Raw genomic sequence first — 72,089 nt, forward strand, 5'->3', positions numbered from 1 at the left:
CTCCTTGCACTGACTGGTTGGCACTTTAAATTTCATTGTAACAAGTGACAATAAAGCTTTTCTTTTCTATTCTATTCTATTTTGAAAAGCTACTGGCATGGTTCCACTATACCCTGAATCAAGTAACCTGTAAGGAGGTTTATTGAGGTAAAACTTAGGAAGAATGACAGAGCTTTGACAGCAGGGAGACACAGCCAACCTGCTGCAAACTAATGCCTGGTATGAAGGGTGCGTGCCGGAGCAGAGATGTGCAGCAGATGCCAGCAGGGAAACATGCTGCCTGTCTAAACGGCAGTTACTGCACAGGAAAGGCGAGGAGCACTCTGGCCAAGTGATGTCTGCCAGTGTGGACCAAAACATGGAGGTTTCCTGTTGAGTTTATGAGCTCAAATTTACTCAAAATGCAGATATCTAGTGAGTTTTTTTAGTGCATACACATATAAGAGATACAAATATACAATACGTTGAATTTGTCTGATCATGTCAGATTCCTTACAGCTGATTTGCATGTGGCAGGAAAGTTGTCAGTGTTTTAAAGTGATGCAAAATTGAAAGTGCAAAATAACATTGATGAAGTGGCTAAATGTGTCCTAAGATTATATAATTAACTAGAAAAGCACCCAGAGAGCGCAGACCTCCGCCATTAGCCCTATCTCCCAACAGTGAAGAATCCTTTAAAAAAATTCCTGGATCCATCCCCATGTGCCCCCCACCACAGCATTCGCCGATTACTCCCTCCCCGGTGGGGTGGAAACACAGTGAGGCAAAGCATTGGCTTCGCTATGGGTGCCATAAGATACACCTGTAGTCTCACCGGACGACTGAAAGTCATGTCAGAGGGTGAATATTCCTCTATTCCTCCCAGCATTGTGAGTATTCTCGCTACAGTTTGCTGTCTTTCTCTCTGTTACGCTCCGACTCGTCTCCTCTACCGGGCGTGCGTCTTTCAAACTCTATAAACTCCAAAACTTTGAATGGAAACACACCCACAAATGCTGCTGGGATTGAAGTCACTCATGTCCGCCATCTCCTGGTGTAAAGTGGTAACAGCGCAGACCTCCGCCATTAGCCCTATTTCCAAATAGTACAGAATCCTTAAAAAAAAATTCCTGAATCCAGACGGTGATCCAGATCACTCCCAAAATCTAATCACTTCTTCCTTATGCCATTTTTGACATTTCCTGAAAATTTCATCAAAATCCACCCGCAACTTTTTGAGTTATGTTGCTAACAAACAAACAAACAAATTTACTAACACACAAACAAACGCACAAATCCACCCGATCACATAACCTCCTTGGCGGAGGTAATAACCTCATATTGTGCTGCCACTTTACCTCCACCAAAGTCATGCTTTAGCATGTTATAGGTATTGATAATGCCTTAATCAATGTGAGAGTCATAGAAATCATGACTGTGCTAGTGATCAATTGAATCAGTTTCCATGAACATTTATAACGGATTAAAGTTGGGGGAATTTATCATGCATTATGAAACCCAGAATTTATAAGACACTCTAGTCTGTTACTAGTTAAGTTAAAATGCATTATACTTTCTAACAGCTTATAATCACTAATAACAGCTGTTTTAATCCATTTCAAATACATTTATAACGCATTATTAAAGTTCTTATAATGCATTATAAGAGGTCGGTTCATAGGAAGTGTCACTGAAATTCTTTTTCTGGGGTTTTTAGAAATTTAGAATAAACATTCAGATCATTAGTGGCAGAAATAAGGACTTAAATTTATCAGGCATATCTGTGCCAAAGATCTGTTGCAGCCATTGTTTGTGGCTAACAACTTAAGCAAATCCTTTTGAACCTGTTACTCATTAAGACAAAATAATATATAAAAATAGGGCTTCAGTGAAAAATACTGGGAATAGCCCTTTTTCCAGTAGAAAATCAGGTGACCAAAGCTCTGTGGCCTGTGCTGTGATTCTTCCTAAATAAACAGATACTGTACATGAGATGACTGAGGGATTGTGGGTCAGACAGGCGGCGTGCTGTAGCGAATCTCCACGTTGAATTTGTCTGGTGTTTTTGGCAGCGGAGGTTTCTTCAGCTTGTTGTGCTTCATGATCACCTCCTCATTAGCGTAGATCGGGGTGTCGGTGTCATCGGAGTGGTAACCTGACTGGTATCCGCTCGTCTGATTGGATGACTCCGAAGCCAGCGACTCTTTACTCTTACTGCGCAGCAGCTGACTGTGGAGGCAAAGCAAGAAGATGACGTGTTAAGATCCAATCTGAGACTGAAACAAATCCCTAATGGATAAAGAGAGGAGGGCTCACCTGAAGTTGGGCGTAGTTGACAGCTGTTGATTCAGACCCTTCCCCTCCACTGATAAGAAGCCCATACCGCTGTCAGTGTGACCCTCCTGTGGAGGTTAGACAGCTGACATGAACACACATGCTGCTTCAGCTCATTCTCATCATTCAGTTTTCATTATGGGTGACACAAAACATCAATACAGCTATGTATTATTGCCCTGACTCGAGATAAAATAGTGGAATACAGGGCCGATCAGCAGCCAATGAGGTGTCAACAACGTAGGCCTACAAGCTACCTATGATCACAACATCAGAAAACGAGTGAATAGAGGAAGCATTTTGTAGTAGGACTAGGTGTTAGTGTCATGAACGCATACACCTTTTCCTCCAACACAGAGCATTTGCCTAAATGTTTAATGACAGCAGTTGTGCATCAATTGTGCATCAATTCGATATATTTTGATATGAATAGAGTTTATGACATCTGAATAGAAGATGCCTGAAAATTTCCCTCAAAACTTCTCTCCATATCTTCATTTCCTATGACTGCATTGTTACATCAGTAAACTGCGTATCCTGATAATTGCATGCTTTAATGGTGTGCAATTAAGGAGAAGGCAGTATTTGAGCATTTCTTCCACTAATAAAACACACAGTTCAACAAGAGACTAAAAACCTACTGTATTAAGACGAGACAGCAGATGGAGAAAGAGACATAAAGTTGCACAACACACCATAACCTAACTGAAACGAAACTAGTATGTTTTTATTTGTAAACAATAAGAGTAACAGCAGAAGCAGTGGTAGTAGAAATAGTAGTTATAATAATAATAGACAAAAAAAATGTAATGAACTTGTGGACACAGAAATGCACAGAAATTTCAGATTCAAACATACATTTTAAAGAGAACTGTAGATTAAATTAAAAATACACATTTCAAGTCTTCAGAGGCCACTTTGATGGTAAATAATGTGTTCAAAGTACATACAATAGCATAAAAATAGGGCTTTTTATAATACAGTTCCTGAGGGTGAAACCCCAGACCCCTATAGAGGTTCAGGCTTATCTCTAATAGGTGAAATAATCACCTCCTCTTATCTCTGCACGTTGTTGAAAATTGAAATCTGGATATCCACCTTATTCCTAGCCCCCGTGATTCTTTGCGTGAAATATGGGCACAGCTTTATATCTAAATGGGACTTTGCATAGAAAAGAGATGTGAAACATGATTATTACAGCAATTTTGATACCAAAATATGTTCACTTTGACTGCTTCACCTCAAACAGGACAACATTGTCATTTCTCAGCCCTCTACTAGAGAGAACAAATTGACGACATTACCTCAGATAACCTAGAAAAGCATACTTAGCTAACTTTATTAGCTTCATATCAGTATAGAAGGAGACGATCACGTTTTGTTAAAGGAGTTTGGACACCAGCTACAGATAAATTTCTAGTTTGTGGGGTTGCTGAAATTCTTATTTCACCAACTAATCTCTCTTAAAATGTGGGAATCATATTGATAAAACTATCCATGAGTCAAGTTGCCAGCTCTTCAGTTTGGTAAATGTCAAGTTTTGTAATAAGAACTGATAAATTAGCATTGAAAGAATTACATCCCAGACAGTGAACGGCATGTTTTAAACACTGTTGTGAGAGACATATTTGACTTTGTCAGAATATTAGTACCATGAACGAAGCAACAGGTACTGAGCATTACAGAAAATATTATTTAAAACTTTCAGCTCATTTTGATTTAACAAAAATGAAGCAGCATTTATTGCAGCAAATATTTGTTTCAGAACAAACACTGTTGACATTAAATCATTTGCCCTTGGAAGAATGATGTTTTTGCTATTATTGTTACTGTACGGGAAGTTCCACCCACATTCATAACTACATTAGACCCCCCAGGAATAATGTGGTATCCACCTTTTTTTAATTACTTACAGCTTAGAGTACAAACAATGTACTGTAAACAATATTTACAAATTCGAGGTGAATTCCTATCGAAACAACTGTTGTTGTTTGTTAGCATCTATCGTTAGCTGCTGTACTAGAATACATGTATTTAATGTACTTATGCTTTAGCACCAAAAGTTTCGCCCACATTCAGATTTACAGTAGCGGCCCCAGGATTAAGGTGGATAAAAAAGTACTCTGTTGGAGACTTCTGTAAAACTTCTATACTAACAGTTAGTATTTACCTCTAAAAATGTTCTAACTGTAGAAAAGTTGTAACAAAGTGCAGCACAACCTAATGAGATGCATTCAGCAAAAAAACAAAAACAAAAAAAAACGTAAATTAAAGCAGAGTAGCTTTTTCTAATGAGGATAAATTCCAATTTGTGTTTAACTTTACTTCCCATACCCTAATTAATCACTAATTTCATTACTGTAAGAATTTAGACCAAAAACCCTTTTAAATTTTAGAATAGAATGCATTCCTGGTAGAAAGTACATACTTTTTATGTACTTCTTTTTGCCACTTTTAACCCATTTTTTGCCACTATTTGACCACTTTCAGCTCATTTTTGCCAATTCTTTTTGGCCTTTTTAGCCCATTTTTTGCTATTTTTTTGTCCATTGTGCCACTTAAGTCCATTTTTGCCACTTTCTATATGTCAGTTTTAGGCACGTTTTGCTGCTTTGCCACTTTAAACATCTTTTTACCATATTTTCTATTTCTTGTACTCTTCTGTCTGCCTTTCCATCACCCTGGGTCTGGTGCTGCATGGGGCATCAAATCAGAATTTCGCCTTGGGCGCCAAAATGGCTAGAGCCAACTGATAGAGTAGCTCAGGGGTGTCAAACTCAATCACAGCAGGGGCCAGATTCTGGTTTCAGGTCTAACCTGAGGGCCTAACAGGGTCACCTTTTTAACTCATGATCATATGAAAAAAAAAAAAAATTAGAACTGATGATAAATTATTTTGACATTTAAAAAGTTAAAATGATAAGTTTAAAGGCCCACAATCTGAGAATAGTACATTTATTAGTTCAAAAAGGTCAAACCATGAAATTGAAACTGAAAAATAATGTTTTTTAATGGCAAATGTATTAGAAAGAAGTCAAAATCATGAGTTTAAAAGGTCAAAATATGAAATAAAATTTGTAATCATGAAATTAAAAGTCAAAATATGATTCCAAATTTTCAATTGTGAGTCTAAAAGGTCAAATTGTGGGATTATGAAGTCAAAAACTGGAGCTGAAAATATGAGGTAAACTACAAAATAATTGGTCAAAATATCACTTAAGTATTAGAATTATGAATCTTAAAGCTCACAATATTATATGAGAAGTCAAAATTATGAGTTAAAATGCTCAAAGTATGAAATTAAAAGTAAAAAATCCTAAGTTTGTGTCTTTATTGTGAGATGTTAAATTTGAAAATGTGAAATTAAAACACAAATTAGTTACTTTTCCCACATCCCTGACTTTTTATCTAAATATTTTTACTCCTTACTTTTTAGATTTTGTGACTTAACAAGGATATCTTAAATCATCATATTTTTATACTTGAGGAAATCTGCAGACCTCAGACTGATGGGCCAGTTAGAACAGAAATATGATACAATCTTGTGGGCCGGATTTGGTCCCGGGCCCTTGAGTGTGACACCTCTGAAATAGTTGATGCTGAATAAAGATATCTTCCTTTGCAGTTTAACTGACTGATCACAACTCCATGATCTCTCATGGTGGCGCTAACAGCAAGAATGTGGATAGCTTTAACAGAAGTTCACTGGCCAGAGGAGAAGAGACAGCAAGAAGAGAGGAAATCTGATTAAATTTACTTTCTGGTATTTGCATATAAACAAAAAACTTTTCAGGCATGAAGAGGGGACATCATAGCAAACGCATTCCTCTGAAAATGATTGTTCAGAGAGACTGAATCTCACCATGACACTGCTGACGGCCACAGGGATGTCCTCAAACGTCTTCACGCTGAGCGGCCGGCTGCAGCGCTCGCTCTGCTGGGTCAGTCTGCTCAGGAAAGACATGATTAAGCAGCCATCATGGTTTTACTTTTAAAAAAACACAGTGCACAATCTTAACACTGACCTGAGGGATGACGGGTTGTCATAGTGAAGTTGGGCTTCCAGGATTTCCCCGCTCTGAGGCCTGCTGTACAGCCTCCTGGGGTCAGAGACCACCGTGGACCCTTCTGCCTCCCCTCCTGCTGTCAGAGGGATGTAGTCTTTCCCAACCTGCAGAAAAAACAGTTTACTGACCTCAAACGCATCCTGGATTAGTTGATTCCACATGCATGAACCAAAAATAAATATTTACCAGAGGAGAAAGATTTATCCTAATCTAAATAAATACAGCACTAAAGTTTGGAAATACTTTACAAGATGACAACATAATAACTCCATACTTTCTATTCTTGTCTGAGTGATGTAATCAGCGTTATCTGATGTAACTGTTGGTCTGCCTGTACTTTCAACTTCCTACATTTCCCAGAAGGACTTGGCAAGGCTCGGCCAGTCAGTACAGGCTTGTTGCTGTGTTCTGTCGGCATTAACAGGCTGAACAATAGCGCAAAGATACGCAGAGATTCAGAAATCTCACAAAGGAAGTCACTACTCCTTTGATCAGAATCAGATAACCATTGACTCTGCTGCATCTGCATCCTGAGACATTTATTACTTTAACTTTTAATGCTTGGACAGACTGAGAATAACATACCAAGCTTCTATTTTTCTGCCATTAAAGTTTGACATTTTTAGGCTCACAATAAAGAGTTATTTAAGATCTAAGCTGACCTGCTGAGCACTGGCCTGCAGCAGATCGCCCAGATGTTCCACCAGCTCTGCAAACGTTGGCCGGTCCGTAGGACGATCTAGCCAGCAGTCCAGCATTGTTTGATATCTGTGGGGGATAAGGAGAAGTGGATCTAAGTAAGACACCAAGGGAAGTAACGTTGCACAAATGCAACATTTTCTCTTACATTTCAGAGGTGGCGTATTCAGGCGGCCTCATCCGGGTTCCCTCCTTCAGCCTCCTGCAGAAAGATTCGTCGATACAGACACCAGGATACGGAGACGCTCCTGCAAAACAAACGTAATGTGACGTTGGAGGCATTAAGGCTGAACGATTTGGGAAAATAATCTAAGTGCAATTTTTTTACCTCATATTGTGATTGTGATTTAACATGCAATTATGTCTAAAGTTCCTCATCTCATGTATTTTCCAACAAAAACAAGCAATAATTCATTCTATACTATAACCAACACAATATTAGATTAAACTAGGGCTGGACAATTCTGGAAAATATCTAATTATGATGATTTCAACTCATTTTGCAAATTGGATATGAACTGCTGTATTAAAGGGAATGATAATTTTAATATACTTATCATATTTAACAAGAAAAACATACAAAAAATAAGAAAATATGATTTTTTTGTACACTATTCTAAATATATGCCACTAAAATTATTGCATGATATATAATGCATAATGTCTCTGCTGCAAAAAAATGTTTTAAACTGGTATTTTGTCACAAATTTCAGGTTAAGGAAATATTGCACCTTCTGCGATTTGAAAATTGCAGCAGGCTATTTTGCAATTTAGTCTAATTTGCAATTAATTGCCCAGCCCTAGTGGGCATACAGGGGTCATTATGAGTCAGCTGTTGGTGTTGCTAATAATCGGGCTTACCCAGAGAGAAGATCTCCCAGAGGAGCACCCCAAACGACCAGACGTCACTCTGTGTGGTGTAGACCCGGTCAAAGATCGTCTCAGGAGCCATCCACTTCAGAGGAAGTCGAGCCTGCGATGAAATGAAGAGTTTTACACCCCAGAAAATTTTAAGAAAACTCGGGCAGCCTGACCCTGACATCTCTTGGGTTTCTTTTTTGTTCACACATGAACCTCACAGCTGGAGACCTTTCCTGTTGGACAGGAGAGGAGAGATAAAATCTACGATGGTGTTTTTGCATTTACAGTATCTTGTTTCCAAAGGGGGCACAGTGTTGCAGTGGTTAGTACTGATGCCTCTTATTTTGAAGGCTCTGCCTTACCAGACACCATCTCTGGGGTGTTGCACTAATGGATATGAAATATATAACATGGGTATGTGAAACAGGCGAGCTTGTCATCAAGACTTATAAAATCATCCGTGCATGCTCTGTGTGATGATGGGGTATGGATGCATTGAGCAGGGTGAGTGCAGGCCAAAAGGGGGGTCAAATGGCTTTAGCATGGTATGAGTGCAGATTGCCTCGTGTGAGTGCGTCCTAATAGACCTTTGCAGATTTGTATTTTCCAGTAGAACTTTCTAGACAGAATGGTTACATCTTAAAATATTCAAACATGTCAGTTTTGGCAGACTCACATCTCCCTTGCGGACATAGTCTGGATCTTTGTAGACGTCTCTGGCCAGGCCAAAGTCACAGATCTTCACCACATTGTTCTCTGAGAGCAGGATGTTTCTGGCTGCTAGATCTCTGTGGATACACTGTAGAGCAGACAGAAACAGAGGAAATCACACTCAGAGAATGATTATCATCTCATTTTGGGGTGTTTTTTAGCATGTGCATGCACATAGTTCTGAGTTAATCATGTCTCACCTTGCGGGAGGACAGGAACTCCATGCCTTTGGCCACCTGGAAGCTGTAGCTGATGAGGTCTTCCATGGTCAGATGGTCATCGTCACAGCTCTCTGTAGTGACATAATACATGATTTAAAGAAACACTCATGCTCTTAGATACTTTAGAAGTGTCTAAAAGCAGCTGAAAGTAAAAAAAGGCTAATCCAAGATGCCTCTATCACCTTCCCCAGTGTCCATGCTGCCCGATGCTCCATCTCCAGCTATGGAACAGATGGCGGTTCCTGTGCAGATGTCCAGCTGAGCGATCTTTCCTAAACCCAGATCGCCTTCAGTCACATCCTCCTCTACAGACATCCACTTCTGACTGTCCACCCGTTTCCTCTGTGAAGAAGAAGGAAGCACAGAGGAGAAAAGAAGAGTATTTCATTGTCATATCATGAATATGTTTAGAAGAAGAAGAGAGAGCTTTGGAACAATAGGATTTCTCGTGCACAAGCACAAGCACAGGTTTACAACACGGACATAGCATGTAATCCATGCAGACCAGGCAGCAGCACTGGTTTCACTGAAATATCAGATAAATAATCAGTCCTTCTGTGTTTTATTTTATTATTTTATCTGCATCTTAGCACCATTAGCGGCTATTAGCGCCTGTTCTCACCATCCCTGGCTTTCTAGCTTGTTCAGTTTCTAAAAGTCGTTTCTGGTGGGCCATGCATGAATCTTTTGACTTACAGAGAAGAAAGTGGGCTATTTTAAAGAGAGGACATGTTCCTTTATGTTATCCTGTTAGTGCCATTTATCCGCCACTAGCTCCTTTTGTGGTTGATGAGCCTTTTACATTCAAAAACTCCTTCAGCTTCTAGACCTTTCCTGGCCCACCCACAGAATTGTCAGTAGCATTGGTGCTAGCATCCTGGTTAACTGTTACTTAACTTTGGAGCTGAAAAATCATTTAGTCGGACCACTCTTAACCCTCTTTTCATCACTTACTGTCTATTTTTTCAATTTTTTTCCCACTTTTATCCCATTGTAGCCCATTTTTAACCACTGTTTATCATTTTCCCAACAATTTTTGCCCCATTTTATCTTTCTTGACCAATTGTTCCCTCCTTAAATCCTACTGTAGCCACTTTTTGCCACTTTTCCCATCCATTTTTTGCTTCTGTATGCCTCTCTTGACCAATTTTTGCCACTTTTAACCAATTTTAGCCACTTTTAAACTACTTCTCCCACCTATTTATGCCCCTCTTTGCCTTTCCTGACCCATTTTTTCATCTTTGAAACAATTTTTGCACCTTCTCACCATTTTCCCATCCATTTTTTGCTCCTTTTTGCCTCTGTAGACAATTTTTTCCCCACTTCTATCCCGCTATAGTCACTTTTTGCCATTTTTCACCATTTTCCCATCCATTTTTTGCCTCTGTTTGCCTCTCTTGACCAATTTTTGCCATTTTTAACCAATATTAGCCACTTTTTAACCACTTTCACCTTTTACCCATCCATTTTTCCCCTTTTTTCCCTTTTTCTGACCCATTTTTTTTTGTCTTTTGACAAATTTCTGCCAATTTCCCCCATTTTCCCATCCATTTTTTGCCTCTTTTTGCTAAAATCACTACTTTTACTTCAGTATAATTTGGGGGTAGTATTTTACTTACATACATCTTTTGAAAACACAAAGTACTGGGTAGAAAATAAATACTAAGCGCAGAACAAGCATCTCTAAGCCTGCTGCCAACAACAAGAAAATGTTTACAAGTTTGAGTTCCACAACACATGATGGTCTGTAGCAAACAGCAAGAGAACGATACCACATTTCATCCTGTTAGTTAAGTAACACTTTATGGTAAACAACCTTATTGGGGAGCCATACTCTCTTCTTTATATAGCCTATTTAAGAAAATCATATTTCATCTTGAAAATCCCTCAGGGATCACAAGTAGCTACTCTGTACTCAAAACTCTGACTTACTTTTTACTTTTACTTGAGGAGATCTTTAGACCAGTACTTTTACTTCTACTTAAGTACATTTTAAGGAACTGTACTTGAGTACAATAGTACTTTATCTACCTCTGGTCATACATCATTTACCTTGTAGGGGCTGTACTCTCCACGTTTGCTCTTCAGGTAGCTGGAGAGGTTTCCATGTTTACAGTACTCCACTATGACCATCAGTGGCCCTGCAGAGAGCGAGGAGAGGGATCAGAGATGGTCATAACTACACCACAGGATGACGGAGAACATTTACAGACTGATTTGATGGAGCGAGTCTTTGGAGTATTAAAGAGAGAGGTAAATAAATACAAGCCAGCCCAATAAAGACACATTACCTGGTTTGTAATCAGATCAGGGAATGCTTGTGTTTGCTCATTAAGAAGTTTGCTCAGGACCGGACCACAAAGACTGGGTTAAATCATTTACATGGTAGGCGCTCACCTCCAGGCTTTGTGCACGCTCCCAGCAGGTTGACCACGTTCAGGTGATGTCCAATATGAATGAGAATTTTCAGCTCTGACATCAGGGCGCGATACTCACTGGACGTAGCGCCCTCTGTGACACAGAGGGAGGCATTTTAACAGGGTTACCAGAGTTATACTAGTTACAGTCAAAAGATGCCACGATAACAAGAAACAGAAGTCCTCTGCAGGAACAATTCTTGTTTTCAATTATCAAAAATTGCAGCAAACTTCAGGCGTACTGTCTAAATCAGCGGTTCTCAAATGTTGTGGCGAGGCCCACTGGTGTCTAGGCAAGTCTAGGTGTGCTATGCATGATTACTATGACTACACAACTATTGAAAAACTACACAACATCTTAGAAAACAAACATTTTCTGGAGTATTTATGGTATTTTCTTATTGATCCTTTGTTTCATATGCTCTTCTTTTGATAATCTAGTGTAAAAATGACTATCAACAGATACAAAAAGTTTTGGATTTTACAGCTTAATCCAGTGGTTCTCAACATTAGGGTTGGGACCCCTTTAGGGGTCATGAGACACAGAGAGTGGGGTCACTAGATGTCTTGAAAAAAACCTAAGAGTTTTAAAAATGATTTTCAACTGTATATTTGACCCATTTTTATGAAATTATGTGCAGGTTGAATGTAAAATGAAGTCACAATAATGTTTAAAAATATATAAAAAGTAGGACTGAACACAGGCCTGCCTACAGATTTGGCTGCGCCCCTGACAAACCCAGAGATTGGCCCACTCCAGCAGTGATTTTTTGATAGTATCAGTGTTTTTTAATGGTAGCATTGGTGCCAGCATCCTGGTTTACAGTTACTTCATTTTGGAGCTGAAAAGCTTGTCAAAATATCATGGAGTTCTGATGTTGTTATTTGTGATGCCTTTTTAACAACTTTTCCTGCTCAATTGTGTCACTTTTATTCAATTTTGCAAAATTTGCAACAATTTTTGTCACTTAACACCAATCTTGCCACCTTTTAACCTTTTTCCATTGCTTTTTTCCCTCTTTCAACCCATCTCAGCCAATTTTTAATCCCATTTCACCGCCTAATAATCTGAAATAAACTGATATAAATACCAACAAACATTGGATGACTGACTTTTGGGATGAGGGTCATTGATTTTTATTGATATTGATGCTCTTATTAATACTACTTAATGATCACACTCTTCATCGATAAAATTAGTTATATTAACAGGATTATTTGTGTATTTAGGCTGAAAAATGAGAGCATGTTTTTAACTGAACTCATATCTTATATTGCTAATGGAGTAAATATTTCTCCTTTAAAAGAACAGGATTTATTCCGATTTCTCGCTGAAAACTAAAATTCCAATTTCCTCCAGGTGACATTCGAACACATCATAAAAAGGTTTTAGCCACCCCCTTAAATGCTCTAAAGTCTGAGCTGTCATTAAACACACCATAATTTCACCATATGCCTGCATTGTTTAGCCCGCTAATCTCGACGATGTTAACACAGATCTGCATGAAAAAGAGGTTCAAGTCCTCCTCTTCATCCTGATGCAGTTAAAGCTCGAGTCCGAGTCCAAGTCTGAGACATCAGTGCTCCGACTCGAGCGCTATAACAGTGGTAAGTACTGATAATTCTGACAACGGTACAATAAACTCATGTGTTCTACATGTGTGTAGAGGGAAAGAGCGGAGCAATACTCACCCTTTAGCATCTTTACAGCGACAGTGGTGCATGTTGTGGCTTTCTCGATGCCAAAGGCGGCTGCTTCAACCACCTGACCGAACGCTCCTCGTCCCAGTGGGTCACCTTTAATGAAAAGCAATTAATGGTAAGGCTCATTTAGTGAAAAATAAATTATCAGCACAATACTTGTTTTTTTTTTTTATTTTAATCAATTCATCCAATCAGTTGAAAACTCTATTTTTTGTATACATTGGAATGATGATTAGTCCAGAAATATTTGAACTGCACCTTTACTTGCTGCTTCAAGTTAGTGACTTAAGCAACATAGTATTTGATGGTGAATGTACGCTGTTAAAGAACCTCTAACTCTCTATATTTTAAATTTCTTTAGGGTTCCTCCATCTGACAGGGATTGCCTTTTTTCTGTGAGATCTGTGTCTGAACAACCAGATCAGGAAGACTTCATGGAAATATTTCAGAAATTTTCAGCAGTTGTTTTCAGTATGAGAACAACTCTGGAGGTGCTTTTGTCACAACTTGAAAAGGTCTTTAAACTCTGACCCTGCGTGCACATATGGGGACATAACACTGCTTAGAAATTTTCAAGTTTTCTCATGGAAAGAGAGATGGACCGGAAGTTTTTGGGAAATTTGCTTTGAATTTTTCTTTTGGTGTATTCATGGAAATATGGAAAAATTGTGGGGATGTTTGGGAACATTTGTTTGGAGATTTTCAGACCTTTTTATGTAAATCGAGGAAATTAATTTGAATTTCTTTAGAATTTGATTTAAGGTGGGGGGTGTTCCTTAGAACATGAAAATTTGGAGAACGCTTTTGTAAATTAAAAAATAAATAAATAAATAAATTTGCCCTGGAATTTTTGGGGTATTTGCTTTCAAATTTTGGGATTTTCTTTTTAGGAATTCATGTTTTTTATTTTTATTTTATTTTTTTTTACCTTTTTACTGTTAGAAAAGGCTTTAAGGTTTCACTGAAACATTTGGGGTACTTTTTATGGAATATTTTATAAATATGTTTTAGAATTTTAACAGAAATTCTAGGTAATTTCCTTGAATTTTAGGGGAATTTGTGTGAATTTTGGAAAGGAAAATTTCCAAGAAATTCCTGTTCCAAGACCAGGCTGATGTTTTAAACTCTCAAATCCTACTTATCCCAAATGAATGGGAGAAACTTAAAATGCTTCCAAAACCAAAGCTCAGGTTTTAGAGGTTAAAAATGTCGTCTCTGGGTTGAATCCTTTTGCTCACCTAGCTTCAGCCTGTCTCTAGGGAACTCCCACTTGTTAGCGTCGTATGTTAGCCTCTCACACTGCTCGTCCATGGGCATGTCCTCTGAGTCCAGGATCATGGAGAGGTAGCCCGTCTTCAGATCGCCCCCGTTTGGCTGGAACGGTTAAAGAGAGAAAACATCTGAGTCAGTATTTGTCTCTAACGTACGTCACTTTTTCAGAGAATTTGGTGCCCCTCCAGTAAAAAGAGGCCCTGTCAGCATTGCTGGTCTACGTGACTTATGCAGGCAGAGAGTGGGCCTGTTGTTCACAGACACAAAGGAGAGCAGCGAATGAGAGCCAGAGCAGTCACTTCTAATCAAAGTGACGTACCCACAGTGAGAGAGTGTTTAAAGCCTTTTTATCCACTATCAGCTCCCCTGAGTGTGACAGGAGGGAAAACCTGAGGAAGGAACAGTGTGGCAGAGAGGCGACCAGGAAGTTCTTACCCTCTTTCTTCCACGGATGACGAAGACGATCAGCAACCAGAAAAACATGGCGATGACCACCGACCCGATGGGAACAATCAGCTCCACATTTGTCTTTTCCTCTGCTCCTAAAAAAACACAAACAACCTCTTAATAAAGCACCGAATTATACAAGCATGTGATCAAGTTTGAGCCCACAAAAGAATGTGGGTTGTTTTTTGGGTGGTGTGCCCAGGCAGGGTTGCGTAAGGTTCAGACAGGTTGTCATTGTCTTTGTTGTGTATTAGTGTTTGGGTCAGAGGAAGGAAGACTGTTAGAGTCTGGACTGTAAGCAAACTAACATTTTAGCCAGTCATAACAAATGCTCAGGAGTTTGCACGAACAAGAAAAAGAACCTGAACCAGGTCAACCAGAGACTACAGGGTCTACTGTCCTTGTCCTAGTACAGAAGGACCCAGGGGAACTGATTTACTGACAGGAGTTTTAAGGCTGGCATTAACCCCCTTTTTAGTGAGCAGTAAACTGGTTTTATGTCAGACGGTGAAAACATGGACTTAAGGTCATATCTGATGAACCATAAGTTTTGCTTTTGCTGTTTGCTGCGCAACATCCAGGTCAAAATCCAGGATGTGGCGTAGGGATGAAACATCCATCCATTCATTTTCTATACTTCTTATCCCGTTAGGGGTCGTGGGGAATGCTGGAGCCTATCCCAGCTGTCAGTGGGCGAGAGGTGGGGTACACCTTGAACTGGTCGCCAGTCAATCAAATATAGAGAGAGACAACCAGGCATGCTCGTATTCACACCTACGCTCAGTCCGAAAGTCACCTAACAAGCCTGTCTTTGGTGGTTGGAGGAAGCTGGAGTACCCGGAGAGAATCCACACATGCAGGGGGAGAACATGCAGACTCTGCACAGAAAGGCCCTGACCAGTAAGTGAACCAGGGACCTTTTTGTTTTGAGGCAACAGCGCTAACCCCTGCACCGCCGTGCAGCCCCTGGGATGAAACAGTTGTGGGATAAAACGCCTGCTTGCTCTCATTGGTTGTTGTGGGTCCTCTGTCAGAGGCACTACAACCGAGAATTGTAAATATCAAACATGTTTAAAATGGCCCAACGATCGCTGGAAGAGTCTCAAGTCGGATTTTAAATCATGTAGTGTGTGGCCGGCTTTATGGAACCCTGGCAGACAAGAATGGCTTCTTACTGCTGTAGTAAGTTTTTTTCTCTTTACAATCATTTTCTAACCTTGTAAAGCAGATGGATACATCCGTTTCCATGTTTCTCACTGGCAAATCCATCTTGCAAATCTCATCTGAACCATTTGTGCCCAGTTAGAAAGTGAAAGGACCAATCAGCATCGAGGGACAGTACTTTCGGGCACGGCTGTGTCGTGACGTAAGCAAGCAGCAGCAAGAGACGGTGTAATTATGGTGGAAGACGTTAGCGCGGATGCTGCTTAAGCGCCAGTTTTATCAGAACTTGACGACATTTCTTCTTTAAAAGAAGAACAAAGAACAGTAGTGAGTTGTTTTCTTATCAAAACAACAAAAATCATGTACTCACATGTCTACAGTCAGGTTTACTCCTCGGTCACAGCTACGTCACGTGTTTAGTTGCTCTGATTGGCCGTAAAGATGTGACAGACGTTCATCCAGTCGCCCTCTGAATATTTTTTAAAAGGCTCTGCCCTTTCCCAATCACTGTCTATGGAAGGTTTTCCAGATTGATGTGTGAAACAAGTTAATAGGTTAATAATTTTCAGTGTCTGCTTAGTTTCAAAAAGAAACACAATGAAGGCATGCTTCCATACATTTAATTTGACTCCATTTTCCAATTTTTCCCAAGATCACCAGAAATTAATTCCTTAGCAGGAGAAACCAACATTTTTATACCTCGATTAAAGGGCAAACACGCCACAATCTCAGCTAAAAATGTACATGGAATCACAGTAGCAATACAAACAATAATATATAAGGATTTATGTCCACTTGCAGCAATCATATCAGCTTTGAGTGTCCAAGACTCTGTTTTGTTTTTGTGTCTTTTTGGTCCTAATGTTAAACATTTTGTGTGTCTCGGTACAAGTTAACTGAGGATCTCAGACAAGCTACATCAGTGTCTTCTTTTTAATCTCTTTTAAAAACATGTCTTTATCAGAAAGCCTTCATGTGAACTGTGCTTTATCCACGATCCCTTGTCAATATGATCGTTTTATTTAAACACTGGTCTAGGGTTTTTAATAACTTATCAAATGTTTTATTCCTTTTATATTCTTCTGTGTCACAGGTATCAAACTCAAGGCCCGGGGGCCAAATCTGGCCCTTGAAACGATTATATCCGGCCCGCAAGATCATCATATTTGTATTCTAACTGGCCCATCAGTCTGAGGTCTGCAGATTTCCTCCAGTATAAAAATGTAAACTCAACCATGATGATTTAAAATATCCTTGTTAAGCGATAAAAATCTGAAAAAGTAAGGAGTAAGAGAGATTTCATAAAAAGTCAAGAATGTGGGGGTGGGTAAAATAATTTGTGTTTTATTTCATTTTAATTTTGCATCTCAAGATTACGACTCAAATGTATGATTTTGACTTTTCCTTTCATACTTTGACCTTTTCAACTCATTATTTGGACTTTATATGTCACATTTTTATCTTTTAGATTAACAATTTCAAATTTTAAGTCATATTTTGACCTTTTCAATTCCTAACTTTGACTTTTTAAATCCCATATTTTGACTTTTAAAAACATGATTTCAAAATGTTTTTATCATAGTTTGGCCTTTTACACTCCTAATTTTAAATCTAGATCATATTTTTAACTTTTTAAGTCATCATTTTGAATTCTAGCTCATATTTTGACATTTTCAACTCCCAATTTTGACTTTTTAATCCCATATTTTGAACGATCAGACTCAAAATTTAAAATTTTAGGTCATATTTTGACCTTTAAACTCATGATTTCAAATTTGATCTTATATTTTGACCTTTCAAACTTATGATTTAAACTTTCTCCTTGTGTATCTGCTCTTTAAAAACATTATATTTCTATTTTTAACATCATGTTCTGATCTTTTGAACTAAATTTGAATTTTTATCTCAGATTTTGAGCCTTTAGACTGATCATTTATTATTGATTTATTATTGGTGCTGTTGTTTTCATATCTTAATACTGGTGAAAATGAAGTTCAAAGTTTAAGGTTGTGTTGACCCTGTTAGGCTCTCAGGTTAGATCTAAATCCAGAATCTGGCCCCTGCTGTGATTGAGTTTGACACCCCTGTTCTATATGGTCTGTCAACTTTGTTACTACTACTTCTTTACTTTTAAATCAATGATTATTTTTCTTTTTATTGTGTTTTTCAGTGCTGGACTTTGATGTTGTTGTGAAGCACTTTGTCACATTGGTTTTGATAAGTGCTATACAAATGTATATTATTATAAATGAATATTATTATTATTATTATAACTTCATTTATATATAGTAGCTACAGTGTCTTTTGTTGGTGTTCTTTGTCTCCATTATGGTCGTTGTGGTTCTTTTTGGGTTCTTCTCTTTCTGTCTTGTGTTTTCTTTTTGAATCTGTTACCATTTTTTTTTTTTACATATCTGGTCCCTTTTTGCTATTTTTTATGAGTGTTTTGTTGGAGCAGTTACAGTCCTATCTTTGCAACTCTACTTCTGTCTTTATTGTTGATTTTTTTCTTAATTACCAAATGAATACATGGCTTAAATATGAGACTCATTTCTCTTGTTTTCTTTGTCAGACTCCCTCATACTGTATACACACATTCCCAGGTCTCTTCCCTCCCTCGTTAGTAGTCCTGGTAGGGATGCTGGACCTGCTTTAAACAGAGTTTTAGTCTCTGCTGGCGGGGGCTGGGTCACGTAGGCGTTTGGTTCTAGTTAGCGCTCTTGTTTGTTTGTGGCGGGGTGTCTGTGTTCGGGACAGAGACGGGTGGACAGGAGGAGAGGACAGACCGGAGCTCAGGCATCTCCCTTTGTCCTGCAGTCTCCTCATTGTTTAACATTTAGAAAACACACAGGAGGATGTGCGCTGACGGCGCCAACTTCCTGTCACTGGGAAGTGAAGTTATTCTTACTTTGCGACTTTGATATCAAAAATGTCGTAAGTGGGATGTGAGTGGGTGAAACTTTGAAGCCAAAAATAAATTCAGGGTCTTCAAGAGGATTGACAAAACCGGCAGAGATGATGAGAAATAAAATGAGGATGAATTAGGTTTGTAACAGCTACAAGGAAACTAAATACCTATAGAAAGTAGGGATGTGAATCAAGAACTGGTTCTAATTGGTTAAATCCACTGACATCATTTAATCTTAAGGATTCCTTTATCAATGCCGTACATCCGTGCCTTAAAAATCAAGATCTCGTGATAGGAAGTCAACAAAGTGAGCAAAAACACAAAGAAGAGGAAGTAAACATGGCTGACAGTCACAAAAACAGGCTAAAGTGGTCAAAGTGTGGCTTCATTTCTCAAAAAAAGGCCCGTACAGCACAATGTGCAATGTCTGTATTTATTTTAAGTTGGGCTGTCAAGATTAATTGAGTTAATCGCAATTAATCAAGCTCCACAAAGGGTGCACTAATTTATTTTTATTGATTGAAAAGTTCTCTTTTCAATCAATAAAAACTTCTTTTTACCGCTGTTCAGTTCACGTTTAAATCTTTAATCTACCAGCAACCCTTTAAAGCCTGATAATTCAAATAATAGCCTGAAAATTTTAATTTTTTTGCATTGAGATGTTTATTTTAACCTTCCACCAAAATCCTAAAAAAGAGAAAATGATTGTGGATTTCACATATATTTTTTGCATCACATCTGATACATTGGGTGTTTTTGGCAAGTGACAATCATTCATTTGATTATTTCAAAAAAGGTTTTAAAGTTATTAACCCCTAACCCTAACCCTAACCCTAACCCTATGGATCATGTTGATGAGAAAGAGGTCTCATGAAAGTGTGTATCAAATATGATATAACTGGCGTTAAAGGGTTAAAAGTAGGTCTTTATCCAAAGAGGAAGTCAATGAACCTTAGTTCAGGACAGAAGAAAAGTCCAAAATGTCTCTAACAGTTTGAAATGCAATATAGTGGAAATTTTAAATGCAATAAAAGGGGGGCAATTAATGGTGACTAACTACAGCCATTATGGGATTAATCATGACTGAAAATTGAAATATTTTTACAGCCCACATTCTAAGGTTTAACTTGAGAAGTAGTAGTTTATTCTAATTCAGGTTCAGAGATTAATGCTGCGTTCGACTGTACTCAGAACTTGGAAAGATCTGGGTTGGAAATTCCGACTTCCTAGGTAAATGCGTTTCATTGCATAAGCTCGAAAAACCTGGCCGGCCACAGTAAGCTGATGTTTGTTTGGATGTTTTTGAGGATCAAAAACTCCTGCTGGGGAAATATATTAGCTACTTGAGGGAGAGAGAGAAAGAGAAACGTCATATGCTGTAAGTATGACTTGAACGCACCAGCGAGGGGAATCCTGCATGCGTCATTGAACTTTTACGGGCATCAAAGCGAGCTGTGCAGAGGCCTGTACTGTGAAACACAAATGCTAAATTAGACAGCACATAAAAGTAAAAGTTGAGGAGAAAGTGACTCTGTTTACCTCTTACGGTGTGCGACGCCATTTTGCTATCGCGTCATTCCGACTGACTCGGGCTGCTTGGATCCTACCCGAAATCCCGAGTCAAAGTCCCGGGCTGAAGGGCCGTTCTATTGCACTTTTCAAATTCAGAGGTCGGATTTATCCGAGTTCCGAGTACAATCAGACGCAGCATAAGGGGGCTTTCAAATTATGCCCAGTTTTTTCAAACCGCGCTGCGGTGCAATTCCTCCCCCTCCCCCTTCCCCCCACTGGCTTGCTTTCACAAGCCAGCAGGGGGAAGGGGGAGGCGCAAGCCAATAGCAGCATCGATCCGTACCCGGGCCCAGTTTTGTATGTACTCAGTCTGAAACAGCAGGTGGTGATATGCATGTAGCTGGTTTACAACCCCGCCAAGGAGGAAAGAGAAGAAGAAGCTACGCTGGCAACCACTGAGGTCATGACCTGAGCGAAGATTGTTTTGATTTGACTCGGCAAAAAGTCCGTCCTGCAGCCATGGATGATTAAAAATCACCTTTTAAGATGCCAGCAACTTCACTCTTCATATCTGCACGTCTACATGCAGCTCAGAGGATCCAGGCATCCAGGCGTGGTTGCATTCACATCTCATCCGAACTGAGGCAGAGTCCACTTGAATCGCACCCAAGACCACCTCCCCAAGTGGGCCCTGTTCGTTTGCATTCACGCTACCAAAACGAACTGGACTCTGGGTTCAAGTGCACCCAGACCCGGGACCAGGCCCCTAATGTGAAAGCATCCTAAAGATCCACAGGGATGTATGGCTTAACTAAGCAGTGTTCATTTTGACAGCTACTTTTAATTTTATTCTTAGTCTTTCAATTAAATGTCTTTTAGTTTTGTCACATTTTAGTCTTTTCTACCCTTTTTAAGTTTTAGTCTAGTTTTAGTCGAAGAAAACTCAAAAACATTTTAGTCTAGTTTTAGTCCAAAAACAGTCCTTACATTATAGTCTTTACTTTTAGTCCAAGCATTTATTTTCTTCCTTAAATCTGGTACCAAATCATGATAGTGTGTTCTCTGCACCCTGCCAAACCTGGGGTCCCTGCTTTCTACAGCTTTCAAACATGCATTGTTTTATGACAGATTTAGCCACAGTGGGGAAATATCACAGATTTTGAATGTCCGACAAAAACAACATTACAGTTTAGTCTTGTTTTAGTCATCTTGATGAAAACTAAACTCAGTTTTTGTCAGTTTAAGTCATCACAGATCTATTTTTCTTAGTCTAGTTTACGCCATGAAAAAAAAGGCTGTTGATGAACACTTTTAGTCATAGATTTAGTCAATGAAAAAACACTGGAACTGAGACATTTCCAGCAAAAAAGAGAACTTCTGTATACTTGAGCTTAACATGTTCTGCTCCAAACACTTGATGTTTAACATTTTTAGTGATCTAAACTGTTTATTTAAGCCAATAATTGAAGCGTTCTTGTCATTGCCTCTTACTGATGGTGGCGTACATCTTCTTCAGTGTTCAGAAAGAAAAGGACTTAAATTTGGGTTATTAACAGCGAAAACTGATATCATACTTTTTCCAAAAAGAAAATTCACAGCAAGGAATCAATAAGAAGAGCTGATGGCATCAATACCAGTGTAATCTAATCAATTCCCAATTCCATCACAAAGTCAGACAGAGACTTACTAAAGATGAAAACGTGAATAAAGCCAAACTAAAAAGACTACAATGAAAAAAAAAATCAACCGTTGGCCACTAAGAAAAGCTTAAACCTACAAAAGAGATGAAAAAATTACAAACCGATATTGGATGACCACAAAGAGATTACATGAGCCCTTAGAGCTCTAAGCCATTTGTCTCATCTGGACTTTCTGTCTTAAAAAAGTTTGTAAAACATTGACCCTGTGGTTCACAGTCAAGCTCTAAACAGCCTTTCCTTCGGGACAACCTGCATTTTAAGAATATGTGTGTGCAGCAATGTCACTTAAATTTTAAAGTTATATAGCTATAAAACAAAGGAAAAAAATTAATCCAAAATTAAAACTCAAAGATTTTTATGTATTAGACACAGTAAACACTAATGACTAAGAGTTTTTTTTTACACAAACTTGGTCTACCATCTCTTTGGGACTAGAGAATTAAAACATAATAATTCTGTGACAAAAGCTCTTAATGATATTCAAATTTTTACCAAAAAAAAAAGTCCTTGCGCTTTTGGAAATTAAGTCATTATTACCTCCGCCAAGGAGGTTATGTGATCGGGAGGGTTTGTTTGTTCGTTTGCGCGTTTGTTCGTTTGTTAGCAACGTAACTCAAAAAGTTATGGACAGATTTTGATGAAATTTTCAGGAAATGTCAGAAATGGCATAAGGAAGAACTGATTAGATTTTGGGAGTGATCCAGATCACTGTCTGGATCCAGGAATATTTTTTAAAGGATTCTGTACTATTGGGAGATAGGGCTAATGGCGGAGGTCTGCGCTCTCCAAGTGCTTTTGTAGTTTCAAAATGTAATGACTCTGAGGGACAAAGTACGGCCTGCTTGTGTCTATTTCTCTCTATTATCTTATTAAGTGCCAGCCCTATACGTACAGTTGAAACCAGAAGTTTACATACACTATATAAGAAGGCACATAAACTTTTTTTTCTCACGGTCTAACAGTAAATCAGATTCAACTTTTCCTGTTTTTGGTCAATTAGGATTACCAAAATTATTTCTATTTGCGAAATGCCAGAATAATGAGAAAATGATTTTTTTAGACAACTTTTATTATTTTCTTCAAAGTCAGAAGTTTACATACACTAAGATTACTATGCCTTTAAACGATTTGGGAAAGCCCAGATGATGATGTCATGTTTATTGACAACATTTGAGTTAATTAGAGGCACACCTGTGGATGTATTTTAAGGCACACCTGAAACACACTGCTTCTTTGTGTAACATCATGGGAAAATCAAAACAAATCAGCCAAGATATCAGGAAGAGAATTGTGGACTTGCACAAGTCTGGTTCATCCTTGGGTGCAATTTCCAGATGCCTGAAGGTGCCACGTTCATCTGTTCAAACAATTATATGCAAGTATAAACACCATGGGAATGTCCAGCCATCATACCGCTCAGGAAGGAGACGGGTTCTGTGTCCCAGAGATGAATGTGCTTTGGTCCGAAAAGTGTATCTCAACCCAAGAACAAAAGCAAAAGACCTTGTGAAGATGCTGGCTGAAGCTGGTAAGAGTGTGTCATTATCAACAGTCAAACGAGTCCTGTACCGACATGGGCTGAAAGGCCACTCTCCCAGGAAGAAGCCATTACTCCAAAAGAAACATAAAAAAGCCAGATTACAGTTTGCAAATGCACACAGGGACAAAGACCTTAATTTTTGGAGACATGTTCTGTGGTCTGACGAAACTAAAATTGAACTTTTTGGCCATAATGACCATCGTTACATTTGGAGAAAAAAGGGGGAAGCTTGCAAGCCTGAGAACACCATCCCAACTGTGAAACATGGGGGTGGCAGCATCATGTTGTGGGGTTGTTTTGCTGCAGGAGGGACTGGTGTACTTCACAAAATAGATGGCATCATGAGGAAAGAACATTATGTGGAAATACTGAAGCAACATCTCAAGACATCAGCCAGGAAGTTAAAGCTTGGGCGCAAATGGGTTTTCCAAATGGACAATGACCCTAAGCATACTGCCAAACTGGTTACAAAGTGGCTTAAGGATAACAAAGTCAATGTTAAATCGCAATATAGCCCGCTGCAATTTACAAATTGCAGATGTTGCAATATTGCTTTAACTTGAAATATGTTCATTTTTTGCAGCAGCAGAGATTTTATGGACATTTTACAAATGTTCATTTCAATTTTTTTAAATGGCTTACAAAAATTGTCCTTTTGCGTTTTGTGTACATTTTCCAAAATTTAAATGAGTGACAGAAAAACAATAATCCCCATTCAACAAGGCAACTGATATCAAATTTGCAATCTGAGCAACAATACTTGAAATTACATATATTTTTTTAATCGTTCTGCCCGAGTTCATTCTATGTAATATTGATGAGCTTAGCACTAGTTCATGTAAATCATGCTTCTTGCCGTGATTGGTTGATAGCCAGCAGACACAAATTGTCGCCTCCCAGCTCCCACAGCCAATTACAGCTCTTTCTCACAGCGGTCATGTATTTAAAAACAATGTACTGCTCACTAATCCTTGCTTGCATCAATGCTAATGCATCACTCTGCTGCTGGCAAAGATTCACCTCCTCCACCCCAGCCTCCTCCTTTATAGCTTTAAGCTTGTTAATAATCGCATATCAAATCGAAATCACAACACTGGAAAAAAAAAAAAAAAAAAAACGCAATAGATGACTTTTGCAAATCATTCAGCTCTAGTTTGGACTGAATCTTTAAAGACTCCAGAAAGTCAGACTAATTCCAGCCTCACTAGAAAACGTTGGTGCCGCGTGTGTGTCTTTAAATGTTATTGAGCTGTCTGGCTCCGCCCCTGACCACACCCTTTCAGGAAATGGATGTGACTTAATCGATGTGATCCTGATCCTCCTCTCAACTGGCAGCTGAGAAGAGGTTTCATGAGAACAGAGCCTGGGGGCGGAGCAAACTCCCTACATGATATCATGAGGGGAAAATCTGAGAACAGCTTGTTTTACACACATTTTCTGAAAGGTAGAGAAAGAGAGGGAGGAAGAGAATGGATTTTTTGGCAGTTAAGGGGATTTTGGACGGGCCAGGGGTACATATTTTTGTTGGAAAAGCCTTAAAAAGTGATTTTTGCATAATATGTCCCCTTTAACTTACTAACACTATTTTATTATGATTATTTTCAGATTTAGACTTACCTTCAGTGATCAGAGAGGCCTGTGATGTCTCACATCCTCGACTGTTACAGGCCGTGCACACGTACAGACCGCTGTCCTCCTTCTTCACTCGCGTAATCGTCAAGATGTTGTTATTCCGGCTCAGAATCACACCTGAAAACAAACCAGAATCAAAGATTATTTATAGTTTAATGAACTCACAAAGTCAATCGGTGTATTGAATATTCCTCTGTGTCTCACCTGAGCCATTCACCACAGTCTGGTTGTTTTTGGTCCACACCACCGTCGGTGTTGGCAACCCAGTAGCATCACAGAGCAGAGAGACAGTCGAGCTCACGTTAGCTCTCTGATCAGTTAAATTATTCAGGATTCCTGCTGCTTCAAGACCTACAGACAGAATGAACAAAACTTTTTTGAAAACACTTGAATTATGCTGAAATAGCTCAACATCAGTTTTGTCGCATGTTTTTAGACAAGTGGGGACATTACCTGTATCTAAATTTGTTTGTCTTTTCCAAATTTGAAAGAGCTCTACCCTATGCTTGTACATAGTGTTTGAAAGCTTGAATCAAACCCAGGACCACCTCTTCCAATGGATTCAGGCATGGTGCCCAAGTCTGGTGCACTTCTTTGACTCCTACTGATCAATGAACCGGACTTTGGGGTCAAGTGGACTTGGATGATGGCCAAGTTCACTCCAGTGTAACAGTATGAAAGCCAGTGGATTGTCCAGATTCCATGTCTGTCATCAGGCTGATCCATGTTGCAACGCTTTAATCTGATAAGCTTTTTTTTAGTTAGCAGTGAACAACATTTCTTTATTAAACCTTTAGGCATCCCTACAACTACACACATATGACCCTAGGGCACATTTTCTGCACCTATTTTAAATGCTAAAATTCATGATTTATATCATTTTTCAAAACTTTTTTTTTTTGTTGTTGTTCTGACTTCCAGCTCTAATTATGACACCGTTTGAAAGACCTGATAGTCTAAACTTTTGTCTTCCTGTTTGGAGATTTCTGATCAATGGATATTGATGCAGTTTGGCAGCACTGGCACTGAACATAGACCTGCAGCTTATCCCCAACAAAGCACATTGGAATGGTGCTTCAGAGATGCAATTTCTCATGCCTTAACATGCAAGACTCGACTTCATATATCAACAACCACAGACATGTTTTAATTTAATTAAATGTTTAAATTAAATTTCATCTAATTTCTTTATGCCTTTATTTCACAGAGCTATAAAAAATCCCACTGTAAGTGTGTCTTTTAAGTGCCCTACGGATACACGCTTGGCCCAAAAAGGGTAATGATGCCATCTAGCAGTTAGTAGTAAAAATTGCGAGTCTAAGGTCGTCTTCACACTTGATAGTCTGGGGGACTTGGTCCGTTTTGGAACAGAAATGGCAACATTGTTGTACTTTGGTTTGGTTCGCATTCACACTGCTCTATTGGTCAAACAAACCAAACCATCTGAACAACTACAACCTCTGCCCATTAGGAGCGCTGTCGCCACGACCAAACAGTGACCAAGAAGAAAAAGAAGGCGTAGAAGAAGACGAAATGTCATCCTTTACATGAGGTGAATAAATCAGCACAGACTATGACGTGTTGCTATGGCTACACAGATGCCTAGCAAGGTACTGACATGTATTTGAACGTATTAAATCACATATAAATCCGTATATCATTACGCTTCATGCCACTTCCTGCCTTTGGTTCACAAGCTGGTCAGCTTTGCTTTCACACCTCAAACAAACCGCACCAGAGTTCGTCTGGAAGTAGACCGAGACCCCCTGTTTTCAAGCGGACCAGTGTCAGCTTGTTTGGTCCGCACCAGATTTTGTGTGAGCTTTCACACCACTCCAAAAGAACCAGACTATCTGAGAAAATGGACCAGAGTTCATTTAAAGCATACCAAACAGCTCTGGCGTAAATGCGCCCTAAGGTCCCCATTAAAAATTGCATCACAGACAATGGCAGTAACAGTGATATACAGTATTGCAATCTGCAATCAAATCTGCAAATCTGCAATCAAAATAACTATAACTATAATGGGTTTAAATTGGTAAGTTTTGTCCCTAAGGGATATATACGTAAGTATTGTTTCTATGCACCATACCAAACAGGTCAATGCAATGATTTGGCTTGAAAAATTCAAAATGAGCAAAAATACACATCTTTGTGCAGTTTATTTTACGCCAATTGCATCAACAGAACACAAAATGGTTCAAGAATTCCAAAACAGAATACAAATAATGTGCCTAGGTATACCGAAGAGTTAAAGGAAGAGCCAAGAATCACACAGAAAGCTTTCCTTGGTGAAAATTATGTTTCTGCTTTTCTCATGCCGGCTTCAGCAAGACCTTGATTTCCTGATGGTGAAGAACCATGGCACTGACATGAAAACAGCCCGTCCAGCTCGTATTATGTTGGCTGTATCTGAAATCTCTCCCTGTTCACTATACAGTGAATATGCCATTTTGTAATGGTGTATAAATACTAAATGAGCATTGTTATACACTATATCAGTGGTTTTCAATCTTTGTTTTTTTTGCCCAAGGCACACCACAACCATAGCTTTACACAACAGCCTGTTACAGTAAATCGAGCGTATAGTGTTTGTTCAGGCAGAGCTGCTGTCTAATGAGAGTCCTCATCAGCTGACAGCAAGCACCCTAGGCATGCTTTTGGCAAATCATACTCATGCTGCCGTCTCCAAAGCCTGTCTACACTTTGCAAGCTGCTTTTTACAACCCTCCTCCACCCCAGCTCCTCCTTTATTCTACCTCTGACTACATCAGTGTCATTCTGTTGTCACTGATGCCTGTTCGGCTCTGTTTTTTGCGGCTTCTCTCCCTGCCCCACGCTTTCTTTCTGGCACAGGAAAGACAGGAATGTGTGATGCTTTTCATGGAAGAGCAGGAGGATCTTCAAGCAGCCATATGAACAACAGCAATGGGTGCAAAATTATAACTGCTAAGAAGTTGGTGGGTAAAGGCTACCAACAACTGTGTTGTAAAATACAACCCACGTCTGTGGGCCATCAGAATCATTTATTTACTTTTACTTTCCAAATTAGTTTTATATCAAGAACGGCAGGGCTAGGTCGCGATGATAGCAGTCTTAGCTATCTGAGCAGGTCAACTCAGATATCTCCTCACTAACACTTTCCACCTCCTTCTGGGGGATGTCAAGGCATTCCTATACTGGACAGGATATATAATCCCTCCAGCACATTCTGGGTCTTCCTGGGGTCTTCTTCCAGCCAGGTGTGCCCAGAGTAAAGAGACCTGCACTGTCTTCTCAAGTGACCAACTTAGTGGATTGCTTCACTCATGGTGCAGAATAATTCACCAAAGACATGAGCAAAGAAAGCGCTAGAATGATCACTGTACAGCTCAGAATATCTTAACACAAATGCATCTAAAACACATCTAAACAATACACTAAAAGCATGATGGGACCCCTCAATATAATACCATTACAGCAAAGGGCAAAAATGTTGAGCCTATCATCTAGGCCTCTTACTATCACTACTTTACAATCATTTAGCGTCATGGTTTCTAAGAGATAAAGAGATTAAATATCTTCTTATATCATCCTCATGTTTCATAAGGATTCATTTATTCATTTTAATGACATAAAAGGGAGTCTTAAACCATTCTTACCTTTAAGGGAAATGTGCTTGAGCAGGCAGGTTCTCTCCTTAGTCTTGATGTTCTCCACCTGGCAGGCGTACAGACCCTGGTCTCTCTGTGAAGCGTTGGGCAGTCTGAGCTCCAGTGTTACGTTGATTCCTCTTGGGCTGGTGAGCACGGTGTGCTGCAGAGGCTTCCCCGGCAGCGTCAGGGAGCGACACGGCTGCACCGACGGGACCGGCTCTGACGCTGAGACATTCGTGACGCGGAACCAGGCGAGGTTCCCATACAGAAGCCTGTCTGCTTTACACCGCAGAACCACGTCTTCTTCCTCTAAAGGCTCATTGGAAGGAAAGACGTTCACCTCCAGACCGCCTGCAAAAACAGACCATCAATTCACGAATAAGCAGCTGTACTCAACTTTAGCACTTGAGTTAAAGTATAGATATGCCCAGTCGAACTGAAACTGAATTGAAATGAAAATGGTTTAAAATTTGCTAATATGGGTTAATTATGGCAAAAAATAGTGAAACAAGTGGTGAAATTGGATTTTAAAAGTAGCAGAAATGGGTTAGAAATGGCAAAAATTATTTAAAAATGGCAAAAATGGGTTATAGCGGCAAAATTAACATTCATAGTGGTAAAAGAGGGTTAAAAATGGCCAAAAGGGCTTTAAATTGGAAAAAATGGGTGGAAATTTGGTGAAATGGGATGGAAAATTCATATAAACTGGCAAAAAAAAGGGTAAACTGAGAAAGAAAAAATAGGCAGATATTAGCAGAAATTGGTTAAACTACCAAAACTGGGCATATCAAATGGTGAAATGTGATTTAAATGGAAAAAATTGGGAGTAAAAAAGGTTCAATAGTGGCAATAATGGGTCAACAGATTATAATTAAGCTTAAGTGGCAAGGACATGTTTAGAAGTGGCAAAAAACAGGCAGAAAAAAAGTGGTGGAAAGAGTTTAAAACTGACCAAAACAGGTGTTTAATGGCAAAAATGTGTTAAAATTGGTGGGAAAAATATGAAAAGGGGTAATAAATGTGGCAAAATAGGTGTAAAGTGGCAACAGTGTAATTTTTAATATATTCTTAGTTGTTTTAGGGCATCTGGAGACCCCCTCTCAGTGTCTCGCAACCCCAAAGGGGGTCCTGACCCCAAGGTTGAAAACCATTGTTTTAGAAAACATTTATGATTTTTAAACCAGTGTTGTATTAGCAATGACGTTGACCTCCTATAGGTGGTAGCATTTTAGCACTTCCGGTTCCCTCGTCTGAAAGTCTCTGGGATTTTTGAATGAGTTTTCAGTTAAACGCCTGAATTAAGGTCTGTGGTGAACACAAGCTCAAGAGTGTTTAACATTTTATCCTCCAACATAAAATAAATCTGTCACGTCTTAATAAAGGCGGTTACTAAAAGACAGCTAACAAGCTAACAAGGACTACAACGTTTGTCGGGAGGACTATACGTCATCATCTGAAGTGCAGAAACTGAGCCTGCTGTTCACTTTTATCCATGGGTGACGACGTTAAATTCAGCTGACTGTGTTGTAGTTCAATAGCACGACGTTAGCTTTTACTCACGTCAGTTAGATTAACGAACCAGATATGGCGCCTGTATTACCAGTTTATGAAGATTATCTTTATGAACAAAACTTGTAAGATTCATAAACTTTTACTGGACACAGATCTTATTTTCAGCAATAATCCAAAAATCCATTGAAAAATCCCAAAGTCTCGACGCCGAGGGAACCCAAGCAATGCCAACTTCTGGGTTTGCCTACAAAATTACATCACAACTGCAGCACTCTATTAACCTGACATGCCAGATGGATTTGTGGTAAACCTCTCATAGACAGCATTTGGGAAAGGGCAGAGCCTTTGAAAAAATAACTTGGAGGGTGATTGGATGAACATTCATCATAAACCTCTAAAGTCAAAGTCAAAGAATCAAAAATTAATGACAAAAACAGATTTTTTATATTTTAAAGTCAAAAACTTTCTCAAACCAAAATTCAATATTTTTGAGATTACAAAGTTGAAAATCAGCCAGATGGAGCCTTTTTGATTTGCAGAAGCACTGGGACAATGAGGAAGTTTGATTTTAGCTCAGATTCTTCACATTATCATCAGGACACAGAAGAGACATTTCTGTAAACTGGACCGATCCAAGCACTGCTCCCACTTTGCTTTCTTGTAAAAGTACGACTGTATGAACCTGGAATTTTCAAGCTCTTGAAGTCAAACTTCAAAAGTCTCTGAGTGTGGGTTTTTTTTCATGAATTTACAACGTAATAATCTCAAGAATGACTAGTAATTTTCCTTAAAATAAGAGGATCCGCTTAATTTTATTGTGGCCGTCGTCTGTCTTTGTACATAGGAGAGGAATGTATCCTTTAGAAATTGTAGGTAAACTCCTGCAAATTCTAAATAAAAAGAAGTTAAAAAAAAACCCTCAGAAAAATTAACATGTCATATTTAGACAGCATGTTAAAGGAAGAGTGATTCACAGACAGCTGCAGTTTTGTTTATGCTTTTCTGAACTTTATCAAATCCTCTTTAAAAACTGATATTACTCATAAAAGCTTACGTGTGACGTGGAAGAAGATGACGCGCGAGTCCTCTCCTACTTTGTTTGCAGCCGTGCATCTGTAGAGAGTGTGAGCCTCGGCTTTCTGGATCTTCAAAGAGCTCACGATTTTCTGAAGAAATTAGTTCATTTTGTTAAAAATGCATAGAAAAATGTTAAAAATAAAGGCTGCAATATTGATATGATAGGATACAGTGCAGTGTGGATGAATTTCAAACCTTTTGGCGATGATCAGAGTCCATCGTGATTCGTCCTACAGGATGGCTGCCGTTGCTGTTTCTGATATCCCTCCAACCTTTACATTCGGCGATCTTCTTCTCTGACTTTATCAACCCCGACCTGATGGAAACAAACAAACAGCTCATTCTTCTTTGGGTATTTTAATATGACTCCATTAGGGATGCACCAAAGCATGGATTAACATCAGTATCAACCCTGTTTACAAACATCAGACACATACTATGGTAGACACAGACATCAGCTGCCAGTATTAAGCTGTTGTGTGCATGTTGGAAACTTATCTAGCTACTGAATCAAAAAGATATTCAACAGGGAAGATGAGGTTACCAGCGAGACAAAGTCTCATCTGTTTTCATGGTGGAATATGAGAGATAGTGTCGGCATACTACGAGTCCTACACCGAGGCGGTAAAGAAACAAATGTTATTGGCCCTAACTTTAACAGTCAGTGCATCACTAGTCTCAAAACTAGGGGTCCTCAACCAGGCTGCGACCCCCAAAATAAAGGTGTCAGAGACCGGGGACCCCCACTGTACCTGAAGGTGGCTGAACACAGCCATGCACATTCAAGAATAGTCACATGGAGACAAGACCGCCCATTAGGGGGGAAAATGGCCCAGCCAAACTGAGGGCCAGCAAAATCATGATCCATTGTAAAGTTAAGCTGTGGTGTTTTATATTTAACCTGAATCATAACCACTCTTATCAAAGAAACAAATATCTTTTAATTCATTTGTGCAGTGAGTAGCCCTCCTAAAAATGTCAATCCTTTCGTTTAAAACAGAATGAAAATACATTAAAAATAGCTCAAATGGCAAACAATGCTGGGAAAGGTGGTGAAATTGGAGTTTAAAAGTAGCAGAAATGGGCTAGAAGGGCCAAAAATTGGATTAAATTGGCAAAAATTGGTTAAAGTGGCAAAAACTGGGATATTTAGAGGTAAAAGGGGATTTAAAAAGAGGCTGAAATGGTGTTTAAGTGGCAAAAATAGGTGGAAATTTGTTGACATGGGGTGAAAAATTGATATGAACTAGCAAAAAGGGTTAGCTGAGGCAGAAATAGGCAGAAATGGCTTAAACTGGCAAAAATGGGTATATTAAATTGTGAAATGTGGTGTAAAAAGCAGTAAAGAGGGGTTAATAGTGGCAATAACGGGTCAACAGAGCCAACAACAGGCAAAAAGTGGCAAGATATGGTTGAGAAGTGGCAAAAAAAAAGGCAGAAAAAAGCTGTGGAATGGGTTTAAAACTGACAAAAAATTGACAGCAACATGTTGAAATCTGGCAAAGTTGGTGTAAAGTGGAAACAATGTAAATTTTAAAAATATTCCAATTTTTTTAAGGCATGGAGGCCCCTACCAGAGGATTAAATGGGCTTGTGCTGCGCAAATACAGCGGTTTTTGAGGTGACAGGAGACTTTCATTGCCTTTGCAACTCCTCTCACTGACTCCAACTTGTGTTCATCTGTAAGGTGAGTCACAGCAGACCGTTTATTGACTAGATGCTGATGATTTTCGCTTTTTATTGAGGAAAGAAGTTTAGTTTTTACAGTGACTTCATAAAGCTGATACGGCGCTCTGTCCCGTATCGCGGTGCGGTTGCATTCGCATCTCATCTGAACCATGCCAGAGTCCACTTTGGTCATGCCCAAGACCACCTCCCCAAGTTAGACAGGTGCCTGGGCGTGGTTCGTTTGCATCCACACTAAATGAACCAAAATTAACCGGACTTCGGGCTCAAGTGCACTTGGATCCAGGACTGGGCCCCTAGTGTGAAAGCCACCTTAAAAAGAGACCAGTTGGTCGTGGGATGAAGAAAATAGAAAGTTGTGACCTCTTGGTGTAAAGACTCAGCCAGAGTTTTTATCCTGGCGCTGATCTTGAGACAATCTATAAAGTGGATCAAATAACGAGGCACATGAGTAGAGACGAGATTTTACTCCACAGCAGCGAAATTTATAAAAGATATTCATGCTCTGCTGAAATGAACCAAATAAATGAAGTTAATTCGAGATGGTGTTCTGTGCCTTTCATGTGGAGTGGCAGGGGGCTGTGACACCAAAATCTGTTTTAATGGGTTCAGACGTGTTTGCACTGGCGCCACGCTGGTACCGGACTTTGGTACTCCCCCTAGTCAAATGGAATTTTTGGCCTGATCCAAGCTCTAATTGGTCTAATTGGTCATGTTCATGTCTTGCTCAACAACACAGTATGTTACAAAGGCATGGAGGGATTTTCGTCCAAAAAAACCCTCCCATTCTTCCACCATTGCATTTTCAATGTTAGGCAAATGCACCTTACAAAGTCATATAAGCCTCAGTTGTATAGTTTCTATTTTCACAGACTCCCCTATTTGCGTGTCTACATTTCCAATATTTAAAACCTTTACTTGGTTCAGTGTATTTTATGTAAAATACTCATATTACATATTTTGCTGATATGCTGGCACTGGATGATGTTTGTCCAGGGGATTTACATCATGGAGTGTCAGATTTCTGCAGAAGTTTAAGTTTAAACTCTTCAACCCAAACAAACATAAAAATAGAGACAAATTACTCAAATAGAGAACTGCTACTTTCACTGTGACAGTCATGTTTTGCTTCTTTTTTAGGATCTTCTTTGTTTCGGCCATCTTATGCAACTCCTTCTTTGTTGGGAAACACACAAACTTTTAACCCAAATAAGAAAACAAAGGAAAAGTTTGTTGAGATTGTTGTAGAATACTTCTGGAAAACCTCGGACAAGATAACCAAGGACAGAAGGTTTACAAGGCAGGAAGACGTTCTTTTTATCTGACAGAAAGCACAACACCAACAGGAAACGGGGCCCACAGACTAAGGAAGAGCTGTGACGTGTGGGGAGGAGATAAGAAAGCTGCTGATGGTCGAAGCAGCTCCTCGAACACTCCCCCGTTTCTCTTACATCACTGAAAATCAGAGCCACTTTAGCAAAGGTATGTCTACAGAGGTAAATGGCTTGATGTAAACAGTCTCTGATTGTACAGAAATAAGTTTAAAACTGCTCAGCTCCCTTTAAAATATACATATTTAAGAGCCTGAATCACATCCATTAGTCTGCATCAGGTCAGAGAGAGTTCTCATTGTCTGCTCATTTGTTTTGTCAACATCACTAAAGCAGAAATTCCTCCTTCCTACAATGACTGAGGAGCTTTTGAACACAACTGTACCACTATACTGCAAAATTTCAGTTCAGAGTATTAAAAAACAATCACTACTACCAAAAAAAACAGTTTTAAATGTTAATCACAGCAACTGCTTTGCAGGCTTCAGCTAGAAAAAAACAGAGAAAAGCTTTCTGGGGCACAGAGTCATGGAGGGGCCAACAGAAGATGGCAGAGATATGGTCCATCCTAAATTTAAGCAATGGTAATCCTTTGTTTTAAACGTCTTTATTTATTAAAGAAAGAAATTACACATTTTATGAGAGATGCACAAAATTGGATTTTTGTGGATTGTTACAGTTGATTTAGAATTACATTTACAGACAAAAAAAGGCTTATATTCATATCTGATAAATGCTGATATTTAAAGGCAATAAAGGCTGATATTTACAGCTGATAAAGGCTTATATTTACAGCTGATTAAGGCTTATATTTACAGCTGATTAAGGCTTATATTTACAGGCAATGAAGGCTTATATTTACAGCTGATAAAGGCTTATATTTACAGCTGAATAACGCTTATATTTACAGCTGACTAAGGCTTACATTTACAGCTGATAAAGGCTTTTATTTACAGCTGATAAAGACTTATATTTACAGCTGATAAAGTCTTATACTTACAGCCGATAAAGGCTGACACGTATCTACAGCTGATTAAGGCTTATATTTACAGCTGATAAAGGCTTTTATTTACAGCTGATAAAGGCTTATATTTATAGCTGAATAACGCCTATATTTACAGCTCATAAAGGCTTATATATACAGCTGATTAAGGCTGATATTTACAGCTCATAAAGGCTTATATTTACAGCTGATTAAGGCTTATATATATAGCTGATTAAGGCTTATATTTACAGCTGATAAAGGCTTATATTTATAGCTGAATAACGCTTATATTTACAGCTCATAAAGGCTTATATTTACAGCTGATTAAGGCTTATATTTACAGCTGATTAAGGCTTATATTTTACAGCTGAGTAAGGCTTATATTTTCAGCCAATAAAGGCTCATATTTACAGCTTATTAAGGCTCATATTTACAGCTGATAAAGGCTTATATTTACAACCAATAAAGGCTCATATTTACAGGCAATAAAGGCTCATATTAACAGGAAATAAAGGCTTATATTTACAGCTGATAAAGGCTCATATTTACAGCTGATTAAGGCCCATATTTACAGCTGATTAAGGCTTATATTTACAGCTTATTAAGGCTTATATTTACAGCTGATTAAGGCTCATATTTACAGCTGAAAAAGGCTTATATTTACAGGCAATAAAGGCTCATATTTACATATTTATATTTACAGCTGATTTAGCCTGATTTTTACAGCCAGTAAAGGCTGACACGTATCTACAGCTGATACAGGCTGATATGTACATCCAATTCAGGATGACATTTACAGCCAACAGGCCAATTTTTAAAGCTATTACAGGATTTTATTAACTGATGTAGACCATTATCTACAGCAGATTCAGGCCGATATTTAAAGCTGATACAGACATGTATTTACAGCTGATATAGGCCAATATGTTCAGCTGGTATGGATTAACATTTACAACAGATGTTGGCATCTGCTGATTCAATATTTACATTTTGAAGCTCATATCTGCCAGTCCTAATACCATTTATATCATGCTGATTATATGGTGCTTCCCTATTTTTTTGTGTTGCCAGTTAAAAAATGAAGCACCATCCTCTGAAAGCATTATGAGCCTTTATTTTGGTAGGCTGGGCCTTTAACTTCACTGTTGGGACAGGGATCGGTGAAGTGTGGACAAAGCTATACTGCAGTTTAATCAGAACTAGACAACATTTCTCTATCAAAAGATTAGCAAAGAACCACGCTGAAAGCTTGTGTTGGTGGAAAGCTTATTTTTGTTCTTCTCCTGACTGGCTCCACTGATAGTGAAGAATCTTGTACTGGCATGACTGGTTATAGAAATGCTAACATATGATTATTTACGTTAACACAGACACTTAGATATTAAAATTCCTTTTAAGATATATCTTTGTTTTTCTGTCTACACTGAGATAGGACAAAGATGAAAACCAAGAGGGGAGCTTTTAAGAGCTACAGGCTGCATGCAGCAACGACGGGCCTGCCAAGCAATCACTTAAACCACTGATGCTAGCCCAGGGGTAAATCTTCAGTAGCGTAAAGCAGTGCAGCAGGGGACGGTGATGGCTGCAGTTGACAGTACACACAGTATGATGGTGTGCTTCATGACTTTGAATAAGTTAATTGGTCACACCATTATATAAGAAGCAGCCATGAAATGGATGAAAAATATGGTACATTGCTTGAACACACAAAAAAACCCTCACATGAAGGCCTCAGGACAGTCCTCTTTGGACATCCACTGCCACTGAATGTATGCCGGTGTTGGGAATCCACGAGCAGTGCACCTCAGCGTGGGACTGCTACCATAGGGGTATACATCAGTGTCCACCGCCACCTCTTTCTCGATGATGTGAGGAGGAACTATAGGGAAAAAAAAATACAGTTGTCATTACTATCTTTTATTCAGCTCATGTCTGGATGAACACTGGGAAATAAAGGATTAACATGCCATTTACGATCAGCTGGAAGGATTGTCTCCGCTCTTCTTTTGTGTTCTTATTGAACAGAATGACGGTGTAATTCCCTGCATCTGTTTCTGCGACTACACGGATGAGAAGGATGTCACTCCTTTGCTTTATCCTGTAGTCATCCTTCAGTGGAAGGCCGTTTTTCAACCTGGGTGGAAAGAAGAGACACTGCAATGTAAGGGGAAGGATCTAGATCCCCTGAACAGGCCCTAGTTTAAACATTTTAAGACCCATAGGTGGACTTGTTTCTGAGCTGCTCTTGTAGACATTCTCTGTAGTTTCAGTGCCGCATCAGTTCACTACAAGTTGTTGGTTTTGTCACTTAGATCAGTAGTTTTCAAACTTTTTTCACCCAAGGCACACCTAATGTTAAGCCAAAATCTCAAGGCACACCACATTTAAATCCATACAAAAATAGACTTTTAAATAATGTTACAGTCAAGGTGGCCTATAAGGGGAGATAAAGGTGAGAGCTTTCTGGGCCCAGCCAACTGGAGGATCATGGAGGTGGCAAAAGTAGGCAAAAGGTGGCAAAAATGGATTTTAAAGTGATTAAAAAAACATGGAAAATTAGACAAAAAGTGGCAAAACAAAGTCATAAATGGGCAATAATTGTTTAAAAAAAAAAGTGGCTAAAAGTGGCTCGAAATTGGTAAACACTTGTTGAAAGTGTCAAACTAGTGACAGAAATGGGTTACAAGTGGTCTAACAGGGTTAAATATTGTAAAAAGGTGCTAAAAATGGGTTAAAATTGATTTTAAAAAGGGCAAAATTGGGAAAAAAGTCAAACAAAGGCTAACATGAGCAAAAATTGAAAAAAAGGTGGCATAAATTGGTTGAAAGAATCAAAAAGGTGGCAAAATAGATCAAAAGTGGCAGAAAAGTGTCAAGAAAGGGTTACAGTTGCTGAAAGGTGGACAAAAGGGGTTAAAAGAAATGGGAGAAATGGCAAAAAAAAATTGTCAAACAATAGCAAAATTGGCCAAAAAGTGGCAAAAAGGTAGGAAAAATGGGTTGAATGTGGCAAAAAAAAGTCCCATAAGTGGCAAAAATGGGTCATAAATAGTAATAGGAAGTGGTGAAAATTTTTAAAAAGCAGCAAAATGGTTTCATTTGTCAAAAAAAGAAGTTGCAAAAATGGGTAGAAAAATTGGTTAAGTTGGTTAAAATGTATGTAATTGAATGAATAATTTCAACACCAATTCAACCAATAACAGCTTGCCATGCTTTTCAGCTCTTAATGAGGTAACTGTTAGCCAGGATGCTAGCACCAATGCTACTGATCCAACTCACATACACTGGTATCATCAATAAATCCCAACTGGGGAGGGCTCATTCTCTGGGGGTTTCAGGGGTCCAGCCAGATCTGTGGGCAGGCCTGGTTACTGTACTCGCCATAAAGTTGTAGTACTAACGTATTGTACAAATTCCCATGGCACACCCAGACTTGCCTGAAGGCACACTAGAGTGCTTTGCCACACCGTTTGAGAACCACTGACTTAGATGGTCAGACTGACATCATAGAATGGCCTTTTGGAAACAGGAGATACATACCTGACAACAAAAACAGCAGTTACATTTCCCTCTATGAAGGCCTCAGATTCCACTAACAGAAACCCTAGTTTAACCTCAGAGCACAAATGTTGCTGGTCTACCTCTTTTTTTGTGTTTTACTTTCTACAGAGAGAACATTTCATCTCACCTTTTCATGGTTGTTTATGCTCATCCTGTAAACTCACCATTCAAAGTCAGGCTTCGGGTATGCCGAGTATCTGACAGGGATCTCGGCGGATGTTTGATATCCCACATTTACCTCCAAAACCTTCGATGATGGCTCCCTTATATCAATAAAGGGTTTTTCTGGGAAAAAAGTAAAATTAAATTTTAAGATTTATCATCCTTCTCAACACAACTTTCTAAAGCTTAGATGAAACAAAATAGACAGAGACGTTCAAAGAATGGACACTTTGGATTTTTTGGGGGGATTAAGTAAGTACCAGAGTAACTGCACTTGACTTGAGTACCATAGTTGTGTACTTTTTCCACCTCTGGTTGTATGAAGTGTTTGAACTAAGCTTTGATAACCAGTCAAATTTTACCATTTTTCTCAATATTGAAACCATAAGATTACAGAGCGCATGATTATATCATGCAATGGCTATGGGATCAAAAAATGTGGTTTGAATGGGAGTCAATGGGCCGTTTTTGTTCAGCAGCTACTAAAAAGGGTCATAAATTTTAAATCGGATGCTACACAAAAACTAATAATGCACCAAAGGCAATATTTTGGCTGATGTTTGACATACCCAGGACTGATTTACCCCCCCACATCAGTTTTCTGAAAAATAATTACTGTTTTGTGTGTTTTTTTAGAAAAAATATTACCACCCTGTAATCAAACTGACATTTAAAGGGTTAAAATCCTGAAAATTATTCAGTATTTGATTGTTTTGATCAGAACTGAAGTTGATCAAAAGATCTGACCCAAAAAAGCAGAAAAAAAAGAATGTATACTATTTTTATTGCCATTTTTAGAAGTGGACGTTTTTGTCTTTAATGGCTTTAAGGGTAGTAAATTTTAAATCAGATGCTACACAAAAACTAATAATGCACCAAAGTCAATGTTTTGGCAAATCATTGACATGTCCACGCTGGATGTAGAAATAGTGCCCCAGCCATCTAACATTTGGTTTGAGGAGGATATCACATTTTTTTGCTTTTTGTCATTAAAAAAACACACTGACTTTAAGTAATCAAACTGGCATTTAAAGGGTTAAATCCTCAAAATGATCAAATGTTTGGTAGTTTTGTCCACAGCTGAAGTTGTTTAAGAGATTTATGCAAAAAAAAGCAGAAAAAAATATTAATCTGTTAAGTATTCATAGCAGCTTTTTGGAAGTCGACGTTCTTGTCCTTAATGGCTTTAAAGGGTCGTAAATTAAAGTGATGCCTGAGGGTTAAAGGGGACATATTCTACCTTTTTTAAGACAAGTTTATATTGGTCTCAGAGGTCCCCAAAACATGCCTGTGAAGTTTGTTGCTGAAAAAAACACTCCAGCATTGTATTTTTGCATGTCTAAAAACCCCTCTCTTTCAGCCCTTCTCAGAACAAGCTGTTTCTGTGTCTGTGGCTTTAAATGTTAATGAGCCTCCCCTGATCACAGCCCTCTCAGGAAATGGATGTGGCACTCCTGATGTTACAACAGTACAGAAAGCTTTATCTAAAGTTAGGGGCCTGACTGGGATTTGAATCATCAATCTCTCAGACCATAGTCAGCAGGGTAACCCACTGAGCTATCCAGCATCTCAGCTGGTTCTGAGAGAAGATCAGGAGAGGAGGGCGGAACTTTCTTCCAACCGGGGTGGGCCAACCAAACCTGGGGGTGGGGCTAACTCCCCACATGACATCACGAGGGGAAAATCTGAGACCGGCTTGTTTCCGCACACATTTTCTGAAAGGTGGAGAAGGAGAGGGTGGAGGGAATGGATTTTTTTGGTATTTGAGGGGATTGTGGACAGGCCAGGGGAACATGCTTTTGTTAGAAAAGCCTGAAAAAGTGATTTTTGCATAATATGTCCCCTTTAAGCTTCTGTTATCAACCTCTATTTTTACTCAATACATAAACCACGGAAGCCACAAATAGAGAGCTCCACGAGTGACACTGCAAAGCATTGTTCATTTTGGCAGCTGTTTTTAATTTTAGTTTTAGTCCCATTTTAGTCTTTTCTACCCTTTTTAGTTTTAGTCTAGTTTTAATCCATAAAAAGTCCTCACATTTTAGTCTTTACTTTTAGTCCAAGCATTTATTCTCTTGCCTAAATCTGGTACCAAATCATGGTAGTGTGTTCTCTGCACCCTGCCAAACCTGGGGTCCCTGCTTCCTACAGCTGAGAGGTAGAATAGATACAGATGCATTGCATTTTGACAGGTTTACCCACAGTGGAGAAATACAGATTTTGAATGTCAGACGAAAACTAAATTACATTTTGTTCTAGTTTTAGTCATTTTGACAAAAACTAAACACACAGATCTATTTTTGCTAGTTTTAGTCTAGTTTTTGTTATGGAAAAAAAGGCTGTCAATGAATAGTTTTAGTCGACAAAATTAACACTGCTGCAAAGTCAGGTTTTCGTGAAAGGTATGAGGAAAACCGTAGCCTAGAAAATCTTGTCAAAACAGTTCTTTGTCCCCCATTTTCAACAGCCTCATCTGACTTTTAGTCAGGTTCCCATTAGGCTTTTTATTCTTTGTCTTTACTCCAGTAAGATAAACATTTTCACATTTTCTTAGAGTGGTGTGTCAGGTCGTTTTAAACCCTGCTGATAAATGAGGGACCAGGACTTAGATTCCCTCTTTCACTCGAAATACTTTAAAAAAAACCCTTTCTTTATGCTAATATGAATGACTTGTAATACTTTGATTCAACCCGATAAATTTAACCATGACGTCTGAAATTGTTTTTTACATTTAGACATACAAAGCACATAGAAAATAATCTTGAAAGAAGAAAGTTTAAATAAGCTGTAATATTTCATGGAGCAGATGAAGTACTTATTTTAAATCAACTAGGTGCCCTCACAGCTGTTCATAAGCACACCTACCGTACACTTTCAGGTACGCCACTGCGCTTTTTTCCATCTTCCCACTGGATGCCGTACAGGTGTAATCTCCTGTGTGGTCCACCGTCACGTTTTCCACGACCAGAGTGTTAGAAAGCTCCAGAGCGTTCCACAGCTTTTTCTTATGGGATTTAGTGTGGGTCAGCTTTGAGCCATTCACAGAGTTCTGACGTGAGGGAGAATTAAGAGAGACAATTAACACATGTAAGAGTGAATGATAACCTGTAAGTGCTCATTAATACTCTGTTTTTCTTTCTGCCTTTTACTGTGTCTGATCTTTTTTCTAATATATAATAGCAGCATTCTTGCTCAAGGCTCTGTTCAGTTGATAGCAACATTTAGCAAAGATACAGGGGCGAGAAAAAACCCAAAGTTTATGCCTTTTATGGGGAAATTAAACCCTGAGAGAATCGGGTTCGTGTTGAACAGTGGTCTGCTGTAAAGGGTTGCAAAAGGATAGAGGATGATACAAAAAAACAAAAAAGCAAGCAAGGAGATGCAGAAAGAGAGGAGGGAGAGAGATTCTCAGAAAGAAGAGGGAGGCTGCAAAAAATAGGGAGCTGCAGAAAGAGAGAAGATGGACCTGCAGGAAAAATAGAAATGAAAGTTGAAGAAGGAGAGAAAAGAGAAATGGAAAAAAAGAGTGGTAATGTAGAAAGAAGGGGGAGGAGAGATACAGAAAGAAAAGAAGGAAATGCACAAAGAGAAGATGGAGAGAAATTTGTAGAAAGGCGGAAGAGGAAGGCTGCAGAAAACAGAGAGTGAGATGTATGATGGAAGCACAGGAAAAGATGAAGGAGATGCAGAAAAAAAGAAATGGGAGATGAGGAAGGTAAGAAAAGGGAGATGCAGCAAAAAGAGTGAGACGTGCTGATAGAGAGGAGGAGATGCAGAATAAAGGAGAGAGGGCATATGTAGAAAGAAAGAGATGCAGAGAGGCAGGGAAAGATGCAAAAATGCAGATGGAGAGGAGAGAGATGCAAAAAGATATATGAGGAAGGCTGCAGAAAGAAAAAGATGGAGATGTACCAAGAGAGAAGATGAAAAGGCAGAATCAAAAGAGATGGGGGGATGCAGAAAAAACAAAGAAGAGATGCAGAAAAATCTGGAGCTCTGATTGGGTGACGCTGGCATTCATGGTTCATGGTTAAAACTGGTCATGCTGATAAAAGCCCACATCACATGACTTTATTTAAACACACTGCTGAAGGAGACTGACCAAGGCCTGGCCGGAGTGCGTCCAGTTGAACTCGATGCCGACGTTGAGCTCGGTATGAGCAGTACAGTTGATCTCCAGACGCTCCCCCTCACACAGCTGGAGCTGGGGCGGGGTCAGGGTGAGGTCATAGATCTTGTATCCTGAGGAAAAGGGAGGGAAGACATGGCGGTCAGTTGACAAACTATCGTTCTCTTCAGACTCCAGACTCACCAGAACCTCACCCAGTCTCTCTTTTACTCAAGCTACACTGTCACCATTTATGTCACCACTGAAAATGCAAAGCTTTGCTTTCTGACACATAGAAGGGTCATTTAAGCACCTGGAAAGTACTTTTTAAACTTAACAGCTAAACTGGGTGTTCATGACATATACATGGTTTGATCCAAAACAAGATTAGTATGTCAGATATCCAAAATGTTACTCTTCCTGGGACAAAGTACGTCATTTTTGACATTTATACGTATCTTTTAAACTTTCAGTGTTGGATGTAAATGTCAGTCTTCTAAATTTTCTACGTATGTCCATTTGACATTTAGTGTTGGATTTCCAAAATGTCATTTTCTACAGCAGATGTCTTATTCAGCAGTCACAAATGGGACAAGCATGATTTTGAATATTCAAACTTAAAATATGAGTGCTGAAAACTGGATTATGAAAAAATAAAAAATAAAGAACTTTTCCTTGGTACTTTGTTTAGAGCAGGGGTTCTTAACCTTTTCAGCCTGTGACCCCCAAAATAAAGGTGCCAGAGACCGGGGACCCCCTCTGTACCTGAATGTGGGTGAACACAGCCATGCAGATTCAAGGACAGTCATGTGCAGACAAGGCCGCCCATAAGAGGGTATAAAGGGGAGAGCTTTCTGGGGCCCAGCCAAACTGGGGGCCCTTGGAGGTCAACAAAATCATGGTCTATTACAAAGTTCAGCTTTGATATCCTTTTTTTTATATTTAACCTGAAAAAAATAATCACTCTTATCAGTGAAAGAACCTCCTTTCTTTTATAAATCATTTGTGTAGTATATAGCCTTCTTAAAAATATAAATCTATTTTGTAAAAAAAAAAAAAAAAGTATTAAAATGGGTTAAAGAATGAAAAAATGTGTTAATAATGGCAAAAAATGGTGGAAAAGGTGGTGAAGTTGAATCTTAAAAGTAGCTGACATGGGTTCGAAGTGGCAAAAAATGGCATAAACAGTGGTAAATGGAATTAAAAAGTGGCTGAAAAGGCTTTAAATTGGCAAAAATAGGTGGAAATCTGGTGAAATGGGAAGAAAATCAGCATAAACTGGCAAAATAGTGCTAACTGGGAAAAAAAATAGGCAAAATAGGCAGATACTGGCAAATTGGTCAAACTGGCAAAAATAGGCATATCAGAAGGTGAAATGTGGTTAAAATGGTAAACATTGGGCATAAAAAGTGGTAAAATGGGTTAATAGTGGCAATAATGGGTCGACAGAGGCAGCATTTGGCTTATGTGGCAAGAATTGGTTTAGAAGTGGCAAAAACAGATCAGAAAAAGTGGTGGAAAGGGTTTAAAATGGCAACAAATGTGTTAAAATTTGTGGGAAAAAAATATTGAAAACCGGTTAAAATTTGACAAAACTGGTGTAAAGTGGCAACAGTGAAATTCTAATAATATTCTTAGTTTTTTTAAGGGAATCTGGAGACCCCTCTTAGTGTCTCGCGACCCCAAAACGGATCCCAACCCCAAGGTTGAGAACCACTGGTTTTAGAGAAGAAAATGGACAATTTCAGCAGTTGCTTACTGTTGTAGCCTGGCTAGTAAAATAAAATTATCGGACTGTAGCTTTCGGTCACATCACATCAGAAGTTTCTGGACCATCTTAATTCCTTCTCATGTCATTAGGCTGGTTGGTAGACTTTGGCTTCCTGACCAGTACACCAACAGGGACTGTAGTGACATTGTACTCAAATAAAATACATAAATCTTAATATGGAGTTGTCCCGCCATCCCCATTACAGCCTCAACTCTTCTTGGGTTTTCTGGGGCCCAGCCAAATGTGGGGGACCATGGAGGTCAGGAAAATCAAGGTCAAATGTAAATTTAAGCTGTGATATCCTTATTTTATATTAAACTGAATAATGACCACTGATAAAAAAAATATTTTTTTATTGTTGTTCTTTTGTGCCGTAGTAATGAGCCTTCCTAAAAATATAAATACGTTTTCTTAAAAAAAGGAATTAAAATGGGTAAAGAATGTCAAAAATTGGTGGAAAAGGTGTTGAAACTGGATTTTGAAAGTAACAGACATGGGAAAAAAACAAAAAAAACCCAAAACAATATAAGTGGCACCAAAAAAAATAAATAAATAAAATAAAGCAAATAATGGCAAAAACTGGCATAACAAGTGGTTTTAACTGGTTTAAACTGGCAAAAATTGGTTTACTGAGGCAGAAAAATAGGCAGAAATTGGTTAAATGGGCAACTAGAAAAGCACTCAGAGAGCACAGACCTCCGCCATTAGCCCTGGCTCCCAACAGTGAAGAATCCTTTAAAAAAATTCCTGGATCCAGACGGTAATCTAGATCAGCCCTAAAATGTAATTCACTGATTACTCCCTCCCCGGTGGGGTGGAAACACGGTGAGGCGAAGTACTGGCTTCGCTAGGGGTGGACTGTCATGGCGAAAGCGCTGCCTGCTGGTGCCAACAGACGCACTGACAGTCTCACCCATGGTCTCATTGGACGACTAGAAGTCATAGCAGAGGGTGAATATTCTTCTATTCCCCCCAGCATTGTGAGTATTCTCGTTAAAATTTGCTGTCTTTCTCTCTGTTACGCTCAGACTCGTCTCCTCCAAGTGGCGTGTGTCTTTCAAACTCTATAAACTCCAAAACTTTGAATAGAAACACACCCAAAAATGCTGCTGGGATTGAAGTTACTCATGTCCGCCATCTCCTGGTGCAAAGTGGTAACAGCGCAGACCTCCGCCATTAGCCCTATCTCCCAATATTAAAGAATCCTTTTAAAAATTCCTGGATCCAGACGGTGATCTGGATCAGTCCCAAAATGTAATCAGTTCTCTCTTATGACATTTATGACATTTCCTGAAAATTTCACTAAAATCCGTCCATGACTTTTGCTTTATGTTGCTAACAAACTAACAAACAAACTAACTAACTAACGAACTAACTAACCGTGCAGATCACGTAACCTCCTTGGCGGAGGTAAAAATTGGTATAAAAACTAAAAAAATGTGGTTTAAATATGTAAAAATGGACGTAAAAAATGTTAACAGTGGCAATAATAGGTCAACAGGGGAAATAACAGGCAGAAAATGAAAAGAACTGGTTTAGAAGAGACAGAACTTGGCAGAAAAACAGCGGTGGAAAGGGTTTTAAATTGACAAAAATTAGCTTGAAGTTGCAAAAATGTGCTAAAATTGGAAAAGTTGGTGGGAAAATGATGAAAACAATTTAAAATTTGGCAGAACTGGTGTAAAGTGGCAAATGTATGATTCAAAAAATATTCTCAGGTTTTTTGAGGGATCTTGAGACCCCCTCTCAGTGTCTTGTGACCCCCAATGGGGTCCCGGCCCCAATGTTTAGAACCACTGTATTAGAACATTTGTTTTCCCTCTTTGATATCACACTTATCACCATCCTGTAATATAAAGCGTTGCCACTTTTCAACAGTTTTTCTTCGATTAATTTTCCTTAAGAGCCTTTTTCTTCTCACCAACAACGGCGAGGATGTAGAGAGGGGACTTAAATGTCTCATTTCCAATCTGGGTTTGGCAGAAGACGACGCCGGCGTAGCTGATCAGGTGACTGGGAACGGTGAATCCCGTCCGAGCGTCCCACAGAGAATCCTTCCCGTCTGGATGCAGCTCCTTATTTGGATACTTCTGACAGACACACACACATTTACTGATTTTGAACTCTGAATTAAAAACAACATCAACAGCAGCTAACGATGCACCAGCTCTGCGTCAGTTCAAATACAGCTAAGTTTGAACCCAAGTTTTTAGAATAATTAATCAACATGATCAAAATAATAACCCTCCTATTTAAACATGTCCCTCATCAGTGGCAGTCAGATCTGCAGTCACATCATAATCTCAGTTCTGTTTTCTTTGTGTCTACACAGCTTCTATGTCACTCCCCTAGTCGTCAGCTTTTATCCAATCTGCCATCTAGCCTGTATTATAATAAATCATGCTGCAGTTTGCTGTTTGTCTTAAAAATGACAGCACAATCATGATCCATTGTAAAGTGAAGCTGTGGTATATGCCTATCAAAGAAACAAATATCTTTTCAATTCATTTGTGTAGTAAGTAGCCCTCTTGAAAATGTAAATCCTTTTGTTAAAAACAGAATTAAAATATGTTAAAAATAGCTAAAATGGGATAATAATGGCAAAAATGGTGGGAAAGGTGGTGAAATGAGGTTTTAAAAGTAGCAGAAATGGGTTAGAAATGCCAAAAATTAGATAAAAGTAGCAAAAAAGGGGTTAAAGTAGCAAAAAAGGGCACATCAAGTGATGAAAGGGATTCAAAAGTGGTTGAAATGGCATTTAAGTGGCAAAAATAAGTGGAAATGTGGTGAAATGGGATGAAAGACTGATATAAACTGGTAAAAAGGGTTAGCTGAGGCAGAAAAAGTCAGAAACTGGACAAGATGTGCATATCAAACTGTGAAATGTGGCTTATAAAGTGGTAAAAGGGGTTAATTGAGGCAATAATGTGTCAACAGAGCCAACAATAGGCAGAGAGTGGCAAGATTTGGTTTAGAAGTGGCAAAAACAGGCAGAAAAAAAGTGGTGGAAAGGGTTTAAAATCAACAAAAATGAGTTGTAAGTTGCAAAAATGTATTAAAATTGGAAAAAATTGGTGGGAAAAAGTGATGAAAATGGGTTATAATTTGGCAAAATTGGTGTAAAGTGTTAACAGTGTAAATCAAAAATGTTCTTAGTTTTTTAAGGCATCTGAAGACCCTCTCAGTCTCTCGCGACCCCCAATGGGGTCCTAACCCTAACGTTGAGATCCGCTAGGTTAAGGCATAACCGATGCATAGCTGGTGCAAAAAGCTACAGAAAGTTTAACTCCTATGAGGCTGGATTATAATGCAGATTTCACAGAGGAAAGGACACAAAGGAAGCAGGAAGACGTCTCTCTTACAGCGTGTAGTGTGACGTTGAGATTCTCCACCGAGCCTCTGCAGGGGATCACCACCTTCACTCCTTCCTGGATGAACACAACCTCGTGTTCTTTCTCAGGCGGGACAAACGGAGTCTTATAATCTGGAATCAAAACAAACGCTCAAACATCACAATTCAACATCTGTTCAATTCAGATGTAAGACTAAAGGATTATGATTGCAGTGCCAACACTTTTTCTTTTTTCTGCAAATTTAACTGGATTATACTTCATTAAAACCATCAGCTAAAATAGTTAGAGCAGGGGTGTCAAACCCAATCGCAGCAGGGACCGGATTCTGGATTTAGGTCGAACCTGAGAGCCTAACTGGGTCAACTTTTAACCATTTTCACCAGTAATAAAATATGAAAAAAATGATGATGAATCATTTGAAATTCATCAAAAAGAAAAATGATAAGTTTAAAGGCTCAAATCTGAGATAAAAATTCCAACTTATTAGTTCAAAATATCAGAACACAATATTCAAAATAGAAAAATGTTTTTAAAGGGCAAATATAAGAGGAGAAAGTTAAGATCATACGTTTGAAAGGTCAAAACATGAGATCAAATTTGAAATCATAAGTTTAAAAATCAAAACATGACTTAAAATTTTAAATTGAGAGTCTGATAGGTCAAAAATAGGTGTTGAAAATGTCAAAATATGAGCTAGAATTCAAAATAGTGGCTTAAAAAGTTGAAAATACAACTTAAATATAAAATTGTGAGTCTAAAAGGTCAAAATATGGGATAAAAAGTAAAATTATTAATTTAAAAGGTTAATGTTAATTTGTTAATTTAAAATGTCAAAATATGAGAAAAAAATTAAGTTTGAAAGTCTAAATATGACTGAAAAATTTTAAATTGGGAATCTAACACCCCTGTGTTGGATTCTCTTCCTCTTCCCAGTAACATGTGATGTAATGACCAATAATTTTACTACTAAATACAGTAAGAAAAGACAAGTATAACCATACCAAACAACTGTTCCTCTACACAATTCTGGATCATCTACTTCTTTATATATATGAGCCCATTAGCCTGAACATCACCCCTGTTAGACCCTTTATTCCTTCTGGCTCCCTCTACTTTCATCTAAGGCCTTGTCCACACAGAGACCAAAACGATATATTGCCGTTTGGTTTTGGAAAAGTTTTCTGTAAAGACGGGATCATTTCAGGAAATATCCGCGTAAGCATGGAACCACTGAAACGACTGAAAACGCTGTAGTACATATGCCAAGGCTATGTGTGGCGCTGTAATGCTGCCATGGAAATGCACCAAAGCAGAAGAAGAATATTGCAGAAAACTAACACAAACTTCCTTCTAGTTGCCCTTCTGGTTGTTCTCCGTGTTGGTTTTAAGAACATATGGTGTATGTGTTTCGCTGTGGTAGTAAAGGAGCATTAGATTTTTCTGTAAAAGCCGTAACAAGCTCAGTAGCTTCTGCAGCACAAACACAACCGTGTAGTCCGCTGTTATTGTTTTGGCCGAACCCGTGCAGGCACCTTAAAGGGATACTTCAACATTTTGGCAAATTCACCCATTGCCATAATTCCCATAGTCTTAGTAATAGGTTCGTTACCTTTAGTTGTCAGTGCAAGCTGTTTATAGATCGGCGCTGCCGAGTTCGGACCTGCTGTGCCAACTCAATGTAAGCAGACGGTATTCCGGCTTTCCCTCATCAAACTCATCAAATACACAATCCAACAACTCCAAAATGCTCTCATGCACATTCACCACGGTTTGCCAACATGTTGAAGTATCCCTTTAAGGGAGCTACGCTGTGTGTGACGTAATCGTTTCAAGAAAAACGCAGATAGCAGTCCACACGGGGACGAAACGGTAGTCATTTACGGATTTATTCACTCTGGGACTTGTTTTCAAAAAGTATCATTTACAGTCACCCGAAACGCTGTTTCTGACATAAAACTTTTGCGTATACACCTGAATTCATTTCCGTGTGGACGCAGCCTAAGATAGCTAAGCCTCTCTAGGAGCCACTTGGAAAAAGTTTGCATCATTTGTTTTCATTGACCAAGTCCTAACATGGCAGCCTACACAGACTTGTTCTATGTATAAACTAACCATTATTATGGCAGTGTATCAGGGCCACTCTCAGAAAGAAAAGACATGTTCATTTCAAGAAAAAAAAGAAAATTAAAAAAAATTATAATTTTTATGATTTTTATGAGCGGTATATGTGCCTGAACCCTAGGTTTAGAATGTTTGAGGTTATAAGTCCCAAAAGCCAAAATCTGACCACTATTTTCATTTAAGAATTTTTTAACTCTGAAATTTTGATTTCTTTGTTGTAAATTCCTGACTTTTGAAACTCTGAAATTTTTTAAGTCTTTATAATCTCAAATATTTGGATGTTTTTGTCTTGTGGCTAATTTGCCCCCAATGATTCCTAACATTAGCAGCTTCACCGCTCACAAGAGCGCTGCAGAAAAGATTTTCAGGCTGTTTGAATGAGAGGATGGACAGTGAGTTCTGATATCAGGTCATCACTGCAGACAGATTGTTGATGCAGAGTATGGATGTGTACTAAGATGTAGTCACTTGAACTACTAACACTGGCCTTTACTCAAGCTAGTCCTCTTAGAAAAGTTCACTATACCGTTAACAAACACGTAAACCGATCCTGACGTCTTCCCATCCTCCACTCTCAGGTCTTTGTAGGAGCACTGGTACTGTCCCGTCTCATTGACGGTGGCGTTGGTGATCCGCAGCGTCGTGCAGAAGAGTCCTGATCCACTGCAGTCACTGGTGGAGAAGCGAGTGCTAATTGGAGGGGTCGTCCACCTCAGGAACTGCCTTCCTCTAAAAGAAAGAAAATCATAAATGTTGGTGAACCCTCATCAGAGAATGGTTAGAGTCATGTTTGATCCTTTACCTTCCAAAGAATGGCCCAGAGGATCAGCAATAGAAAGAACTAGAAAAGCACTCAGAGAGCACAGACCTCCACCATCAGCCCTATCTCCCAAGAGTGAAGAATCCTTTAAAAACATTCCTGGATCCAGACGGTGATCAAAATCACTCCCAGGATCTAATTAGCTGATTACTCCCTCCCCGGTGGGGTGGAGACACGGTGAGGCAACGCATTGGCTTCGCTACATGTGAAAGTCATGGCAGAGGGTGAATATTCCTCTGTTCCTCCCAGCATTGTGAGTATTCTCGCTACAATTCACTGTCGTTCTCTCTGTTACACTCCGACTCGTCGGGGTGTGTGTGTCTTTGAAACTCTATAACTAACTCCAAGACTTTGAATAAGTTACCCATGTCCGCCATCTCCTGGTGCAAAGTGGTAACAGCGCAGACCTCCGCCATTAGCCCAATCCCCCAATAGTACAGAATCCTTTAAAAAATTCCTGGATCCAGACGGTGCTCCGCATCAGTCCTAAAATCTAATCAGTTCTTCCTTATGCCATTTCTGACACTTCCTGAAAATGTCATGAAAATCCGTCCGTGACTTTTTGAGTTATGTTGCTAACAAATTAACAAACAAACTAACAAACTCACCCAATCACATAACTTCCTTGGGGGAGGTAAAAAAAAAGATATACAATGTATGGCTGTTTAATAATGCACAGGTGTCAAACTCAAGGTCCAGGGGCCAAACCTAGCCCGCAAGATTACATCATATTTTTGTTATAACTGGCCCATCAGTCTGAGGTCTGCAGATATCCTCAAGTGTAAAAATATGAGCTTATCCTTGATGATTTAAGACTTTTCTTTTTAGCTTTTTAAATGTCAAAATCATTTGTCAGCAGTGCTAAGTTTTTTAAAAAAATATTTTATTACTGGTGAAACAAGGTAAGGTAAGACAGTTTATGGTTAAAAAGGTGACCCTGTTAGGCCCTCAGGTTAGTCTGGAATCCAGAATCTGGCCCCTGCTGGGATTGAGTTTGACACCCCTGAAATAATGGGACTGTGCTGAGTCTAAAACTATGTGGCATCTTTAGTTTTTACTACTCACTGAAGTAAACATGTTTTCGTAAAATGATTATCTTAAAAGTTGACCCATGCATTAAAGGCCGGCTCAGAGGACACAAATTCAGCCAGATTTTAGCCCGACTGTAACGCCGCAGCTCATCATTAAAACTCAGGCCCGATTTTGAGCATCAGGAACAACAAACACTTTTGTAGTTGTCACAAAAATGACGCATCCAAGATGCACTGCCACGATTCAACAAGACTAGCTTGTCAGAAATGTTCTTACACCGTCGTGTGGTGACGTCAGCATACGATGAGTGGTCAGGATCACTCTGGTAGTGTGGCCAGTCCATCGGCCAACATAGGAACAAATTTTTGTTGTACAGTCTGACATGGTGTAGTCATGAACAACTACAAAAACTGTGCAGTCTGAACCGGCCTCAACTTGAAACTTTTGGTGAAACAGAACAAAACAGCAGCTGAATCTTTTCTTACATTTACTGAGGTGTATGACACTACATGTCACAGTTACGTGTGTGTGAATGGCACGAAAGATTGAGTGAAAGAAGAAAAGATGTACAAGATATTAAAGGTTCTTGTGCCCATGTACATCAAAATTTTCTGAAAACATTCAACAAATTAAACAAAACCTTCAAAAATGATCGATGGCTCAGTAGGGAGTGAAAGCAGAAATGGTCTCCACTGATAAAGAGAAAGTTCTGCAAATTTGGTCTTAAAATTTGACAAAAGTGTGTGCCAAAGTATTCTCCAAACTTCTGACTTCTGCTCAAAAGAGAAAAGCAAGAAAATTTGTGGAGACATTTTGGAACCAATCGAAGGAAACCCAATTCTACATGTAATCCTCCAAAATGATCCTGAGACAAAACGCCACTCACTGGAAAACATCATCATCACCAAGGATGAAGATGAATCAGCATTATTACAAACAGGTTCTAGAGAAACTGAGAGGAGAAGGTCTGAAGAAAGAGACTACAAGTGTAGAAAAGTGGTTTAATTTCTTCTTCAAGACAGATCAAACTGAGCTCTTAGTAAAGTAGTTTCTGGACCAAAGACAGACTACAGTGATGATCACCCTCTCTATTCTCCTGATCAAGCATCATGTGACTTTTTCCTAAGATCAAATCTGTGCTCAGAGGAACACGTTGAAGTCTGTGTCAGAAGTTAAGAACAGAACCTCAGAGGCTCTGAGACAGAAAAAGACCTACTGATCTGCCTTGACCTTGATTTGCTCCAAAATGTCTCCACATATTTGCCTGACTGCAGCGGTGTGTTGATGCAGAAGGGGAGGAGACTGGAGGGGAAATATACTGAAAAATGTTTACAGCATTATTCTCTTTTTTAATAGCCATACCTTACTTTGATAGCCCTCACTGTCACTTAGTTTCATCAGTGCAATTGTAACCTCTGAGTATTTAACATTCCAGAGTCTTTGTTGAACACCAACAACTACTTACACAATTTCACTCTATAATTAAGTCTGTTCCACAACTTAACCTCCCAAAATGAAGAATTTCTCTGGGTTTAACAACTCCAAAAATCTGCACAAACATTCCTTAGACACTGTAAATGAGAGTGGGTGAATCCAGTGAGGTGTGTCTGTACCTGCAGGTCAGCTCCAGGTTGTCAGATTTGTTCATCCTCTGGATGCCGTAGATGTTGAGTGTCGGAGGATCAGGCATAAACCGCAAATCGATGGCTGCAGGAATCAACAACACGAAAGGTTTCAAACAAACAGGCAATGAGATCAGCAGTGTGATAACCACTATCAACAAAACTGATACAAAAAGTCAAAGTAGGTGAATTTACATCATTTTAGGTTCAAAACATCTACTTTGTTTAATCTGTGTCACTCGTGAATTTGCGCCAATCAGAAACCCTTTAAGATACTCAACATAAATTGCCACAGGCTCAGCAAAAAGAAACATTTAGTAATGCTTTAGTGGAGAGGAAAAACTTCCTTTTACCAGCAGAAGCAGCCTCATGTTAAGCAGCCATGTGCTGAAGCTGTGCCTGGGTTTTTAAAGGAACCCAACATGATCAGAGAAATTTCACTTAATGGATAGATGTTTGTATCTTTTATATCAGTGATAATCAATGTATGAAGCTCTTTTGTGATAACTTGTAGCTTTTGGAAGACTTACTTGGAAAAATAATTCCCCCAGAAAACTTTTAAAGGTCACATATTTTACCCTTTTAAGACAAGTTTATATCGGTCTCAGAAGTCCCCGAAACATGCCTGTGAATGTTTTTGCAGAAAAGCACTCCAGTATTGGATTTTTGCATGTAAAAAAAAAAAACCTCAGTTGCAGCCCTTCTCAGAACGAGTTGTTTTCATGTCTGTTCCTTTAAATGTTACTGAGCTGTCTGACTCTGCCCCCTGACCTCTCCGAACCTGGGGGCGGGGCTAACTCACCACATGACATCATGAGGGGAAAATCTAAGAACGGCTTGGTTCAGCACACATTTTCTGAAAGGTGGAGAAAGGTGTGTGTGTGTGTGTGTGGATTTGTAAGATACGTGAGGGGATTGTGGACAGGCCTGGGGCACATATTTTTGTTGGAAAAGCCTGAAATGCTAAAGCATGCTTTTTTCTTTGAAAAGCCCAAACTGGAGGTGTTATCCTCACATTATGTACGTGTGGAAACAGAAAGCTTCATAAATAGTAGAGGTTTGGTAACTGAATTAAACGGGCGCATTTTAGCTCATTACCTTTAACAGATTTCAAACATATTCTACCAATGTGGATGTACATATTTGCTTCAACACGGTAAATATGGCTCTGTATTTATTATTTTCCTGTCTGTTTTGACTGATAACCGACTGTGGTGCAAGGAAAGCGTAGACACCTTAAATCTCAAATCTTACGTGCGTGAGACATGCGTATCAGCATGTGAGATGCAGCCCTCATGCAGGCTGCCAGTCCAAACGGCGGTTAAGGGATCGGAACGGCGACGAGTGCCCTGGCCATGTGACGTCATGCTACCACTGCAGACCAAAACATGAGTGCCTCCCGGTGAGTTTACTAGGCCAAATTTATTAAGTTTTAGTGCAATATACGTATGAAAGATGCAAATATATATCCAATAAGGTGGATTTGTCTGTAGGGTGTCTTTTAAAGGGATTGAGGTAGATGAAGAAGAGGAGAAGAGGGAGCTGTAGGAGAACAACTGAGCAAGAACAGTAATATAAATGTGTGGCTTTCTTGGCCTTAATCCATCCGAAAAGATGTATTTTCTTGGATGCAGCTATACTTTAACTAATGATGGTAACAGAATGTTAAGACTTAGCAGTAGCAGCCATATTTTAATATTAGCATTAGCAGCTAATTTGATGATGAAAAGGAGAGGACTGCAGTAATTATAGCAGTTAAAGCATAGCTGCTCCATTCACATCTCCATATCTTTCTTAGAGGTCTAAATTCATAAAAATCTAAATACAGAATTGTAAAGCTTGTGCACAAGATAGGACTACAGTAGTAGTAAATAAAAACCTTGACGTTGCCTTGCAGGATGCTAATGCTAATTATTCTTATGCCCACTGCTAAGAGGTCATGCATTTAATTTTTTTCGTGGTTGATCCCCAGAACACTTAACCTGCCACGTCAGATGGATGTGTTTCACACATCTATCTGGGAAAGCTTCAATAGGAAGCGTTTGAGAAAAGGTAGAGGCTTTGAAAAAAACACAGAGTATGATTGGGTGAGTGTTCTGTCTGTCGAATCTTTATGGGCCAGTCAGAGCAACAAAACACGTGACGTAGCCACTATCAAGTTGCACGTGCGCGACTACAGACATGTAAGTACTCTACTTTTTTAGGTTTTGAAAAGAAAACAACTCACTGCTGTTCTTTGTTCTTCTTTTAACAAAGAAATGTCATCAAGTTCTGATAAAACTGGCGCTTTAGCAGCATGCACGCTAATCTCTTCCTCCAAAACTGCACCAGCTCTTGCTGCTGCTTGTTCAAGTCACGACTCTGCTGCGCCTGAAAGTACTGCCCCTCATCGCTGATTGGTCCTGTCACTTTCTAACCGGGCCCAAACGGTTCAGATGGGAGCTTTGCAAGATGGAGTTGCCAGTGAAAAACAAGAAAACAGGTGTATCCGTTTGCTTTGCAAGGTTACAGAACACTAATGTAAATGGTGAAATCTTATTTCAACACCATCCAAAAGTAAATTTGCTTGTCCTGTTTGCAGATATTTTTACTTAACCCTTTACCTACTGAGCCGGTGCCGGCGCTGTGTTTTATACACTGCCTGGCCAAAAAAAAAAAGTCGCCACCAAAAAAAGGTCACACACTCTTAATATTTCGTTGGACCGCCTTTAGCTTTGATTACAGCACACATTCACTGTGGCATTGTTTCGATAAGCTTCTGCAATGTCACAAGATTTATTTCTATCCAGTGTTGCATTACTTTTTCACCAAGATCTTGTACTGATGATGGGAGAGTCAGACCACTGCGCAGAGCCTTCTCCAGCACATCCCAAAGAAGTGAGGTTAAGGTCTGGACTCTGTGGTGGCCGATCCATGTGTGAAAATTATGTCTCATGCTCCCTGAACCATTCTTTCACAGTTTGAATCCTGGTGTTGTCATCTTGGAATTTGCCCGTGCCATTAAGGAAGAAAAAATCCATTGGTGGAATAACCTGGTCATTCAGTATATTCAGGTAGTCAGCTGACCTCATTCTTTGGGCACATAATGTTGCTGAACCTAGACCTGACCAACTGCAGCCACCCCCCAGTTAAATCCAGGTGGCGACTTTTTTTTTTTTTTTGGCCTGGCAGTGTATGTCCGGAGTATTATTACTAGAGGTGTGACAAGATCTCGTGCAACGAGATCTCACGAGATCAAAACGCCATGAGATTTCTCATCACTGAAAAATCAATCTCGCAAGATCAATATTGCGCAGACACTTGGAGCAGCAGCTCTCCTTACAGAAAACAAAACCAAACTGGAAGTTACAAAAGATCATAAACATGCCCTGGCCCCTGGACGCTGTAAAACTGTTGGTGAGAGAGCAAAGTGAGGAAACAGAGCTGATCCAGTATCCATTAAGATGACCGCTCCAACCACCCCCTCGCGTACGCTACTTGGGCTGTACATGATCCACCTATGCATCATCATAACGGTGTGAATTGATGAAATGCTGCTGGTGAAAGCCTGTGCAGTCTCCATGAGGAGAATACGGCATTTATTTAGTTCATGTATGCACGCACACTCGCTCATAGTGCCGCTATTTTTTATTTTATTTATTTATTTATTTTTTTTAAGATTTATTTTTTGGGCATTTTTGTGCCTTTATTAGATAGAGGAGGACAGTGGATAGAGTTGGAAAGGGGGTCAAGAGTGGGGGAGAGACATGTGGTAAAGGGCCTCAGGCCAGACTCGAAACCCAGGCCACCCGCATACATGGGGAGCGCCTTTAACCACTAGGCCACCTGCTCCCCAGTAGTGCCGCTATTTGTGACTTTGTAACTTTGAATCGCTGCTTCTTCATGTCCCCTTCTCATCTCACCGTCTGTCAGTCACACATCCATCAGCTGTTGGCTGTGTATATCATCGGTCAGAAGCTTAACATGAGTAGCGTAACGGGTCTGCATACTGCGGTGGAAAACTTAGCTAAACTTACTCCGTTAGAGAGCCATAGAGTCCACTGTTAGCTCCAAAAAGCGAAGTTAAAGCTTCAGTTAAATGCACGCTGTTTGTTGTATGACAGCAGACAGAGACACACTCACTCACCAACGCACACACATTAACACACACGCTCATCTGTGCGTCATGTCCAACACTGTTAAAGCTCATACGAGAAAAAAGACTACAACACGATAAAATAATCTGTTTCTTTAAATTACAACGTGTTATTGATTAAAAGATTTATTTTGAGTGTTTTAAATATGGATGTCCTTAAAAAGAATGAAAAATAGTTTGATTTTACTGATGCAGCTCTTTATATTCCAGTCTGTTGTAAACAGTGCTTAAAGTACTGTTAAAATAGTCTAAATTCTTTTATTATATACATTTAAGTAAAATATTAAAAATAGTTATTGTAATTGTAGCGATGAGTACATAGTTTAGTAAATTAAAGATTTTGTAGACTGTTAAAATGTAAGGTTTGATTCGATGAGCATTAAAATGTACAGTTTGAGTCAAAGTTAGTCAAAACATGCTCTTTTGGAAGCATTGATAGCCTCTTCAGTACTTAATTCAAACATTTTTGAGAAGACCTGAAGATGTAAATATGATTTTCAGTTGTATAAAGGACATATTATCCACCCATGTATTTTTTTTCCAAGATTAAAAAAAAGTGTAAAATCTCGTCTCATCTCGTGGGCCCAAATCTTGTCTTGTCTTGTGAGATAAGTGTCTCATCACACCCCTAATTATTACTGTAACTCTGTCAAAGTTTGTCCAATTAGAAAAATGTCAACGGTGTTGGAAAGCTGAGAATTGTGGGCGTGCACACATATATGGTTCATTACAGTACTTGCAACCATATGACGTAGGCATTCATAGAAAAACACCAAAGTATCGCAAGACCGCTACACGGTCTTGGTAAAGGGTTAACATGAACGATGTAAGCCTTATTTTGGAGCTTTAATGGATGAAACAACACGTGTGTATGTACTTGTCAAATAAATATGACTTACTGTAAGTGTAACTTACATTTTTAACTCAAAATTTGACAAACACCCCAGCTTTAATGTGAGTTTTTGCAGTGATGTAGGAAATTCATGGATGCTAAATCAGGTCAGAAGTGTGCGGCACAACTTGAAGGACAACACAGGACAAACAAAAGATCTGTTTTGTAACCACCTCCCCGGCCATTTTTCCCCTTGCTGCAGAAAATGGCGGCGTTCTGTCAAAACAGGAAGCTCGGAAAAATGGGCTGGGTCAGATTGAATGGCCCGGCACTGTGCGGCCTAGGTGGGGTTCCTGTTTCTGAGGATACACACAGCCCCACCACCTCCCTGAGAGGCCCTAAAGCTCAGACTCCATTGTATGGAAAAACACATTAGGCCAACCAAATCAGAGAAATACGTCTAAATTCAACTCACTGACCTCAGAACACCAAAATAGCTTCTGTTTATCCAAAAAAAGTCTGTGTGGAGGACCCAAGGCCCAAACAACAAGAAACAAACCCCTGAAAGAGCCTCATAATGTCTTCATATCAAGCATATTACAGCAATATAGCACGCACTGACAAACCAAACAATGAATCCATGCGTGATAAAATGACATTCAGTAATGGCATTGTAAATATTTTGTTCATTAGTTAGGTAAATTGCTCAGGACCTCTTATTGGTGTTGGCCTGAGGCCTCCAGATCACTAAAACAGCCCCTATAATAATGACCAGTTTCAGCCTTTGTCTGACCATCACACATGTCCCAACTGTCCTTCTCATCAAACACATTCATGGACACAGAATTTAGCCGACACACTAATTTTCCTAAACCCAGTGGGTAGAAAATTTCCACCTTTCTAAAGCCACAAACATGAAAAAGCAAAACCTAGTTGTTTATTACATTTTAGAATAAAATGCAGAGACATTTTAAAAGGTTTTCATGAGCTTCAAAGCTCAATAACATGACTTACTGAATCATTCCTCAAAAGAAGAGTTCAAAATGAAGATTTTTTCCCTTACCAGCCACACAACTGATTTCCAGAATAAACCCCAACAGTGGAAGGATGGAGACTGCTGGAGCCATCATCCAACAGAAGACATGGACAGAGTCCTCGTTAACATCCAATAAAGACAAAAAAATAAATAAAGCTTCAGTAACAGGATAGTAATCCTAATGGAGCAGTTTTAATCCTTGGACTTCTGGTGTTTCATATCCCACTGCTGAAAAAAGTTTGAGAGAGTCATGAAGACCCGCAGCAGAGAGGACGGTGGCCAGCGGGTGGTAAAGTGCAGCTCTGACTGAGTCTCTCTGATGAGGATGGAGACACTTGAGCCAAACAGGGAGGAGCAACACACACGGGCTGACACACACACACACACACACACACACCCCGACATTATAGGAGGGAAAGTTTACTCTGTGGCAATTTAATGAGTCTGGCTACCTTTAAATGAAGTCAGAATTATTTGAAATATTCGGGTAAATCCACGAGGAGGAGTAGAAAGTGCTGATGAGTTTTTAGCTGCCTATTAAAAGACTGAAATTTAAATTGATGCATTTTTATGAAATCACAAGAAAACCATAAGCAACTAGAGATCAATGACATTATCAGCATTATAATGTATTGGTCTGACTGTTTCATATATCCATAGCATGGATATTTTTCCCATTCATTCGAGAAACCTCCCATAGAAAGTGTTTGGGAAGAGCAAGACTTTCCAGAAAATTCTCAGAAGGTGATTGGACAAACGTGTCTGTCACTTGCCATCCCACATGATTCACAGCTGGAGTTACAAGGCCAGTAAGCAAAGCCAAGACCAGTGTTTCCCAACCATTTTTCCTCTGAGCCCCACTTACAGTTGAAACCAGAAGTTTACATACACTACATAAAAAGGCACATAAACATTTTTTTCTCACCCTCTAACATTAAATCAGATTAAACTTTCCCTGTTTTTGGTCAATTAGGATTACCAAAATTATTTCTATTTGCTAAATGCCAGAATAATGAGAGAGATCATTTTTAGACAATTTGTTATTATTTTCTTGAGAGTCAGAAGTTTACATATATTTCATTAGTATTTTGGTAGCATTGCCTTTAAACTGTATGACTTGGGTCAGACATTTTGGATATGCTTCCACAAGCTCCTCACAATAGTTTGCAGGAATTTTGGCCCATTCCTCCTGGTAGAACTGGTGTAACTGAGCCAAGTTTGTAGGCCGCCTTGCTCGCACATGCCTTTTCAGCTCTGCCCATAAATTTTCAATGGGATTGAGATCAGGGCTTTGTGATGGCCACTCCAAAACATTGACTTTGTTATCCTTAAGCCACTTTGTAACCAGTTTGGCAGTATGCTTAGGGTCATTGTCCGTTTGGTAAACCCATTTGCGCCCAAGCTTGAACTTCTTGGCTGATGTCTTGAGATGTTGCTTCAGTATTTCCACATAATGTTCTTTCCTCATGATGCCATCTGTTTTGTGAAATGCACCAGTCCCTCCTGCAGCAAAACAACCCCACAACATGATGCTGCCACCCCCATGTTTCACAGTTGGGATGGTGTTCTCAGGCTTGCAAGCTTCCCCCTTTTTTCTCCAAATGTAACGATGGTCATTATGGCCAAAAAGTTTAATTTTAGTTTCGTCAGACCACAGAACATGTCTCCAAAAATTAAGGTCTTTGTACCTGTGTGCATTTGCAAACTGTAATCTGGCTTTTTTATGTTTCTTTTGGAGTAATGGCTTCTTCCTGGGAGAGTGGCCTTTCAGCCCATGTCGGTACAGGACTCGTTTGACTGTTGATAATGACACACTCTTACCAGCTTCAGCCAGCATCTTCACAAGGTCTTTTGCTTTTGTTCATGGGTTGAGATGGACTTTTTGGACCAAAGCATGTTCATCTCTGAGACACAGAACCCGTCTCCTTCCTGAGCGGTATGATGGCTGGACATTCCCATGGTGTTTATACTTGCGTATAATTGTTTGAACAGATGAAAGTGGCACCTTCAGGCATCTGGAAATTGCACCCAAGGATGAACCAGACTTGTGCAAGTCCACAATTCTCTTCCTGATATCTTGGCTGATTTCTTTTGATTTTCCCATGATGTTACACAAAGAAGCAGTGTGTTTCAGGTGTGCCTTAAAATACATCCACAGGTGTGCCTCTAATTAACTCAAATGTTGTCAATAAACCTATCAGAGGCTTCCAAAGACATGACATCATCATCTGGGCTTTCCCAAATTGTTTAAAGGCATAGTAATCTTAGTGTATGTAAACTTCTGACTTTGAAGAAAGTCATAAAAATTGTCTAAAAAAATCCTTTTCTCATTATTCTGGCATTTAGCAAATAGAAATAATTTTGGTAATCCTAATTGACCAAAAACAGGAAAAAGTTGAATCTGATTTAATGTTAGACGGTGAGAAAAAAATGTTTATGTGCCTTTTTACATAGTGTATGTAAACTTCTGGTTTCAACTGTACATGTACCTAAGAAAAGCAGAGCAACCCCAGGACCCAAGAGAAAAGAAAAAGTGACATATGCCTCCAAAAAACATCAAATATTTTCATTGTTTCAGTGATAAAATCTTAAAAATGGCTCATGTATGCTTTTCTTATCCAAAGACCTTTGTATAAACTACTTAATAACTGCTTTATCATGGTTTAGTCATATATGCATCTCTTAGCCTTAATAATAATAATAATAATAACATTTTCTCTGAGTTGCTTGGAGTGTTCTTTTGTCTTCATGGTGTAACTGTAGCCAGGAATGCTAAATAACCAGTGACTGGACCTTCCAGACACAGGTGTCTTTATACTACAATCACCTGAGACACTGAGACTACTAGAACCAGTTGGACCTCTGTTGAATGAGGGCAGTCACTTATTTTACATTACATATTCACATTACTCTGTGGAAAGTTTTTTACCCAAAAAGCCAAATAATATTGAGTGTGACTGATTTATAAAAACAATAAAATACTTTTCATATGCACTGTACGCTACACACTTCATTTTTTCAATCACCCATCTTCTTGATTATTTTAAAGTCATTTTGGCGTGCATTAGTCTCTAATTTCTTTTATAATTTTCGAGTCACTCCTCCTTGCTCTTGTAAAGCATCTAAAACCGCAGCTGAATTTGTTAGAGGTGCTATATGAAAAAAGTTTGACTAATAAAGGAGGCCCACCGTGTGCTCTGCACATTTTGATTGAAGCTCCAAACGTAAAACAACTACCAGACCATCTATGTCCCTGCTCCTTTCTCACTTCTGCTTGACTCATTCTCTGTTTTATTGTCTTTGTTTGGTTGATGTTTTTGTTTCCTGTGAAAGCTGCCACAGGGGTCAGACTAGACCAGAAAGTCAACACTATTTATACTAAGGGCTACATACAGAAAAATACAAAGACGGTGGGTTCTGATATTAGAGCAGTGCATATTGAAGAAGACTGTTGAGCTCAATAAAAAAAAAATCCTCAGCAAGCACATATAAGCAGAAAACCTAAAAAAAGATCAGCACTCCAGTGTTCATCGTGGCAGCTGTTTCAAATTTAGTCTCTGTTGAAAGATTACAGCGTTCGTTATTTTCAGTCTTACTTTAGTCATTTGCATTCTGTAAATTTTTAGTCAAAATTTTGTTGATAAAAAATCAAGAGCATCTTTTTCCAGTTTTAATTAGAAAACCTCCCTTAATTAATAGACCTACCTACCCATCAACAGACTGACAGACCTACCTTTTTTGGGATGTTTGTCTTCTTATGCTGCTGTCATGGCCCTGACTAGGTCCAACAAATACATAAAAACTGGAAAAAAAAAGATAAACAATGGTTCTTAAAATTTGTTCAGGATCACCAACCCACCATCCTTCCTACCCACCGACTGACTTACCTACTGATCTACCTACCTACCTGTCCATCCACCCACCTTCCTACCTAACAAACAACCAACATACCAACCCACCTACCTACCTACTCATTGACCAACCTACCAATCAACTGACCTACTGACCTACCCACCTATGTACTTACCTACCTACCCACCTACCTACCCATGGACTGACCTACTGACTGACCTACCTACCCTCCCATCTACCTACCTACACATTGACCCACATGTCTACCTACCCTGCCACCTACCTAGCTAGCCCCCCCACTTACCTACCCATTGACTGACCTACCTACGTACCCTCCTACCTATCCTCCCATATACCTACCTACCTCAGTGCTCAACTGATTGACCTACCTAACCTCTCATCTACCTACCTACCCATCAACTAACCTGCTGACTGACCTACCTACCTACCCTCCCATCTACCTACCTACACATCAACCCACCTACCTACCAACTTACCTATCAACTGACCCACTGACTGACCTACCAACCTACCTACCCTCCGACCTACCCACCTACCTACCCACCTAATTTCCCATCAGCTGACCTACCCACCTGCCTACCTACCAACCTACCTACCCTCCAACCTACCTACCTACCTACCTACCTATCCTATATATATATATATATATATATTTTTTTTTTTTTTACCTTTTCCTTTCCTTCTCTGCTGTTCTCCCCTTTTTGTATGTGTGTGGGTCTGTATGTTTTGTTTTGTTTTGTTTTTTTCTGTAATCATCTATTTGTTTAAAAATGCAGTGTACTCTCAATGACAGCTGTCTGCTATAATGTTCTTTTTTTAAACCACTGAAATAAAGTATTAAAAAAAGAGTGGGATAAAAATGGCATTGTCAGTGGTTGTAAATGGGACATTTTTTGTCCTTAGGGACAAATGTGTCGGTTTTTGTGTAGCCTAGTCATTTTATGCTAATTTATGGAACTTGGAGGACAATTCTTAATATTTTTAAAAATATATATTCTGTAGCGAATTTGAGCTTTATTCATTCAAAGTTGAACTCCATGTGTAAATTGGCAGAACTGAAGTTAACTTCTGGGTTTAAAAGCAGACAGAAGGTTCTGATACGTTCAAAGTCAGTTCAGTAAAAATAACACTTAAGTGAATGTATGTAGTCTTGTGATGTGTTCAAATGTAACATTTTTTGATGGGAAACTGGAATAATTACAGATGTGAAATTCTGTGTTTTCATCAATATAAAGTAGATCTAACAGATGGAATCATATCAGGCCGTGGTTAGGAAACCTCCAGACTGGGCGATTCTTTGTCAGTTTGTTTCTCTATTTTTTCTCTCAGGATAAAATAAACAAATAGTCCAGGTTTCATTACCTGCACAAAGACTCTTTAAACGTCAACATTATTTGGCACAGCGTAAAATCTGCCAGGAAACAGGGGAAGAGTCCACAGCAAACATTAAATGACAAAATAATGATGATGCCTTTTTCCACAGTGAGGACTGAGGTAGTTCACCTGCAGAAGAGGACGGCGTTGGTGTTTTGATGCTGGCACGGATTCAGCAGGGTTACTGGGGGATGATGGCGCTGTATGTGCTTCATCCACATGTTTCCTGGCCTGGTCACTTCTAGAGGGACTCTCTGCCCACCACACCGCCCACCGTCCTCCTAAACAACGCTTCCTGCAGGGCACGCAGCACACTCAGTACACCTCTGGAAAAGGTGGAAACAGGGCACATTTTCCATTTCTCTGTCTGTTTTTGTTTTCCAGAATGAACTTTGAACAATGGACCTCTGATAGACAAAGAGAAAGATGATTATAAAGAATCAGCGGGGAAGGAGGAGAAGTAAAGACTGAGGATGGAACAGTTTGAGATTATTTGATGATTTCTGGCATATTTGTGTCTGAATATGTTTGATCCTTTCAGCATCATGCATCATTTTTTCCCCCAATAACTCTTTGCAAACAGACAATGCAGACTTTTAACGTAAAGAAAAAACATCACAACAGCCTCCACATAAAGCCGTGATGAGAAAAAATGCTGTACATTTTCTGGCAGTGATGATGTTTATGCGCTGTAATCACCAGAGGGCTTCTAAAGGTCAGCATCCTACAATTGAAGAGGGAGCGAATGGGCACGAGGCATTCATGGACCGAGAGAGGGAGGGGGGCACATTCACCATGTATTATTGGGACTGACCTGAAAGGAGGGCACAGCGCACATGGCATCTGACGAGAAAAAAAAGTTCTGCTACAAGAAAAGTCTGAACATGATCATCTTTAATACATGAAGGAAAAGTTGGGTTTTCTGGGGTGTGTGTGTGGGTGTGTGTGTGGGTGTGTGGGGGCAGTTGGTTTAGTTTATTCATTTGTGTATTATAAAACAGATAAGAACAACAGACAAAGAGCGATTCAAATACTCACCATGAAACAGCATTCAGCAGAAAGGATTCCTCCCCCCGGATGTGGGAGACCAGGAACCCCCCTGGTGCCAGACCTGGGGGAGGGGCTTGCAGGCGAGCATCTGGTGGCTGGGCTTCTCTCCATGGGGCCTGGTCGGGTCCAACCCGAAGGAGTTACATGCCACCCCCCTGTGGACCCACTGCCTGCAGGAATGGGCATGGTGGCTGGTTGCAGTGTACACCGAGTGGCAGAGAAAGGCATCTGCCTCAGCTTGCCAACCCTCAGGGCACAGACTGACACATGGAACATTACCTCTCTAGCAGGGAAGGAGCCAGAGCTGGTGCAGGAGGTGGGACAATACCAACTAGATATAGTTGGGCTCACCTCCACGAACAGCTCAGGTTCTGGAGTCTCTGGGTGGGTTGCTTAAGAGGGTCCCAGCTGGGGACTCAATAGTTCTACCGGGAGACTGCAACGCTCACTTGGGCAATGACGAAGAAACCTGGAGGGGCGTGACTGGGAGGAACATCCTGCCTGATCTGAACCCGAGCGGTGTCTGACTTCTTTCCTAGTCATGTACTGTCCATAACAAACATCCTGTTCGAAAATCCTCTTCACACTTTGAAGAGAGGAGCTGAGCTGTCAACTGATCCCAACCTGGTGCTGAGTTGGATCAGATGGCGGGGGAAGCTGCTAGACGGACCTGGTAAACCTAAACATGTAGTGGGGTTGGACTAGGAACATCTGGCAGAGGCCCCTGTCCATGAGGTCTTTAACTCCCACCTCCAGAAGAACTTCTTGTGCATCCTGGGGGAGATAGGGGATATGGAATCCAAGTGGTCTGTTTTCAAAGCCTCCATTGTGGAATCAACTGTCAGAGGTTGTGGCTTGAAGACCATAGGTGCCTGTCAGGGCAGTAACCTGAGAACCTGCTGGTGGACACCAGCACTGAGGGAAGCCATTAGGCTAAAAAAAGAGGTCTTTTGGACATGGCTTGACCAGGGTTCTCTGGAAACAGCTGGCAGGTACCAGCTTGATCAGAGGGCAGCTGCTCCAGCAGTTGCAGAAGCAAAAACACGGGTGTGGGAGGAGTTTGGGGAGGCTATGGAAAAGGACTTTCAGTCGGCCCCAAAGATGTTTAGGCAAACTGTCCAACAACTCAGGAGGGGAAGGCAGGGCTCTTCTCAGGCTGTTCTTAGCAGGAGTGGGGAATTGCTGACTTAAGGCTTTGAACGTTGTTGGGCTGTCACGACTGACATACCTTTTCAATGTCATGTGGAAGTCTGGGACAGTACCTGTGGACTGGCAGACCAGGGAGGTGGTTTCCATTTTTACAACAGGGGACCAAAGGGTGTGCTCAAATTATACGGGTATCACACTACTTAGCTTCCCTGGTAAAGTCTACTATAGGGTGCTGGAAAGGAGGCTCCGGCTGATTGTCGGAGCTGAGATTCAGGAGGAACAATGCAGATTCTGTCCCAGCCATTGGACAGTGGACCAACTCTTTACCCTTTCAGGACTGAAGGAGCATTGGAGTTTTCTCATCTAGTCTGCATGTGTTTTGTGGACCTGGAAAAGGCTTGCGAGTGTATCCCACGAGGGTACAGCGAGAATACTCAGAACAAAGCCGGACATGTTCCCAGTGCATGTGGCCTGCGCCAGAGCTGCCTCTTGTCTCCTGTCCTGTTTGTGATTTTCATGGACAGGATCTCAAGGCACAGCTGGGGAGAGGAGGGTTTCCAGTTTGGGGACCTCAGAATTCCAGCTTTGCTTTTTGCAGATGATGTGGTTCTGATGGCTTCCTCAGCTGACGACCTCCTGCAGGCACTGGGATGGTTTGCAGCTGAGTACGAAGCGGTTGAGATGAGAGTCAGCACCTCCAAACCCGAGGCCATGGTTCTTTGCCGGAAAATGGTGGATTTCTATCTCCAGGTGGGGAGTGAGTCTTTGCCTCAGGTGAAGGAGTTCAAGTATCTCAGGGTCTTGTTCAGGAGTGAAGGTAGAAGAGAGCATGACAATGACAAGCAGATTGGTGCAGCGTCAGCAGTTTTGCAGGAACTGTGCCGGACTGCTGTGGTGAAGAGGGAGCTGAGCCGGAGGGCAAAGTTTTCAATTTGGTCACAAACTCTGGGGAATGACTGGAAGAATGAGATCACGGATACAAGCAGCCGAAATGAGTTTTCTCCAAAGGGTGGCGTTGCACAGCCTTAGAGATAGGGTGAGGAGTTCAGACATTTGGAGGGAAGTAGGAGCAGAGCCACTGCTCCTTCACATCTAAAGGAACCAGTTGAGGTGGTTCGAACTTCTGATCAGGAGGCCTCCTGGATGCCTGCCTTTGGGGGTTTTCTGATCTGAGGATGTAACGAGAAACATTGTGTTTTGCCCGATGGAAATATTAATATTGTTTATTCTAGGTAGATTATTTAGCAAAAGAAATGCATCATAGCATGCTAGGCTTACTTGCAGGCACTGCATTCTGCCCCGTGGGCAATGCCAAATTTATTTAACCAACATCATCACCATTATTGACCATAAATTCACAGGTTTTCACAGCAATCTTTGGTTTTCTTCAGTTCTGTCTTAAATATAGAAGGTATGTGTTGCGTGTAAACGTCATGGATCTGGTACACAGGTGTGAAATGAAGGAAGAGAGGAGGCAGTCAAAGTTTTATGTGTATTACTCATTTTTGCTCTATGAAAACATTCTTTCTGAATGTTTGTATCATGTGTCTGAATTTGAACTCATTGATTTGAACTTCTCCTTCAACAGAAACCTCATCCTGCTGTCTTTAGGAGGTCTGCTGAGGCTCAAGCTCTTGGCAGAGTGAGAGAGGACACCGAAGGAAGCAGGAAACAGTCCACACTTCCTCAGACAGGATACCAAGCTCCTCTAAGAGGCATCCTGGACTTGAATGCCTCAAAGGCCTTATCACATCTCCCGCACAAACACGCTTCTTTCCCTTTGACATATTTCTGCTCTGAAAACATCGACTTATGAACCCGTGAGAAGAAAACTCAGCAAAAACCGAGCATGAGTGAAGGATGGAGGCCACAGGGTTAGTGGGCATGTTTGATAAAACTGTCCGAAAGATCAAAGTGGGATCAGCTGATCTGTGGTTAGACCTGAAACATACGCTGCATATGAGAGCAGTGAGAGCAAAATTAAACAGAGTATAAAACAGAATAGATACTGGTTACAAAATGTCATATGTACATACATCTTTATTTCTTTTATATCTGACGTTCTAATGTTTTTTTATTTTTAATGTCTCATTTTTGCTCAGTTTAATGCCTTTAGTGCTTTGAATCTTGTCATTTATTCATTTCTAGCTCTAGAAAGCCTTTTTTTAAGATTGAATACAAAAAGTGCTCAGTAAATAAAGTGGCTTTACCTCCCAAAATGACTTTTCATTGTTGTGATATTTCTTCTTTAGTTTTTCTTTTTTCTCAATGAATGGATGGATGGATGGATGGATGGATGGATCGAGGGATGGATGGATGGATGGATGGATGGACGATGGATGGATGGATGGATGGATGGATGGATGGATGGATGGATGGATGCATGGGTGGATGGACGATGGATGGATGGATGGATGCATGGGTGGATGGATGGATGGATGGATGGATGGATGGATGGATCAAGGGATGGGTGGATGCATGGGTGGATGGATGGATGGATGGATTAGTGGATGGATGGATGGATGGATTAGTGGATGGATGGATGGATGGATGGATGGATTAGTGGATGGATGGATGGATGGATGGATGGATGGATGGGTGGATGGATGGATGGATTAGTGGGTGGATGGATGGGTGGATTAGTGGATGGATGGATGGATGGATGGATGGATGGATGGATTAGTGGATGGATGGATGGATGGATGGATGGATGGATGGATGGATGGATGGATTAGTGGATGGATGGATGGATGGATGGATGGGTGGATGGATGGATGGGTGGATTAGTGGATGGATGGATGGATGGATGGATGGATGGATGGATGGATGGATGGATTAGTGGGTGGATGGATGGGTGGATTAGTGGATGGATGGATGGGTGGATTAGTGGATGGATGGATGGATGGATGGATGGATGGATGGATGGATGGATTAGTGGGTGGATGGATGGGTGGATTAGTGGATGGATGGATGGATGGATGGATGGATTAGTGGGTGGATGGATGGATGGATGGATGGATGGATGGACTGATTTATTTCTAGTTTATTGTTAAGAAACAATTAACAAATTCAGGACATCAGTAATGTAAGCGGGGCATGAATGAGATAGAGACATGTGGGTATCATATGAAAATGAAATACTGCTAAAAACAACAAACATGAGGGCAAAGCTAAATCAGCTAAACATTAAAAATGGTTTAGATTGCAAAATATCACAATATATGGTATTGTGATACAATATTTAAAATCCCAGTAGTATCGATCGTAAGTATAGTAATAAAATCGTGGGGCCACTGGTGATTCCCACCCCTACTGGATGCTGGGAAGTAGGGACTTTACTCCAGAACAGGGCTGCGCTGACATTTCTCAGTGAAGAGTTCAATATATTCTTTAAAGAAACTGCCACTTCAAGAGCCACTGCTGAGGCAAGCTAAACCTGTTGACCTCAGGCAGAGGTTGGAGTGCTGCATGGATGATGCCCTCTACTTTGTCAAGAGATAAGGTTGACTTTTTTTTTTAACATTTTTATATTTTTCGTGCTTGTTATTTGAGTTAAATTATCCCACATTCTATACTGTGACATTTTAACTGGAAAAGTAAGCAACTCATTTTAACCTCTGTGTGATTTTTAAAATACCAAAATTAAATAAATAAATAAATAAATAAAATGATAACTCTATTTTCTTTGACTAGGTTCCACCACCTGCTTCCCTTCCTAATGCCAACCGAACACGACCTCCTGGCAGAAGAGTTCCTGGACCATCAGACCATGCAGCTACCTATGCAGGACTCAGAGACAGTGGACATGGTGGCTTCTGGGCTTAAATGTCAACCCGTACACACAAGGTAAAAAATTGTTCTTATTTTGCCTCCTTTCACATCGACAGTTGTTTGGTTCAAAAGATACGACAGTGTTTTAAAAGGTTTAAAAATTAGGCAAAGAAATCAGAAATCAACCCCAGATTGTTGGGAGAGATCTCAAGTGCTCCAACTAAACATTTTTGGCCAGGATTCTTTTTTATGTCTATCAGATCCAGCTGTGAGCAAACACTCAGTGTTTCATTTACAGAGTCATTTGGTTTGGGTGGGTTTCTGTCAGTTCTTTGATTTAGAGTTGTTTTGAAATCACCCCCAAAATATTTCTTTAAGAGGAATTTTTGAAATCTCTTGCAGAAATATTTACATTCAGTATGAAGGAGGAGGGCAGTTTTATATTTTTTTTACAATTACTTGCGTTAACATTTCTAAGGGTAAATTGCACGTGAGCCACTTCCACAATCAAAATGATCCATCTTCCCTTATCATCAACCTCAACTCTCAGAGTTTGACCTTTGAAGGTCCCCAGTAGAACAGCGACCCCTGCTGACTGACCATGAGAGAACCAGACTTCTTTACCCCACTGACTCCTCCACATTTTCACATCTACAGAAATAGAGTGATTATTAACAAAACAAAACAAAAGAAAAAACGCACATTTCCTTGTACAATTAAAAAGAATAGTTTTCCTTTTCAACTTATCATGTAGTCCCTTGGCAGACGGACAGAGGAATTAGATCAATATTGTAGGGTGTTTTGTTTTTGTCAACTCGGTAGGCAAGAGCTGGCTGTGTGGTTCTTCCACACGCTACTGAGGCTCCAGTCTGTCAAATGTATAAGTTGCTAAACTTTCAACATGTCTTGTTTCTTCAGACTTAAA

The 72,089-nt window shown here is 39.7% G+C and overlaps 1 protein-coding gene across 2 annotated transcripts; it reads right to left on the reverse strand.

Annotated features, from left to right (window-relative positions):
• Positions 1-1,186: 1,186 nt before the first annotated feature.
• On the reverse strand, positions 1,187-60,239 carry kdr (kinase insert domain receptor (a type III receptor tyrosine kinase)). 2 transcript variants are annotated; one of them, XM_041791794.1, is made up of 30 exons: positions 59,975-60,239; positions 53,936-54,029; positions 50,997-51,199; positions 48,359-48,480; positions 46,918-47,083; positions 43,220-43,359; positions 41,983-42,166; positions 39,120-39,240; positions 37,362-37,528; positions 37,117-37,273; positions 31,588-31,708; positions 31,370-31,481; positions 28,810-29,154; positions 25,373-25,519; positions 25,154-25,285; positions 14,701-14,807; positions 14,232-14,367; positions 12,982-13,086; positions 11,270-11,383; positions 10,925-11,013; positions 9,055-9,214; positions 8,852-8,943; positions 8,617-8,739; positions 7,941-8,052; positions 7,228-7,327; positions 7,043-7,148; positions 6,339-6,484; positions 6,176-6,260; positions 2,296-2,381; positions 1,187-2,208 (listed from the first exon to the last, which is right to left on the reverse strand). In XM_041791794.1, exons 1-30 carry the CDS (start codon positions 60,039-60,041, stop codon positions 1,992-1,994), a joined length of 4,056 nt encoding a protein of 1,351 aa, XP_041647728.1. In that variant the 5' UTR covers positions 60,042-60,239; the 3' UTR covers positions 1,187-1,991. The 2 variants fall into 2 exon arrangements, with proteins under 2 accessions (XP_041647728.1, XP_041647727.1); XM_041791793.1 differs by having other exon boundaries at positions 46,918-47,086.
• Between the last annotated feature and the right edge of the window lie 11,850 nt (positions 60,240-72,089).

The sequence above is a fragment of the Cheilinus undulatus genome, linkage group 7 (assembly GCF_018320785.1).
Source record: "Cheilinus undulatus linkage group 7, ASM1832078v1, whole genome shotgun sequence".
NCBI classification, from domain to species: domain Eukaryota; kingdom Metazoa; phylum Chordata; class Actinopteri; order Labriformes; family Labridae; genus Cheilinus; species Cheilinus undulatus.

Bases quoted from the DNA above. Each gene is read 5' to 3' on its own strand.
- kdr (XM_041791793.1), bottom strand. From the start codon at position 60,041: ATGATGGCTCCAGCAGTCTCCATCCTTCCACTGTTGGGGTTTATTCTG. The intron at 48,481-50,996 runs GTATAGTGAACT...TTTTGATTCCAG, and splicing joins GGTTTACGTGTTTGTTAACG to ATTATAAGACTCCGTTTGTC. The intron at 25,286-25,372 runs GTGAGACACAGA...GTTTGTTTTCAG, and splicing joins GACTGTGGTGAATGGCTCAG to GTGTGATTCTGAGCCGGAAT.